General features: G+C 44.5%; 1 protein-coding gene and 1 long non-coding RNA gene across 2 annotated transcripts; both read left to right on the top strand.

The window, feature by feature from the left end:
• The first annotated feature begins 15,977 nt into the window (after nucleotides 1-15,977).
• LOC127313219 (uncharacterized) lies at nucleotides 15,978-16,777 on the top strand. Its single transcript, XR_007858832.2, has 4 exons — nucleotides 15,978-16,082; nucleotides 16,171-16,240; nucleotides 16,321-16,425; nucleotides 16,527-16,777. It is a non-coding gene; the product is annotated as an uncharacterized lncRNA (long non-coding RNA).
• A 1,522-nt stretch (nucleotides 16,778-18,299) lies between these two features.
• Nucleotides 18,300-47,231, top strand: LOC139833169 (uncharacterized). The gene is made up of 11 exons (XM_071823361.1): nucleotides 18,300-18,531; nucleotides 44,590-44,793; nucleotides 44,873-44,965; nucleotides 45,301-45,393; nucleotides 45,486-45,819; nucleotides 45,908-45,966; nucleotides 46,039-46,101; nucleotides 46,189-46,272; nucleotides 46,418-46,534; nucleotides 46,620-46,865; nucleotides 46,945-47,231. The coding sequence occupies exons 1-5, from the start codon at nucleotides 18,343-18,345 to the stop codon at nucleotides 45,630-45,632; spliced, it is 726 nt and encodes a 241-aa protein (XP_071679462.1). The 5' UTR covers nucleotides 18,300-18,342; the 3' UTR covers nucleotides 45,633-45,819; nucleotides 45,908-45,966; nucleotides 46,039-46,101; nucleotides 46,189-46,272; nucleotides 46,418-46,534; nucleotides 46,620-46,865; nucleotides 46,945-47,231.
• The last annotated feature ends 24,858 nt before the right edge of the window (nucleotides 47,232-72,089 follow it).

Below are 72,089 nucleotides of genomic sequence, written 5' to 3'. Positions count from 1 at the left end.
TTAATAGAGCACCGGAGCAAAGCATTAACACTCCGTGAAAACATGTGATCCTCATATCTAAGCCTTCCCCTCCAGTTGTCCCAATTTCTGTCACTTTGGGGCCTTTGGTTCCGGACATAGACATGTGCATACAACTTGTAGATACAATATAAGCAATAATTATAGAGCGTAAATCTAAGATCATGCCACTCGGGCCCTAGTGACAAGCATTAAACACAACAAGATTGCAGCAATAATAACTTCACAAACTTTATAGATAGACTAATCATAATGTAACAATCCATCGGATCCCAACAAACCCAACACCGATTACATTAGATGAATCTCAATCATGTAAGGCAGCTCATGAGATCATTGTATTGAAGTACATGGGGGAGAGAGTACCAACTAGCTACAGCTAGAACCCGTAGTCCATGGGGGAACTACTCACGGAGCATGATGGAGGCGGTGGCGTTGATGGAGATGGCTTCCGGGGGCACTTCCCCGTCCCGGCAGGGTGCCGGAACAGAGACTTCTGTCCCCCCGAATTGGAGTTTCGCGATGGTGGCGGCGCCCCTGGAGTCTTTCTGGAGTTTCGTCAACCGGTCTCGATGTTTTAGGTCAGGACGGCTTAAATAGGTGAAGAGTCGGAGTCGGAGGGGCCACGGGGCCTCCCTCTCATAGGCTGGCGCGCCCAGGCCTGGGGCCGCGCCGCCATATTGTGTGGTGGCCCCCTGGCACGCCTCTGGTCCCCCTCTGACTTTCTGGAAGGTTCCGGGAAAAATAAGGTCCTGGGTCTTCGTTTCGTCGAATTCCGAGAATATTGCCCGAACAGCCTTTCTGGAACCAAAAACAACAGAAAACAGCAACTGGCCCTTCAGCATCTCGTTAATAGGTTAGTTCCATAAAATGCATAAAAACATTATAAAGTGCAAGCAAAACATGTAAGTATTGTCATAAAACAAGCATGGAACATCAGAAATTATAGGTACGTTGGAGACGTATCAGCATCCCCAAGCTTAGTTCCTGCTCGCCCTCGAGTAGGTAAACGATAAAAAGAATAATTTATGTAGTGACATGCTACTTACATAACCTTGATCATACTATTATAAAGCATATGAGATGAATGCAGTGACTCAAGGCAATGATCTATAGTTGCTAACAAATAGATAACATATAGCAAAACTTTTCATGAATAATACTTTCAAGACAAGCATCAAAAGTCTTGCATAAGAGTTAACTCATAAAGCAATAAATTCGAAGTAAAGACATTGAAGCAACACAGAGGAAGATTTAAGTTTCAGCAGTTGCTTTCAACTTTCAACATGCATATCTCATGGATAATTATCAACACAAAGTAATATGATGAATGCAAATAAGCAAGTATGTAAGAATCAATGCACAGTTGACACAAGTGTTTGCTTCTAAGATGGAAGGAAGTAGGTAAACTGACTCAACATAAAGTAAAAGAAAGGCCCTTCGCAGAGGGAAGCAGGGATTAAATCATGGGCTAGAGCTTTTTAAGTTTTGAAATCATATAGAGAGCATAAAAGTAAAGTTTTGAGAGGTGTTTGTTGTTGTCAACGAATGGTAATGGGTACTCTAACTACCTTATCAACCAGACTTTCAAGAGCGGCTCCCATGAAGGACGTTATCTCTACCAGCAAGGTAGATCATCCCTCTTCTCTTTTGTTAACACATGTATTTTAGTTTCATTATTTATGGATGACACTCCTCCCAACCTTTTGCTTACACAAGCCATGGCTAACCGAATCCTCGGGTGCCTTCCAACATTCACATACCATGAAGAAGTGTCTATTTGCAAAATTAAGTTGCTTACTGATGAATCAGAGCAAAACATGTCAAGAGAATTATTAATGAAAGTTGATTAATTGGGGGCTGGGAACCCCGCGCCAGCTCTTTTTGCAAAATTATTGGATAAGCGGATGAAGCCACTAGTCCATTGTGAAAGTCTGACAAAAGTAAATGACAAGATCGAAAGATAAAACACCACATACTTCCTCATGAGCTATAAAACATTGACACAAATAAGAGATAATAGCTTTTGAATTGTTTAAAGGTAGCACATGAAGTATTTGCTTGGAATGGCAGGAAATACCACATAGTAGGTAGATATGGTGGACACACATGGCATAGGTTTTGGCTCAAGGTTTTGGATGCACGAGAAGCATTTCCTCTCAGTACAAGGCTTTGGCTAGCAAGGTTGTTTGAAGCAAACACAAGTATGAACCGGTACAGCAAAACTTACATAAGAACATATTGCAAGCATTATAAAACTCTACACTGTCTTCCTTGTTGCTCAAACACTTCTGCTAGAAAATATCTAGACCTTGGAGAGACCAATTATGCAAATCAATTTCAACAAGCTCTACGGTAATTCTCCACTAATAGCACTACAACAATACAGAGGTTTGGTAACACATTCCTATAACACAAGAAAATTTGTGTTACTCCATAAAATCCTAGTAACACACCAGTTGTGTCCACGATAAATTTGTAACACAAAGTACGAGAGATGTGAAGAGTGTTACAAAATTGTAACAGATTATTCAAGGTGTTACAAGGTAGTAACATATAATTGGTGAAGATTGAAAAAGTGTGACTAGGTTGTAACTCATAGCTCAGGAGGAATATAGTGTTACAAGTTTGTAACACATATGATAAGGTGCAAAATAAATGTTACCACCAAAATGAAAATATGTGTCTTTCTTGCAGCAAAGATAGTAATAGTGCATGGTCGTTGATATCTTACTTGATATATATTGGTCTTTGGTTTAAGTGTCAAACAAAGCTTTTTATGCACTAGAGTAATAGTGCAATGGTACTTGATAATCGTTGTTACGATCTAGAGAATAGTCCGGTAGGTCACTCCGCAACTAATTAAATCAGAAAGTTGCTATGTCCGCTACACAACCATAGCCTTTTATTGTTCGAAAAAGTGAGAAAAAATATATTGTTTGCAGGTGCTGAATCCGAAGAAATATATATGCACTACACATGGTTACCGGGTACAAACAACAAAATATGCACAAAAACATCTCATTGTATGGCATACCCAACCAGTTCAGTGCAATTGAACAACAATGCTACGTGACACCACAAAAATAATCAGATGAATTCAAAGGGGATAACTGACGGGTCCAAGTACTAGTTAAACTAGATGATGCCCTGCACGTTGCTGCAGGAATCATGTTTCGGCAATACTGATAGTTGCAGTAAGATAAATGTATTAAGGGTGTTGTATAGAAAATGACCATCATATTTAATAGAAAAAGTAAGAATAAGGCATAATGTTGTGTAGATTCATGTCTCATAGGAAGCATACAGAAAATGTTCATTTTATTCCAACTGAAAATTCTGGTAAAAAGACTAAGCATCTCCGACTGATCGACTTAGCCACATGCCAACAATCGGCCACACAGGTGAACAAGAGACATCTCCGACTTTGGCAACAAGCTCTCCAAGGGAAATATGTTGGGCTTGCGCCGACTGAGTCTTCTAGAAAAGCATGCCAACTTATCGCCATCGTCACCACCTGGACATGCTCAACCGACTACCGAAGCCTGAGTCGTGACCCAAACTTTGCTCGACGCATCATCGTTGCCAAACTGCATGCAACGCCCTCGGGCAGCAGTCTCAGCAACATGCCAAGGAGGACGTGAACAACCCATCCATCACCCGATACTAAGGATTTGAGGTTCCCCCGAGCAAACTGCGGAATGCGGGAGCAAAACTCCACGATGACCCCCCAATAAGGTTTGTGCCACCCACGGGTGTCACTTTCGTCGTTGGCTACACTATATCCGAAACAAGTTGAAAAGGTCAGATCGACGAAATCAAAGATGTCTTGTAGCCGTTGCGCGCCTGCGCCCTCCGTAGAATTCCTACCGCGCTCCTAGCACTCTGATGCACCGCTTACCAAGCAACACCTCCAATAAGGGATGCGACGCGACGACGCTGCTGCCTGGACTGGTCCTAGGGTTTCCCCGGTACGCACAGGTACAAGGATGAGGGCTGCATCGTGCTCCACCAAACTCACCGCCCACCAACGCGCGCCACCACATCCATAAGAACACTATCGCCGCCTTACCGTGGCCAACGAACTGAGGCCAGTAGGATCAACCATGATCCCGAAGCCGATGAACAACCAGATAGTGGCCATGCAAGAGGGAATCGCCTCCACCACCACGCCCCATCTCACCGCCCCGCCGCCAAACAACCACGCCATCACCAGCTCGCTGCCCAAGAAGCTTCGTTGCCGCGTAAACCACGATCGTCTAGGGAGCACTGCCGCCGGCCGAGGGAACCCCCCCCCCCCCCCCCCCCCGTCGACCACGGAGGACCGCGAGGCCTGGGAATGCCTCGAGGTCAACCGCGCGAGGAGGATTACATGGCGAACCTCCGCCGCAACAACCCCGAGCTCGTCGCCGAGGAGGCGGCGGCGACGACGGCCTCGACTTCTCCGTCTTCGACAACTAGGTGGCGGCAACGGCGGCCGCTAAGTTTAAGTTTTAGTTTAAATTTTCGGTTAAGTTTAGTTTGTTTGTATGAACTAAGTGTGAAATGTATGAATTATGTGCAAGTTTTAGTTAATTTCTATGAATTATCTTGGGGGCCGTTTGCTTCTCTAAATTTTCGAAGATCGGCTAGAGATACTCTTAGGCTGAAAATTATGCGCGGGCAAGATAATTGGCGCTAACAAATTTTTTTGCCGCCTAACTCCTTCCGCTGGGCAACAAAAATTGCCTAAATCTAAATTTTGCCGCTGACTATGTGCGCGGTAATGCTAAAATATTCCCTCCAACTATCTTAACAAAAATCCCTGATTTATAGGCTACCCCGGCCTCACCGCCCTTGACATAACCACGCCGCCCTCCATTCTACATCTCCAGCAATGTCGATCTTGACCTTCCGCCCTTGCCCCTAACTCACCAAATCACTCAACGTAGAGATCAATAGGAGCGCGTCTGCCTCGGCCTGGTTCGCCGCCGCCGGCCAAAGCGCAAAGGTGCTACATCCCGCGAGAAAACTGCAGAGGTTGTGTTGCCGATTCTCCAATCCAGCACCCGCCTCCAGATCTCAGGTCCCAGTTCCAAGGTGAATGCATCGCGTACTCTCAATAATAAATGTGAATGCCTCTTTTTTTACTATTTGTTTAGAAATGGATTACAGATTGGTCAGACTGAATATCCTCCTTTTGTGTACTTTGTTCCGTCTCCACTACAAAACGCATCGTTGATGTCCTCCCCCACCTTCATTGTATAATTCTCTGGCTGTACTCTCACAATTCTTATTCGAACGATCTTTTATCAATGATAAATTAATGCATATATGGGACTCTCCCTCCCGTTTTTGCTAAAAAATAATAATGTGTGTAACTCTAGATATGACACAATAATTTCTCTCTTACATACAGTAGCACCCCACATCAAATCCAGATCAACTAATTGAGCACCCTTAGTTTCTTATGATTGCATGGTTGAATGTGTTCCCAACGTGTCAATGATCATGACTGTTCAACTATTCTTAAATCAGTATATGGTTTCATATATGTCTTTGATTCACTAGTAGAAAACCTCTCATCCATCTAAGCCATTGGTACCGGTTCCCTTACGAACCGGTACCAATGGGGTCATCTGCACCGGTTCAAGGGCTCTGGCGGGCGAGGAGATTTGGTACCGGTTCGTGAGGAGCTTTCGTACCGGTTCGTGTTAGGAACCGGTACGAAAGGTCTTCGGCCAAAATTCAGACGCGTGATGGGGCCCGGGCTGGACCTTTGGTACCGGTTCGTAACACGAACCGGTACCAAAGGGTACCCAGCTATATATCAAATCGCCCAGATCCCTTCCCGAGCCCCCTGACTCTCATTTTTCTCTTCTTCCTCACACTCTAAATTTTTCTCCACCTCTCACACTCCAATAATCTTTATTTTTCTCCACCATTTTAACAAGATTAACGGCATACATCTATCCAAGGGTTAGCAATATCATCCTTCCTTCCGGCGTTCCTAATTTAGCTCAGTTCTTTGGTAGTTTTAACTCGTACTATTTTTGTAGTGCAAGCAAGGTGTTCGATGAAATGCCTAAGTTAGTGATTTTATTTTTTTATATGCAATTTGAGCTGAAATTATGGTATGTTTTGTAGGTTTTAATTAGTATCATCCCCGTCCTTACCGCTGTCGATCGCCAGCGTCGTCCCCTAGCCGGCACGGTACCACCTCGGTGAGCCCCTCTTCTTTTATAAAAAACAATTAGTTTTATGTGATGAACTTGAATATTAATTAAGTTGGTCACTCATATATCCATGATGTTGTGATTTTAATGATTTTTGATATACATATAAAATGCAGATGAGTCGACAATGGATGTACGGTGACCGGTGCCATCCCGAGTTCATTACTGGCATGCATTATTTTCTCAACGTGGCTGAGGCAAACAGGCGGTCGAATGGTTTCATGTATTGTCCATGTAGTTCCTGTAAGAATATGAAGGATTACTCTACCTCGAAGACCCTTCACGTCCACCTGCTGGAGAATGGTTTCATGCCCAGCTATAATTGTTGGACCAAGCACGGAGAAAGAGGGGTTATATTGGAAGACAACGAAGAAGAAGAGGATAGTGACAACTATCCCTTATTCACTGAAGACGGTGGTAGTAGAATGGGGGAAGACGAAGCTGAAGAAGAGCCCATTTTCGATGAGCCGATTTTTGATGACCCGGATGACGATTTGGGTCGGGCCATTCTTGATGTGAAGATGAACTGCGGAAATGAAAAGGAGAGGTTGAAGTTGGAGAAAATGTTAGAGGATCACAACAAACTGTTGTACCCAAATTGCGAAAATGGTCGAGAAAAAGCTGGGTACCACGCTGGAATTGCTGCAGTGGAAGGCACGTAATGGTACTTCGACAAGGGATTTGAAAAGTTGCTGAAAATAATAAAGAAGATGCTTCCAGGGGAGAACGTGTTGCCCTCTAGCACGTACGAAGGAAAGAAGGTTGTCTGCCCTCTAGGATTAGAGGTGCGTAAGATACATGCATGCATCAATGACCGCATCCTCTACCGCAGGGAGTACGAGAATTTGAATGCATGCCCGGTATGTAGTGCATTGAGGTATAAGATCAGGCGAGATGACCCTGGCGATGTTGAGGGTGAGTCCACCCCCGGGGAAGAGGGTTCTGCGAAGGTGATGTGGTATGCTCCTATAATACCACGGTTGAAACGTTTGTTCCCGGAACAAAGAGCATGCCAAGTTGTTGCGATGGCACAAAGAGGACCGTAAGAAAGATGTGATGCTTTGAGACACCCCGCCGACGGGTCGCAGTGGAGAAAAATCGACAGAGAGTTCAAGTCATTTTCAGATGACGCAAGGAACTTAAGATTTGGTCTAAGTACAGATGGCTTTAATCCTTTCGGGAGCAGAGCTCACCATAGCACTGGCCGGTGACTCTATGTATCTATAACCTTCCTCCTTGGTTGTGCATGAAGCGGAAGTTCATTATGATGCCGTTGCTCATCCAGGGGCCCGAAGCAACCCGGCAACGACATTGATGTGTACCTGAGGCCATTGGTTGAAGAACTTTTAGAGTTGTGGCGTGACGAAGGTGTACCTGTGTGGGATGAGCACGAACAAAAGGAATTTAACCTACGAGCGTTGTTATTTGTAACCATCAATGATTGGCCTGCTCTTGGTAACATTTCAGCAGTCAAACAAGGGATACAATGCATGCACACACTGTTTAGGTGAGACTCGACAGTAATTATTTGGGAAACAAGAATGTGTACACAGGGCATCGTCGATTTCTTCCAAAACAACATCACGTAAGAAAGAGAGGAAAGCATTTCGGAGGTGAGGCAGATAACCGAACGAAGCCTACCCGCCCTAATGGGGAAGTTATATATGATATGGTCAAGGATTTAAAAGTGATCTTTGGAAAGGGTCCCGGCGGACAATCTGTTCCGCATGATGTTTACGGACACGTACCCATGTGGAAGAAGAAGTCGATATTTTGGGAGCTACCCTACTGGAAATTCTTAGAGGTTCACTCTGCAATCGACGTGATGCACGTGACGAAAAATCTTTGCGTGAACCTGCTAAATTCTTGGGCGTGTATGGGAAGACAAAAGATACACCGGATGCACGGCAGGACCAGCAAAGTATCCACGAAGGAAACAACCTGAATCCAGAGAAGTATCAAGGTCCTGCCAGCTATGCTCTTACGAAAGAGGAGAAGGAGATCTTTTTTGAAGTCCTGAGTAGCATCAAGGTCCCATCTGGCTTCTCGTCGAATATAAAGGGAATAATAAACATGTCGGAGAAAAAGTTTCAAAACCTAAAGTCTCATGACTGCCACGTGATTATGACACAATTACTTCCGGTTGCATTGAGGGGGCTTCTGCCGGAAAATGTTTGAGTACCCATTGTGAAGCTATGTGCATTCCTCAATGCAATTTCTCAGAAGGTGATCAATCCACTTACTCTACAAAATTTACAGAAGGATGTGGTCCAATGTCTAGTCAGCTTCGAGTTGGTGTTCCCACCATCCTTCTTCAATATTATGACACATCTCCTAGTTCACCTGGTCGACGAGATTGGCGTTCTCGGTCCTGTATTTCTACACAACATGTTCCCCTTTGAGAGATTCATGGGAGTCTTAAAGAAGTACGTTCATAACCGTGCTAGGCCAGAAGGAAGCATCTCCAAGGGCTATGGAACAGAGGAGGTCATTGAGTTTTGTGTTGACTTTATTCCTGACCTTAAGCCGATCGGTGTTCCTGAATCGCGCTATGAGGGGAGACTGCGTGGAAAAGGCACGCTAGGAAAGAAGTTAGCAACGTGTATGGATGGACATTCTTTCACTCAAGCACACTACACAGTTCTACATAATTCCATCTTGGTGACTCCGTACAAAGAGGAACACAAGGAGATCTTACGCTCTAAATACCCGGAGCAACGTGAAGATTGGATTGATGGAGAACACATGAAGACTTTCGGCGGTTGGTTGCAAACACGTCTCATGAATGTCACCGATGACGAGCAGCTGTACTTGTTGGCCAAGCAACCATCTTCTACTATATCGACTTTTCAAGGGTACGAGATTAATGGGAACACATTTTACACTTTCGCCCAAGACAAAAAGAGCACCAACCAAAACAGTGGTGTCCGCTTTGATGCAGAAGATGGCAATGGGAACAAGGTCACATATTATGGGTACATAGAGGAGATATGGGAACTTGACTATGGACCTAATTTCAAGGTCCCTTTGTTCCGGTGTAAATGGTTCAACCTGAAAGACGAGTGCAGGTAGACCCGCGATGCGGAATGACTACAAGTGGATTTCAAGAATCTAGGGTACGACACCGAACCATTCGTCCTAGCCAGTGAAGTGGCTCAGGTTTTTTATGTGAAGGATATGTCTAGCAAACCGAAAAAAAGAAAAGAAAGGCAAGAGGACACATCATACGATGAGCCAAAGCGGCACATAGTTCTTTCAGGAAAAAGAAACATCGTGGGAGTAGAGGACAAGACAGACATGTCAGAAGATTATAATAAGTTTGACGATATTCCACCCTTCAAGGTAAAAATTGACCCAAGCATCATCTTAAACAATGAAGATTGTCCATGGTTGCGTCGCAGTAAGAAGAAAGGGAAACGGGCGAAGAAAACTCAGAAGACTAGCTAGCTACATATAGGGATCATAACTTGTGTATCTCAATATGGAAATCACTTTTGTGTAATGATGTTACTGTATGTAAGATATTAACAATGGAGATGGTTGGCTTGTTTTACTAGTTAAGTCACGGGCTTGCAGGGAAATTTTTCCGAGGCGGAACTTCCGAATATGCCATATATAGGGCATGTGCACCAAGGGCATATTCGAGAAGTTCCGCCACGGGAGATTTCCCAACCCTTTCCCCAACATTGTTAGAGGAGATGGAGTCTTCCACGGGCTTGCAGTAAAAAATGTCCGAGGCGGAACTTCCGACGATGCCATAGGGCGTGTGCACCAAGGGCATCTTCGACAAGTTCCGCCACGGAGATTTCCCAACCCTTTCCCCAACATTGTTAGAGTAGATCGATGTCGTATTCCACGGGCTTGCAGTGAAAAATTTCCGAGGCGGAACTTCCGAAGATGCCATAGGGCGTGTGCACCAAGGGCATCTTCGACAAGTTCCGCCACGGGAGATTTCCCAACCATTTCCTCCATCCATGGTGATGAAACTCTCCATCCATGTTGGCTTGCTGCTTCCCATGGTGTATCGATGCTCCTTTTATAGGCACGGCGCCGCTTCTACTTTGTCTTCTTCTTCCTCCGACAGGGCGTCGTGCGCTACATACTTTATCTCATCGAGCAGAGCGTCCTTATCCCACCGACAGCTTTAGTACCGGTTGCACCCACCAACCGGTACTAAAGGTTACCCACGCGTCCTTATCCCACCGACAGGGCGTCGTGCGCTACATACTTTATCTCATCGAGCAGGGCGTCCTTATCCTGCCGACAGCTTTAGTACCGGTTGCACCCACCAACCGGTACTAAAGGTTACCCACGCGTCCTTATCCCACCGACAGGGCGTCGTGCGCTACATACTTTATCTCATCGAGCAGGGCTTCCTTATCCTGCCGACAGCTTTAGTACCGGTTGCACCCACCAACCGGTACTAAAGGTTTGCCTCTGTCTTCCCGCCTATTTTCTTCCCGCGCTTTCCACCGGTTCCTGCCTCTGTCTTCCCGCCATTTTTTCACTATATATATGTAGGCTTGGCCACCATTTACATATCACATCTAGACTCATATCTGCAAACCTCATCATTCTCTCCCATGGCTTCCATCGCATCTCTAACCCCCCGGGAGGCGGAGGCGCTTTGCGCCTCGAACTACCCCTGCCCGCCGGGCTACCGCGTCCCGACCGGCTGGTTGCTAAGCGTCGGAGGCGTACCGGTCCCTCCAGTCCCTCTAGGTGTGGCGCGCGAGATGGCCATCACGAACCACTACTACTTCGAGCTCACGCCAGAGCAGCGGAGGAATCCCCAGTGGCATCCCGACTACAGCCCGACTTGGGAAAGCTTCTTCATCAATCGGCGTGAGAGGGCGCTCGCCAGGCACGAGGAGGGCGGCCCGCCTCCTTCGAACTTCAACGAGGCCGGCCGTCGGCTGTGGTGGCGCGACCGGACTCTCCAGGGCGTCATGGCCTACCGTGGCCCCCGCCTGCGCTACCCTCAGTCCCAGCCCACGCGTGCTCACCCGCCGACATTCGAGTACCGCGACCCCGATGCCAGCGACGATGATGACGGCGACTACGACGACTACAGTGGCGACTACTTCCCGCGCTTTCCACCGGTTCCCGCCTCTGTCTTTCGTACCGGTTGGTGGTACCAACCGGTACCAAAGGGTCTTCTCCTCGTTTACACTTAGCGCGCGGGCCAAAAATCCCCAAATCGCCCGCATTTCTTCAGACGCACACGCGCGCGCCGTCCGTCGCCATCGCGCACCACGCCGTCGCCGCCGTCCTTCGTGACCGCCAAGCCGCACCACGCCGTCGCCTGCACTCCGTCGCCGTCACCGGCCGCTCCCCCTACGCCGGCAACCAGCGGTACGTCTCCCGCCTCCTCCCTCTCCTCCTCCGACATCGCCTCCCTCCCCTCCTCTGGTAGTGCCTCCCGCCGCTGCGGCTGCCGCCGCCTTCGCCGCAGCAACCGCCGCCTCGCCTCCCTGGGCTTCAACCGCCGCCTACGCCACGCAGCAATGGAGGACGCGCGCGTCTGCGGGCATGGCGCGTGCCGGCGCCCTCTCAACCGCGGCCGCGCACCACGTATTCGACGAAATGCTGCTCGGCTCCAGGGACGCGGACGGCCATGCCGCTCGGCTCGGCGTCTGCCGCGGCATGCGTCGCGGGCTCGGCCATGTCGCTGGAGCTGTCGGACGACGCGGGGCTGCAGGTCGGCGTGAGTTCGCCGGGGGCGAGGAGGCTCCTGCGGCAGAGCGGGCAGGTGGAGTGGTACTCCGTGGCAGCGAGTGCGACGATGCCGAGCATCGCGAGGCGGCCGTTCCAGAGCTCCGCGTCGGCGTTCATGGGGCCAGCCCTCTCGTCGGGGCTCTCTCCCTTGAGCAGCTCTCCGCCTGCGATAGGAGCCGCGGTGGGGAGGGTGGTGTGGTGGGGAGGGTGGTGTGGTGATGGACAGACGCCGCCCGATCGTCGCTCGAAGTTGGGACCAGAAACCTTTTTCAGTTTCTGCTGTTCGTCGCTGTCACACGGGTCCGACTTCCAACGGGCGCCATCGCCTCCACAGTGCACCAAATCCAGCCTTTCCACTTCCTTTACAATCTCGGCATGTTATTCTTGCTCAACTCGTCGAGATACCCTCGTAACTCTGCCCAGATTCGTCTCCATCGTCGCTTTAAATTTCGTGCAGGAATGCAATCTACAGGAATCCGCAGCTGTCACGTTTTTCAGATTTCAGTGTCTAATTCAGTTAACTGCGCTGCATAGCTTACTTTGTCCGAAGTCCATACCTTATCAAATTCTGCACCGTACGACTCTGGTTTTGTTCCTTTCATTGCACAGCACATCACGAGTTCAAATCCTGGCCGGCGCACTAAACCACCTTTTTGGAAAATTCCTTTATCCTTTACTGTTGTAGTGTTTTACTTACAACACCTTTTTATTTTGATTTAAAAACCAACTTTATGAATTCCAAATCTGACATATGATATATCCAAATTGATCAGCTTTTCATGCTCTATCCAACTACGAACTTAGTTTTGGGTTTTGATTAACTAAAATTTGAACAAAATTAAAATCTGAATTAATTTGAGTAATATGGCATAATTCATAATTTCAATTCTACAATTCCAAATGCTACAAACTTTATGTCTATTCTCACCAGAAAAGTGAGAGGATTTCAAATCTTGCATTCTCATGCATCATTGGCATCATCTCTGAATTATCCAAAATAAAACTTGCAAAGTGAGAGGGTTTCTGGTCCGTTAGGGTTTTTTTGCTTTCTTCATTTCAATTGTTATCCATCTAGCAATCTGTTATATGATCATGACATGATGAATGAAATACAATTGCTTTCTTAATTTTGCAGTGACATTGAGGTATGGAGGACGGCACCTTCGTCCGAGATGAGGAGGGGGAAGAAGCGGTGCAGAAATTGATCTATGAGAGTGCCCGTGGTCCGGAACCCGACGATGGAGATGACAACGAGTACCAAGACTTTCTGAATGATTTTGGCGAGGGACTTGAGTCTGAACAAGTTAGAAAAGACAATGAAGTGTCCATCACAAACTCCGGCGAGGTGTATATCTATGTATCAATTAGTCTGTGTTCATCCCTAGATGCATTCATTTATTTGTATTGCACTTATTAACGAATAATTTTTTCTTTTAGCCTTCTGGATCATCGAGCAAGTCTGTTAGAACAAAACGAGGCCCGACGCGGGTGCTAAAGGGCGAGGGCAGGTTAGCCCTCACGGCATTCAAGGATAATGGTGAACCAGTTCATCCCAAGGAGTTTTGCCGCAAATTTACAAGTCAATCCGGAGTTATTGTTTGGGACCATGTACCGATCAGCATTCAAGAGTGGCATAAGCCGAAGAACCCGGAGAGTGGTGCTAGTTATATCAACGACACGATGAAAAAATTTCTTTGGGACACGCTACTGACAAAGTTCAGCCTACCGGAAGACATGACGAAAGGCCAGAAGAATAAAGTCAAGGAATGGACATTGAAGAAGATGGCCATACAATTCCAGAGCTTCAAGAAAAATTTATGGGACAAATATAAGAATGAAGATCCAGTATTCGATGATAATCTAGTGAAGATAAAAGATCACTGGGCCGCATTTAAGGATTATAAGAAATCGTCTACTTTTGTGTCCCGATCGAAGAAAAATACCGAAAATGCTGCAAAGAAGAAACTTCCGCATCATTTGGGGTCAGGTGGCTACAAGAGTGCCATTCCGAAGTGGACAGCGTTTGAGAATAAACTGATTGATCATGGAATCACTCCACAGACATGGGACTGGCCCGAACGGTCCAAGTTCTGGTTGTTCGCTCATGGGGCAGGGTTGGACGCAAAGACAGGGCTGATCGTTGCGAAGGGAAAATGGAAGGAAAAAATTGAGGCAATTGTACCGAAGCTTGTAGATGAAATTGAAAAGGTCAGAAAGGGAGAGTACATTCCCGATCGAGAGAATGACGAGCTGACACTCGCTCTGGGGAACCCTGAACATGTTGGACGGGTACGAGCTCGCCCAGGTCTCACCATGAAGGAAGCGTGGCCGGACAGCGCTGACACTTATAGAAGCCGTTCGCGAAAGAAGAAGAAGGACGCCGACATTGTAACGGAATTGTTAACTAGGGTGGAGGCTCTTGAGAGAAATCAGAGGGCACCTGATCAGCCGCTGTTTCTACAGGATCCACAAGCCGATGCTGCCCCATCTCGCCGAAGAAGCGGTGTCGGTTCCTCGCATCTTGACGGATGTGGAGGAAGCTACCCCGTGGATTATGTCACGGAGAAGACAGATTGCGAGCTACATATGTTAATCGGGACCGCGTCTCGTTAAGGTGGCGGTCGGCTATGTGTACCCAAGTGAAGATGGAGCAATGCACCATCATATGCCCATTCCACCTGGTTGTGTTCGTGTCGGGGTGGATGAAGTTGTTTCGGGTTTTGAAAAAGTGGAGCTTGATATTCCTAGAGGTGAAGATGAGAGGACACTGGCCGATGTCAAGCACGGTTTCGCCCTATGGCCGAAGAAGTACGTCGTCCTTTTGCAAAGGCCACCGACTCCTACACATGAGCAGCAAATGCCATCGACTCCTCCCCGGTGGCAGTCCGGTGAGCAGCCAAGTCCACACCTACCTACGAGAGGGACCCCACTGTGAGTCCACCATCTCGAGATCCTCCGCGACGTAAGACAGCGTCCGTTGCGGAACGGTACGCCGCCTAGGAAGAAAGCTAGAAAGGAGAAACAACTGCCGCCACTGCGAGAAGTTACCTTGGGAAAAACTCCAGAGGAAAACGCGGAGGCCGTTCAGGCCGAGTTGAAGAAATGGTTTGCACCGAAAGTGCCGAGAGATACCTTTCGAGAAGACACTAGATCCGGTGAAAGTTGTGCGTACCGTTGACAATCTATATGACCCGTACCATCGCCGCCATCCGACTATGCGCGTTCTATTGAAAGGTCGTATGACAAGATGATCGAGGCGACAAAACCCGTTCAATCGGGTATCGTGGAGATAAAAGGGATACACAGTGTCTACCAGCTCGGACAACAACCCGTTCAATCGGTCGCCCCTCTCAAGGTGTTTGACGGGAAGACCGTTCAAAGTTCTCGACAAGACGCAACTGATTACGCCTTCGCTGAACGAGCATATCAGTTTGTTCAAGGGAAAGATTTGGTCGAGAATCTCAGGAAGGTACCAACATGTATGCGTAACTTGCATTCGTGGTACCTTAAGGCCTCAAAGGAAGGGATCGAGACTATCATGGTGCGAGTTAGGGAAGAGCACTACTTCCAGGAGTACTGTGTGAACGTTGACTTCGCCGAACTCTTTCAGTTATACAATCTTTGGGCCCTCGACAAATCAATCATCAGTTGCTATTGTCTGTAAGTGATTTATTTATTTAATTTGAGAAGTCGTTCATTGTCTGCAGATTATAATCTTTTGTGCGCTATATTATGCAGATCGAAGATGCTCGAATGCAAAAGGGACGATATCACAGACATTGGGTTCATTGACCCGCACACAATGCATGTTAAAACCATAGAGAATCCCCTCTATAACAAGGATACACCGCAGACTTTGCTAAGGTTTTTGAAGCGACAACGTGACAAAAAGCTAATAATTTGGCCTTACAACTTCGAGTGAGTCTTACTGTCTTATAACACATTATATTTTGCTCACCGTATGTCAAAATTTTAACTAATGACTTATATATATGACACTACATATTGAAACGTGCGTAGGTTTCACTTTATTCTTCTCGTCATCAATTTGGAAATTGGAGAAGTTGAAGTCTTGGACTCACTAAGCAAAAAATCGGAACTATACGTGTCTTGTTTTTTAATGCTCAGAAGGTAATTTTAATTCTTATCGGTTTGTTTCGTTAATTTCCTGCTTTGAACTAATTGATGACTCTTTTATGCATTTTCTTTTGTCGAGCAGCGTATGGCAAACTTTCATCAAGGAAGATACGTCCCGTGAATGGACACCGAAGCTGCGATGGCGTGCGAAAGTAAGTAGTACTACCTAGGTCCACACACCTTTTAATTATCATACTTGACTATTGTTTGATTGAATTATATTCTTGTAAAGAAATGCCCGCAACAACCTCCGGGGACCGATCTCTGTGGATTCTTCGTTTGCGAGTGCATCCGCAGAATTGTCAGCGAGAGAACGAATAATGAAAGAAATAAAGAGGTACAAAAACAATCTTCACAAATTTGTTTTGTTATCATAAGTTGTGCTGAGTTTCAGTAATAGTTGTTTCATGTATTCATTTGTATCTTATTCTTTTATAGTTGGCAAGAAAGCGGAACAAGCTCTCAATCGATGACCGCTTCATAGCAATAGGCGGGGAATTGGCGGGATTTTTCCTTCGGGACGTCATACCACCACTCGCAGAGTACCACTATGAATGAAGATGTACATGTTACATATATAGTTGACTCGAAGAGTACCACTATGCTACATGTAATAGACATATATAGAGTACGCCTCGGAGAGTACCACTATGCATGAAGATCGATCTTCATGCATAGTGCTACTTAATTTGCGATCTTATGCAATAACATGTGTGTTATATTATATGCACCAACTTAATATGCATCATCTTCATCTTCATGTACTACCTAAACCCAAACGCGTTTCTGGTGCATCGACGCGATATGAAACAAACCGATATCCCTAAACCCCTCCAAAAACCCTAAAAAACCAATTCTCTACCGCGGCAGAGATTTGGGCAAATTCCCTGCCGCGGGTGGGAACCTTTGTTACCGGTTCGTATTACCAACCGGTACCAAAGCTCCTTGGCCCTGAGCTCTCCTGGTGGCCCACGTGGAGGGCCTTTTATACCGGTTCGTAAGCAACCGGTACGAAAGCGGGGGGGCCTTTAGTGCCGGATAATTAATACCGGTTGCTCAACCGGTACTAAAGCCCCTCTGGAACCGGTACTGATGAGAGATTTTCTACTAGTGATTTGATCCTGTTCGGGAGTTACTCTTGCTTTTCACATTCATACCATTCATTCTAAGATTTGTTTGATGCTGATATTTCTTACATCCATGTTACTGTAGATGGCCATGGAAATTTGGAACATTAACTTGTACTATGAAGATGAGAATAAAGAACATAAAGTTCTTGAAGCATCAATGGACAGGACCAATATCTCCTTTTATGACTTGGTCAACTTGATTGAAGGTGTTGGCTTCTCGGGGATTGATTACCTCTACTACAGGAAGAAATACCCGCGTGGCAGGGGGCATCTAGTTCACATCGATAATGACACTCATGTGAGGAAAATGATAACTGAGCACAATAAGGAGAAGAGGGTACAGTTGTATGTGTATAAGGAGATGGCCAACATTGATGTTGCTCCATCAGAACCTCAGGGTGAGGATGATGGACCCATTACAAGCTTTGAGGAGGAGGATGCCTTCCCTGAAGGAGCAACACAAACTAGGACGGTCAAGTCCCAAAGTAATTACAAACTTAAGATCAACTACTACTTTGTTTCTGTAGAGTTTAGCTTGCAGTCTATTTTCATGTTTAGCCCAGATCACTTTTGTCTCTATACTTGCAATTAACGGGTAAATGTTGTATGAATTAATTGCAGCAATGGTGCGTAAATCAAAAAGATTGAATGTGGTTCAGAGCCGTGCTCAGTACGCCAATGGAGACTTCGCCAATAGTGAGCAATCTCGGTCATCACGTGAGCTGCTTGAGACACATGAATTGGAAGATAACGAGGATCATCTTACTGAGCGAGATGACAACCTCGATAATATGACTGGTATGATACTAACTACAAAGTATCAACAATCTAAGTTGGCTTCCACTTATTTAAACCACCTAGCTAGCTGATCTGTGTACATTTATCCATTTTTTCTAATTAATCTGAATACACACAATCACACCCGAGAATGGAATTTGTCATCATAGATTCATGCTCTTGATCAATTCATTAGTAGGCTAACTTTCCTTACTTGTTCGATGCTTTTGAAGTACTTAGGGTGATTTGTTTCCTTAATTTAATTAATACTAATGTAAACCAAAATGTTAGGTGATGATAAAGCTGTTGACAAACGTGGAGCACATTCCCTGCCAGCTATTTGGAACATGCCAGATGGAGCACGCATAGTTGTAAAATGTAATAATCTTGGCCAGCCTATCGGGGATGAAGGTGGAGTCCTAGGGAAGTTTCTTGGCACAATAGCTAGACTTGGGGGCTATTGCCCACTTGACAAAAAGGATTGGCGTAATGTCAAGAAGGATGGTGGGGCCGACACAATACTTCAGTGTGTACAGGTATTCCAATAAAACACGAGAAGAAAAATAGAGTTATATTATCTACCATACTATTTTACTTCCCTACGTGTGCTCTAGTGTAAATACAATGGTGACCGTAATGACCTCACCTTTTAAGGTGCCGATCTCTGTGCATTTCTGTGCTAGTCCCTGGATCAATCGCTAGCACACACAGTACAAGATGTAATACCAAGAAACATAGGCGGACCTAGCATCCCTCCTGCCCGGGCGGCCGCCCAGGCTTCCGGCCGACCGACGGGCTTATTTTGATCCCTATTTTACATGTATCTGATACAAAATTAACACACTAAGCCTATTTGCCCAGGCTTCAAAAATTTGCTGGGTCCGCTTATGCCAAGAAACAAAGGTCTTTATTACATCGTATGATCCAGAATTTACATAAAGGATTACAAATTGCATAGCACAAGGCTAGCATATCATCAGAGTTTCACAACGAATAACAATAGACAGCATGGAGTCCTTCGTCTTCATGTGCCACAGGCGAGCATGTTGAGGATAGACTCGTAACCCTAACCATCGTAACTCACTCGTCTTTCAAAACATCTGCAACATGAAAAGTTACAGCCACGAATGGTCAATACATTTGAATTGTATTGGCAAGATGACACTATAGTGGACTCAAGTGGCAACCTAACACTTATGTGTACATTTGGCTGGTAGAGCTCGGGCATATTGCATAAAGCCAATTTTCTCCTATCATTTGTCAAATCATTTTCTTCATACTAATTAAGCGGTACCATTGATAGAAATCAATGAACCTGGAAACCACCGGTAAAGCCCCGGTGAATCCTCCTACCCATGATCAACTTGGTTTGGGTGAACTACCCCTGTAGACTCAGACCATAGACATGGCACGGGACCTACTAGCCGATAGTCACTTGCACCAATTATCATAACCCTGTTCACCCATCAAGTTTTATTTAAGAAGTTGGGATGAGGAGACTTTCGAACATGTGCCTTGTCAGTTCGCTCAAATTGTCCGTAACCGGGGACATGGCTAAGTACTTAGATTTACACTCTGCAGAGGTTGTACAATTTACCCACATGACCTAGTCTGCTCTTCTCCCATGATGCACATTTTGCTCAAATGGACAGATGTTGACTAGGACGAGACTTTTCCGAAGTAATCCCCCAGACCTTTCTCTACGGACCCGTACCAACCTACAATCCCCTACATCATCTGTCACGTAGGATCCGGGTTCTCACAACATACTCTGTCAAGCCAGAGCCCATATAGCATGTGGTTGTACGGTAAGCTAATGAGCAAGGTTGTCTATTATCTCTTTGTTCCTGGGTGGCCGTCCACAAGTGCGATACACCTGGGGTTCAGAGGTTCGACGACATGACCCCAGAGTAACCACTCAACATAACCCAATCAAAGCCACATTCCACCCAGGTAGTTCATTGAATTTAGTTGTTTTTCCATAACCACTACTAAAACATTTTCATAGCATAGCTAAGCATCAACTAAATTCAATGGCGACAAAATATAGTCAGGTAGAAGTAGCTATCTACTGGGATTACAAAAGCAAAGCATACCCTAGACGTACTACAAAAATTTCTACGGTGCATTGATAAAAAAAACTGGGACAGTTGTGAGGGTGTGTCACTTGCCTTTTTGGTAGTCGTAGAGGGTTCACTTCTCTCAATCAAAACACGTAGCTCTCCGTACGAACTATAAGATAAAATATGACACAACATAAACACACAATTCATAAAAACATAATACAATCAAGACAAACAATTTAGAAAACGATCTATGGTACTAAGTTGTGGCATGAGGTTTGGTTGCAAGATATGGTTTGATAGATACTTGGAGAGAAAATGATTATCCAGGTCAAATTCTTAGGAGGAAAAGAATAACAAGGTCATATGGATCAAGGGTTGTTTGTTACACCGGTATGAGAATAATTGGAAGGATTGATATGTTATACTAATATGTGGAATGACCCATGTGAATAGAATCACACAAGTCTCAAATGCAATTTGTCATAGTGTGATAACACTTATCAGAGTAGCACAAGGTCACACTTAGCATTAGATATGAACTAATGATATATTGTACTACTCAAATAACTCATTCGAAATTTGAATAGTTCAAACTAAGTGGAACGGTTGAATGGCGTGAGATTGGATAGGCATGAATGATATTGGGATTCGCGGATCCTAATGGATAACAATGGTTCAACACATGTGATCTAGCACTAGTAGGAAAAGCCTCATCAGTGGCGCACGAAAATTTGATTCTGTGGCGCATGGAGGGTGCGCCCCAGAAACGTCGCCACAAAAATAAACTTTCTGTGGCGCATCTGGCCGTGCGCCACAGAATTAAGGTTTTTGTGGCGCACTTGGGCCGGTGCGCCACAGAAATAAGTAGTTCTGTGGCACATGTGATATAGCTGCGCCACAGAAATAGGTGCGCCACAGAATTATTTTTTGGTGCGCCACAGAACTATCTACAGGTATACTCGATTTTGTGCTCCCTGGTGTATTATACAGGTTTTATACTGTTTTTATACACAGTATACAGGTTATATACTGATATAATATAGACAGATATAATATGGACATATATAATCATCACATCATCATCACATTACTTAGAGCCCGATCGAGTTATACATATAGCTCCATACAACTCATAATCCATGCAAATTAAGAAAGTTCTCATCATCTCTAGATACAAACGAAGTGACACCGGCCGCCGCCTACACTAGGATGAAATAGAGTACCACCGCGACGATGGTGAGCAAGAGCGAGAGCACAAGGAAGGCCTTCATCTTGCTCTTGTTCGCTTGGTGCGCCCTCCACTTGGCAACCGCCTCGTGTCTAGTCGGGTACCCTTTGTAGCAGTTGCCGCTGAACTTGTGCACCTGTTTCTTGCACTCCTCCCACTCCTCGTACACTCCTGGAACCCGCCCCTCGAACACGACGTAGTACGTCATCTCTATGGACACAAGGCATATTAGTATATAACGCAATGGAAAGAGTTAGAGGGTTCACATGCATACATATTCACAAGAATTAAAGCAAGGAAATAATAATAAACCTAAAAGAAATATAGCAACGGTATCACATAAGTAATATGGTTCAACGATAACGACTACAATAGAAATTGAAGTCCAACAACGACGACCACCGTTTCGAGCAAATTAAGCAAGTTTAGTTTACAACACGGTACAAATTGTCTATCGATTCAAAGTAATGCTAGGCACACCGGCCTCGGTCAACGAGACGTCTTCTTGAGCGGCTCCGGGAACGGCTTGTACAAGTCCTTCGTCGTCCACGTCCTTCCATCACCCTGCCTATGTAGGCGTTCTTCGATATCCCTCTTAGGCAACGCTCTGGCTGCGTGTAAGAGCCCCGATCCGTTGGATACATCTTGTAAGATAATTTCCGAGAGCTTTACTTGGATGCGATGGAAGTCTTCTCTAAGATCATCATCACTGATTTCCCCGACATTTTAATGGGGTCTCGCTTACTAGGTGGCAGAGACATCATCTCTCGCATCCTCGACAAACCCTTTAAGGTGATGGAGGACATAGAAGGCCTCCTTAATGCTGCCACTGGCTGCTTGATACAAGGGAAGTTGATCACGTGCTTGAACCCGATCTTTTAGTGTCCGGCCTGATATATTGCCCATTCTTGTCGAAGGTGCCTCCACTTTTGGAGTAGCCAAGGATAGCCTCATCGAGAACACCCCTTATTCTCGTGTAGTCTTTCTTCGTCGTCGTACTCGACGAGTCGAAATCTTGGGCTAGTGACCACTTTGGATCTAGGATGATGAGTGTGCGTATTTGTCCCTGCTCAACACATGCAATTGAAATGGAATGTTGGAAATGATCGGCAATGGAAGAAATATATAAGAAAGCATAAGTTACGACGGCCGTGAGCGGATGTGTACTTACTCGGGAAAGACAGCAGAAGAATGGTGTTGCTCTCTTTGTGCATGAGCATGAAGTTCTGGAGATACCGCACCGCCTTGGTCCGTGTCCTTGAGCCGTCCTGGAGCTGGCTATCGCGCATGTAGTAGGGATCCGCTACCGCGATGTGGCGGGGTCTCTCTCTGTTGATCTTCATCTGAAGATTGATCGCGTATAGGCGCACCAAGTTATAGTCGAGCCGTTTCGAGTGAAATAGATTGAAGACGTCCTCGAACGCTATGAAGAAGATATCCGCGGGGTCTTCATTGACGAAGTTCTGGTCGGACGGCACCTTGACCGAGAACACCGGGTAATTTGGATCCTTTTCTTTAAGAAGGACGCTCTCTTGATAATGAATAGAGTGCTGCAAAGGGAGCATTTGTCCACTTGCGAGGTGTTCCATGTCCGGAGGCAGTATAGGTTTACCAGCTTCATGACACCGGGGCAAGCCATCCGGGGTAGGTGGTACCATGTCGTCGGCCCGGATCCTCTTAGGAGCAGGCTGGCTCGAAGATGCGCCCTTCTTGGCTCCTCTCTTCCTTCCCTTCTTCACCTGACCTACTGGGGGTGCTTGTGGTGCTGATGGTGGTGCTTCGGGTGCTGGTGGTGCTTCTGAGGTTGCTGGGGTTGATTTGGGTGGCTCCCCGATGATCGTCTTACGCAGCGTGTTAGGGCTGAAAACGGTAGCAGGCTTGACTTGAGCTGGATTGCCAGCCTCCGGAGGAGTGTCTTGAAAAGACCCGTGAAGACCAGGCGCTGCTTCGTGACTGTAGGGGGACGAGTAAGTTGATCGCCGTGTGTGCGGAAGGCTTGTTCATCCATAGGAGGCATGTACATATCTTGGCTGCAGGCGCCAGTGTTGATGTAGGCATTGATGTCATCATCATCATCTACATCGTTGCCATCAAGTGGCGCCATGTCCTGGACCTTAGGTGGTGGCGGTTGCGATGCCGCCGCTTGGCGTACCGTGTGTCTAGTAGACGGTCGTTGCGGTAGCGCTCCCAACAACTGTTTGTGGCGTCTGGTGGTGACGGCGATCGTCGGTTCCTTCCGGGTGGCGGCGGCGACCGCCGGTTCCTTCAGGGTAGTGGGGGCGGCGACCGCCGTTTCCTTAAGGGTGTCGTCGGCGCTGGCGATCTTGGGCCGGATGATAGGGGAGGTGGCGCCGGTGCTTTTCTTACCACTCGGAAGACCCCCCCCAGACGAATCTGGTTCTTCGGCCATGTCATAAGCCATGAGGTGCAATCCCCAAGGGGCAAAACGTCGCCTTCGTCTGTGCCCGGAGGTTGAAAGGGGGGGATGGCGTAGCGGTACTCCGGCACTACCATTACCAACTTGACCTTCGCCACGTCTTTCGCCAATGTAGTGCCGTGCATAACGCGGGAAGCCATGACATAGCCGCTAGCATCTTCCACCAACTTGCCGCCGGGCTCCACCGTTTGCAGAAGTATGCATTGTTCATCCTGAGTCAGGGGCGCCATGTTGGGCATCGTGAGATGGCAGTCACGAAAGGCATATATAGTTAAAGAAGATGACGCGAAGGAGTAACTAATGAGTTTACCTCCTTGATGGTGTCGATCTCGGCCATGTCGATACAAGGGCGGCGGTTGGGGGCGTCGATGCGACCGATTGGAGCTGCGGCGGCGGTTGGAGCTGCGGCGGCGTCAGTGGAGCCCGACGCCGGCGTCGGGTGGAGCGGCACCGTCGGCGACACGTGGAAGCTTGAGTTGCTGCCGCTAATGCTGGGCACATGTATCGGCCCCACTTGACCTCCCGCATTCCAAGCAGCTAACCCCTCCATCAACCCAGGGGGGATGATCTGCCGGATCTTCTCGTCCAATAACTTGTTCATCATCTCCGTGTTCTCCAGAGGCTTTTCGGCCACCAGCTTCTCTAGTGACTCCACCTTCTTCTTCAGCTCCTGAACCTCGGATTTATCCTTTGCCGATGACCTCCTCTCCAGCTTTCTCGTCTTGGCATCCGATCCGTAGTACTCGGATAGCTTCATACTTGTGCCAAAGCCGGACACACGGCCACCCGACGTCGGTGGCTTGTCTAGCTCCCTCTCCTTGTATTTGTTCATCGCCCTGTTGAAAGGCGTGTCCCACGGTTCCGTCGACCCCTGGGACGACGGGCCAGCCTTCGTCAACTCTTCATCCTTCAGACAAAGGAACTTAAGGTTAGCCCATTTGGCTTCATTGCCTAATAAGATGAGCGAAATAATATAGAACTATCCTTACCAGGTACTTCTCGAAATCCTTCACGTCTTCGTGATCCGTAATAAATTCCCCCGTCTTCCAGTCTAAGTAGTAGCGGGACCGGACAAAGTTCCTAGCCTGTTCATCCTGGATTTTGTGCCAGGGGTTTTCTTTCCCGTACGTACCATCTCGGCATCCTCCTTGTCCCAAGTGGGCTGTTTTCCTCGGTAACCGCCGCTTCCGCAATGGTGGGTCCCTAAGTTCAAATCCCGCATTTTCTTCCCCCAGGCGGTCCATTTTTTAACATCGTCACTCTCTAAGTAAGACTTGAATGCATTAAAGTCTTCTAAGGAGAGCGACGGTTCTTTGCTACTTATCCTCTCCCAGCTTTCACCGGCGTCGATCTTTTTCTTCAGCCGGTTCTTCCAGCTGCTCAAGGCGGTGCTCATCTTCGTGAGAGCTAAAGAGTCCACCTTTTTATTGAACGGCTCCGGGAACGTGTATCGTTGGTGAAGCTTCTGGAGGAGGGATTGGACGATAGCCTCGTTCTCCTTGCTTCTGAGGTCATGAGTTAGGATCGGCACGGTTTCACGGACGATGCACCCTAGTTGCATGCCGTACCCTTTGGCAACCCACGAAGGCTCCATCGGTAGGCCACTTTGGGAGACTACCGTGACAACATCGGTGACGTTGGCGAGCACTTGCGGCCTCCGATCCCTCCTTGGCCTCCTCGCCGTCCTCTTCTTCTTACCCTCCTGAGGGTTGCCGCCGCTATCACCTTCCATGCGGTTGGCCGCGTTCTCTTCACCGGTCGTCTCTTCACCGGTCTGGGCGGTGTCGTCCCAGGTATCGTCATCGTCGCCGGTGTCGGCGGCGGCCCCCCGGCCCTCTCCCTCGGAGGCAGTGTCCCGGCCCTCTTCCTCATCATCGGGCGACTCGGCGGCGGCCTTCCGGGGCTGCTCGTAGCCCTCCCAGAAGTCCTTGTTGGCCTCTCTCGCTTCTTCGTTCTGGCTCCTGGGCTTAGAAGTGTTGCCCGACATGTTTATTTTTGCACTTCATTAAAAAGAGGCAACAAGTTAGTACAAAAGTCAACCAAAAAATTCGGCATGACCTTTGCTATTTTTTCTACGTAGGAGTGCCCATTTCTCAACCGAAACGGAAGTTAATCAACGCTTCGGGAGAAATGGGCAACTCAATGAAATCCCTGCAAAACCTGGAGCCCACATTCATCACCATATTCACAGATTCTAACCATGTTCATCATCATATAAAATTGTATCCAAATACTACTACATCAAAACCTGGAGCTACAACTACATCAAAACCTGGAGCATCAAAAACCTGAAGCATCAAAACCTAGAGCATCTACAACAAAACCTGGAGCATCAAAAACCTGAAGCATCAAACCCTGGAGCTACAACTACATCAAAATCTGAAGCATCAAAACCTGAAGCATACAACTACATCAAAACCTGGAGCATCAAAACCTGGAGCATTACAGTTATACTTACAGTAGCACTAACCACTTATACTTACAGTAGCACTAACCAAAGTAGCATCATTAGCTTGAACCAAGAATTGCTAACAAATCCTAGCTAGCAGTAGCTAGCAATAAAGAACATCAACATATAAAATTCCAGAGATAATTAAATAGCAGAAGCTTGAGCATCATATGGAAATGCTAGTGACTTACAGTAGCATTTCATGTACTAATAGCATTATTATCTTGAAACCCCAAGCAGTAATTCAAAATCAACAAATCCTAGGCAGTAGCATTTCATTTTATTAGCCCAAGCATTTTCATTTTCTAAACCTAAATTTTCTACTGCCAACAAATCCTAGCATCAATTCAAAATCAACTAGGCAGTAGCATTTCATTTTATTAAAAAACCTACTGCATTGTATTGAAAAACCTACTGCATTGTTCATTTTATTGAACCATTAGCTCTACTGCAAGCAATGAATTTAAAAAAACAGCAAGCAATGAATTAAAAAAATAGCAAGAACTTTATTAGCTCTAGTGCAAGCAATGAATTAAAAAAAACAGCAACCAATGAATTACAAAAATAGCAAGAACTTTATTAGCTCTAGTGCAAGCAATGAATTAAAAAAACAGCAACCAATGAATTAAAAAAATAGCAAGCAATAAATTAAATAGCATTTGACTGCATCATTTGCATTTACATTTAAACCAGTAGCATCATTTGCATGAACAAGAGAACCTAAATCAATTTCTAGCTTGTACATTTCATCATTTCATCATAGCATCATAGCATCATTTCATCATTTCCATTTAAACCAAAAGAGTAGCATCATTAGCTTTCACCAAGAATTGCTAACAAATCCTAGCAGTAGCATTGGAGTCATTATTCTATTTCATGAATGCTTGTTCAATGGAGATGTAGTGTCTGGCCTACATGATACACTACTAAGTATTATTGGCCTACACACGTTGGTACCATTATGTGTTCTCATTGTAGCTTGAACTTGGTTTCTGCCATTTTGGATGTAATGTGCCTGGTCTGATTTTGCTGAGTGCAACCATTTGCCATTGATTTTGGCTACCTCCTTGAATTTGTAAAGTTAATATATTTATATTTGTAACATGCTAGTTTTTCTGGTGCTTTCATGATTTGGGGTGCAATTGTAGTTTAACTAAGTTTCATTATTCACACGTAGTGGATCTAACCCGAGGGACCTGTCTCATTGTAGTTGCACTTCATTCAGTGCTATATTTTTTCTCCTATTCATAATACATTATGTCAAGGGTGTTGTTTCATTTGATTTGTAAAAAACCATGATGCATTACTATGTAACTTGCAATTTTGCAAAATAATAGAAAGAATATAATGCCATAACCAAGAAATTAGCTACTGTTAGGATCATGGCAATTCTTTGATGGCTTGGATGGCTTGGATCATGGCAATGCAAACAACAAGAACATGAGAGGGGGACAAGGGAGTGGGGAGGCCGGGGGAGAGGGAGTGGGGAGGGGGAGAGGGACTCGATCTCACCGAACGGCGGTGGCAGGGCGCGGTGGTGATGGCGGGGCGCGGTGGTCCTCCTCCTCGATCTGCGGGGCAGCTCGGGCTTGAGCGTCCTGCTCGGCGGTGGCGTGGCGGTCCTCCTCCTCCTCCTCTGCGGCGGCGGCTCGGGCTCGCGCGCGTCCTCCTCCTCGATCTGCGGTGGCGGCTCGGGCTTGGGCGTCCTGCTCGGCGGTGGCGTGGCCGTCCTCCTCCTCCTCCTCCTCGGCGGCAGCAGCGCTAGGTGGCGGCGCTTGGCGGTGGTGGTGGTTGCAGTGGCGCTAGGGTTGTCGGGGAAGAAACTGCTGTTGTGAGTGGGGAAGAAAGGGTCGATCGAGTTATTTCACCAAGTGTCTAAATTCTGTGGCGCACCCCTCCATGTGCGCCACAGAATTAAGCATTCTGTGGCGCATCAGCTCTGACATGCGCCACAGAATCCCTTAATTCTGTGGCGCACCTAAAGGGGCGTGCGCCACAGAATTTAGACACTTAGCAAAACAAAATGTTTTACTGCTGTGTACTGACAGTTACTTAGCACTAGCCCAGTGGTTAAGGTCAATGTTAGCCCATTAGTAGCCAGGTTCGAACCCTGGCTGCCACACAATTTTTCTTCCTTTTTTTTCATATTTTAGTTACATTTCAATAAATAACACAACATTATTTAGTAATTAGTAGAGTATTATAAATTAATTGTCTCATACAAACATGTACGTTCTTGTTTCTCTCACACACACATGGATGTACTTGTCTAACACACACTCACACACATGTGATAGACCAAAAAAAGATCTTCTTCGTCCCGGCTTCGAGCTCTAGCTAGCGTCTCTTCGCAATCTTCTTGCCCTTTCGGTTGTTGGCGGTTGAATACTTTATGCCGGCCACCTTGAGATTTCTTCGCGTGAACGGACAACCTTTAGAGGGTAGGGAGGTCCTCCTTCTTACTTTACTAGTAGTAGGGATGTCGAAGTGCCTGTCGAATTCCTCCTCAATCTTCGGGTCACCATTCTTGTCCAAGTCTTCCTCGTTGGCGTCTCCTTGCATTCCTATGATGCTCCTCTTGCCCCTCCTGACGACAACACGGCTAGGCCTCGACGGATCGGTGATGAAGAAGCATTGGTCAACTTGGCTACCGAGTACCCATGGCTCATTTTTCGCGGATGCGTTCTTCGATTTTGCATCGGGTATAACCATGGTTGTGAAATATCGGCCTTCTTTTTCGACCTTCTTGGCCCATCTGACACGAAACATTGGCACCGTCTCTCCACAGTAATTGAGCTCCCATATCTCCTCGATCCTTCCAAAAAATCTTTCCTTGACATTAGTCTCGTCATCGGCGTATGACAGCATAGTTACTCCTGAGTTTTGATTTTCACTATTTCTGTCCTTTTCCTCGGTGTAGAATCTCAGAATCGTTGATGTCGTACCCTGATAGGTCCTTACGTTATGCCCGGGTCCCTGTGATAAGGTGTATATGAGTTTTTCATCTTCGGTAGAAGGCCTTTTTCTCTGTGCTTCAAGCAGTTGAGTTTGCTTGAACCAACGCGTGAAGCTGGAGTTGTGCTTTTTGGTTACGTCTCCCATCTTCCTCGGCCGGCCCATATCGATGTAATTCTGCTCGACCATGCTTTTGTGCTCTTGCACGAAAGGTTCGATCAGTTTTAAGTGTTGTAGCGCGACCCGGTGAGCCCTTTCAAAGTCGTCGCGTCTATTGTCAATGCCGACATGGACTGAGCGGTAGCCCTCGCGGTGACCGACTCCAGCGAGCCTCCCGAGGTGTGTCCTGGGGGGTAGACCAACATGATCCTCGTCGTCCTCGGTGCTTAGATAATTCTGGCAGAAGGAGATGCACTCGTAGGTTAGAAACCCCTTGGCCATGCTTGCGTCTGGACGGGCCCTATTGCGAACGTATCCTTTCATGACACCGTTCTGCCTTTCGAAAGGCATCATGTTGTGGAGGAACGTTGGGCCGAGCTGCTTGATGTCTTCAACGACATGGAGAAGGAGATGGACACATATATCACAGAATGCAGGCGGGAAGTAAATCTCGAGCTCACATAGTATCACCACGATCTCATCCTGTAGCATCTTGAGCTGCCTCACGCCGATCGACTTCCTGGTGATAACGTCAAAAAAGTTGCATAGGCCAAACAGCGTATCACGGACGTGCTCGTCCATTATGCCTCGGATCGCAACGGGAAGTATCTCGCGGCCATTAGCACGTGGCAATCGTGAGACTTCATCCCGGTGAACCTCTTCTTCGCTACGTCCGTATATCTGCTTATATTCCCGAGTAACCGTGAGAAACTTTCACTCCTAGGAGGCACTGAAAAACTGCTCGAGCTCCTCCGGACTCGTTGTGAAGCGAGCAGCGGGAAGCTGCACCGCGTTCTTCTTAGCCCTTTTACGGAGACGTTGAGTCCCTTCCGTCCGATCATCATCATCATCATCATCGTCGTATCGGGGCTTGAAGATCTTTCCTGATGCCAAAATGTTTAAGATCGTATCTTGCTTTCGGTCCATCCTTGGACTTTTCTGAGTTGCAAAGAGTGCCAAGCAGACTCTCGGTAACGTTCTTCGTAATGTGCATGACATCGAGGCTGTGGGGCGTGTGGAGGACCTTCCAGTACTCCAAGTCGTGGAAAACAGACCTCGCTTTCCATACACCGAGCAGCGGCTCTAGCTTCGGTCGCTTCTTTCCCGGCGCTGGGCACTCCTTCCAATTTTTCAGAAGATCATCGATTTCTGCGCCGCTCCTCGGGCGTGGGGGTCCATCGGGCTCATCTTTACCATTGAACAGATCACCGCGTTTTCTCCACGGGTGATCCAAGCGAAGCCACCTTCGAGCACCTGGGTAGACGGTTTTCGAGGACCCGGGATCCCTTGGTAGTTGTAGATGCGGGGTATCGTCCATGCACTTCACACAGCCGTTGAATCCGTGGCCCACCCGGGGCAGATACATATGCGTAACCAGGATAGTCCGTGACCGTCGTGATCAACGCGGCTCTCATATCGAAATAAGTTCTAGTGTAGGCGTCCCACGTACGGGGTGGCGTCTTCCACAACGTGTCTAACTCCTCTTTCAGCAGCCCGAGATACAAATGCATGTCGACACCTGGTTGTTTCGGCCCCTGAATGAGAATACTCAGGTGTATGTACCTTTGCTTGGTGCACAGCCACGGGGGTAGGTTGTAAGGCCATACAAACACAGGCCAGGTGCTATGCGTGCTACTCTGGTTGCCGAACGGATTGAGTCCATCGGTGCTCATACCCAGCCTGATGTTCCTTGCGTCGCCCCCGAACCTAGGGAAGGCGATGTCCAATGCTTGCCACTGTCCAGCGTCTGAAGGGTGTGTCAGCATATAGCCCATCTCCGGATCTTCTTCGGGCTTCTGCCTTTCCGCGTGCCATTGCATGAGCTTTGCTTCCTTAGGGTCCACGAAATACCGCTGCAGACGGGGAGTGATAGGAAAGTACCATACCACCTTTCGAGGTACCTTCTTGTTCCCAACCTTGTACCGTCCGTGGCCACACACCGGACATGTGGTTCTGTCCTTGTACTCGCACCTATAAATCACACAATCATTAATGCAGGCGTGGTATTTTTCGTGCGGTAGGTCAAGGGGACACACGACTTTCTTGGCCTCCTCGGTACTACTTGGCAATGTGTTCCCCTCCGGGAGACGATCGTGCCAGAATTTTAAGTTCTTGCTGAAGCTGGAATCGGTCCACTTGTTCTGCGTCTTCATCTGCAGGTAATCAAGCGTTACATGCAAGCGCGTATCCTGCGGACGACACCCAGGAAAGATCGGAGTCATCCCGTCTTTCTCCATTTGCGACAGCTTGGCTCTCTCTCTAGCTGCAACTCTATCGTTGCTCGTCTCCTGGAGGAGAAGATCTTGAACATGAGAGTCCCGCAAGGCCGAAATTAGCGGGGTCGCGCCGGAATCTTCTTCTTCATCATGATGATGTTCTCCGCCGGCATCTTCTTCTTCATGATGATCTTCTCCGCTGACTTCTTCTTCATGATGATAGTCCCCGTCGGCATGATGATAGTCTTCTTCATGATGATAGTCATCTCGCTCGACATGGTCTTCATGCGCACCATTTGATGGGGCCGGCCGCGCCTGGTTGTCTTGCATGAAACCGCGCCTCAGCAGGTGCTCCTCCAGTTGTCCGGAATCAGGGTTGATCCAGCGCTCGAGTTTGCATGATCGACACGGACATCTTATCTGGCGCCTATTGTTCCGAATCATGTCCTCCTTCGCGTCTATCTTGTATCTAGAGATTCGAGCGGAACTCATTGAGAGGACCATGCTTGCCTGCAAATGGTATACATAGAACAGGAAATTAGAACCGCACCAAATGCACACACATGCATGGGCCGTACCTCTCCTCAAGGTATTACATGGAGCGGAAAAATTCGGCATGACCTCTCCTCAAAGTAGGACATATGGGTAGTGCAAAACTTGCCGAAACGGAAATGAATCAACATTTCGGCAAACATCCATGCACCACACCGACACACACAAGCGCTTCACCTGCAACAAGCATCCATACACACGACGGCCACACAAGATCTACAAGCATATGCATGTCTCCTCCAAGCATATGTATGTCTCTGTTGACTGTCAAAACCCACCGGCGGGCAGCGACGATCAACACGGTAGAGCCGGGAACAACCTAGAGCTGCGGCTGGCTGAGGTCCCTCCGAGCGACGGCCCGCAAAGCCTTCTGGTTACACGTCCGATGCTGAGTGCAAGGGCGTGCCACCTGACCTATACCTGGTCAGGAAGGTGATGGAGATGCCTCGCTTAGTTTCCTGCATGGCATACACGTAAACATTAAATACGAGCCTCGATCGGCTTTCAGGTTATCCTGTGAATCGGCTCAAGGAGCCGATCCACCCATGATTCGTACGGGGTGCACGAATATATGGTGGTCCTGCTTGATCAAGATAAAGCTAATGAGATCTACGACGATTTAGGGTTTTCACCGCATAATCGGATCATCCTACTCCAGGTTGGGCCTCGCGGCCACGCAGGGTGATCGTAAGCCGATCCTAAACAAGGCCTAAAAACCAACACGAAGTTGATCCCCGGAACATCCTGTTTAGGACTAGCGAACGACACCCTACGTGCCGCTGGATCCTCCCCCCCTTTGTAAGGCCTAACTATTGCAGATATTAAACTAATCCTTGTAGAACAAGGAGCAATCGTAACGGATCAGATCTACTAAATAATGATCAAGCGGGGTGCCGCCCCCACACCTAAGATAGGTGTGAGGGCGGCTAGACATGCAAGGGTTGCACTACGATAGCATGTTACGCGAAGAACTATGCTAACCCTAACACATCTATGATAACTACGTTGCTCGCCATCAACAAGGCTTCAAAGACGAGCAACGCATGAACAACGTGGAGCTTGTGCTGCCTAGATCGCAAGATGCGATCTAGGCAGCATGTCGCTTACCGGTAGAAACCCTCGAGACGAAGGAGTTGGCGATGCGCCGAGATTGATTTGTTTGGTTGAACGTGTGTTGTTGTTTATTCCATAAACCCTAGATACATATTTATAGTCCAGGGGACTTTCTAACGTGGGAATAATCCCCACCGTGCACGGTACAAACTCTAACTTTTAATCTAAGATACAATCTACCATAATTAAAGATACACGGGCAATCCAGCCCAAACCCCTCGTGCAAGGCCGCTTCAGAGATCTCCCACGTGTAATCTTCCACGCCCATCTCTCTTACGGCCCACCTCCCCGATTTGACCAAAATCTGGTGATAACACATGCCCCCCTGGTTTTGGCAATGATAATTCCAAAACCACTCTGTTTTTCCTTTGAAGGGTCATGTCGTGGCAGAGCAGAGCCGTTGCAGTATCCGTTATCATTATGCCCTGTCTTCTCAGCTTCTCTGCAAAATTCGATAGCTCTGGCGTCATCTCCTCGGAAACTGTAATGGCATTAAATTTCCACCAGGCTTCTCATTATTTAACTGTGCCGATTGATTAGCTCTCTTCATCCCCTTCCTCTGTTCCAGCCATCGGCACCCACAAAACCCTCTCCTCCTGTAGCAATGTCTTCCTCTTCCTCTTCCCTCTCAGGCCTCCCCCTCCAATCCTCGCCGAAGAAGAAGAACGAGGACAACCTTCACTCCGAGGTGAACCCCCTCTCCTCCGACAATGAGAAGAAAGAAGGAGAAGTAGCGAAGGCCAAGGCCTCCCCCTCCGCCAAGCTCCCGCCGAAGAAGCGCTCCCGTATGTGGGCGGACAGCGAGGACAAAGATGATGACGAGGAGGAAGAGGAGGAGGATGAATCCTCCTCCTCCATCGGGTACCCGCCGACCAAGCGCTTCCGCTCCTGGGCGGACAGCGAGGATGATGATGATGACGAGGAGGACGAGGCTCCGGCCAAGGGCTGGGGCAGCAGCGACGAGGAGCTTCCTGGGAGCAGCGCCGACGACATCGACGGCGGTGATGGCGAGGACAGCGACGACTAGTAGAATAGGACTAGTAGTAGCAGTGCACTAGGCACCAGATCCCTCTTTTGAGAGCCATCGGCTCTTTCTTGTAAAGCCACTCCTTTGAATTAATGAAATTGTTCTTTTAATTCGTCCTTCAATTACTCCAATTTCATTCCTTCCGCCTGTCATGCCAAGACCGATAGCAACGTATCGGCTTTCTTTTCTTTTGGACGCCCGTGAAGCCGGACTCACATGCCGATTAGCTCGTCGGTCAAGCACTTCTCAATCTCAGACTGCGATTTGATATCTGACCATAATTTTTCGCAATCCCTTAGCCGATGACTACTCATCGGCTATTTTGAGAATCCAGTCCCTTTTGCAGCGACAGGACGGTCCAAAACCTGTAAAAGCCGACGGCCTCCTTTCCCGATTCCTCTCCATAGCTTCAGTAGTCTTCTTCTGCAACACCTTACTACTTCAGAGAAGATCCTAATACAGGGCCAGTCGATGTGACTCCAATCGGCTCTCAAATCAGAGCATCTACCAAGTTAACTCCCCCCCGAGCCTTAATCAAGGCGAGAATATAGGCGAGGATGCACAGGTCGCCGATCAGCTTTCTTTTACTGAACGTCGATGTTGATGCAAACTTTGAGCACATAGCCAGCAGGTCTTGGTCTTGTATAACTGTACTAGAGTCGATGGCTGCGCATCGGCTTCGCTTCTTGCGCAAAATGTTTTTTTTATTTGGCCGATTTTTCTTAATCGGCCCCCAATGTTTCACTGCACGCATGTTTACACATGTTTATCTGCACATGTTCATCTGACTATATGCCCCCCGAGCCGAATCTGCCAGATGACTGCAGATATCGGCTTTTATGGTTAGCCAGGGTACTGCGCTTGCACGTCGGCTCCGCGAGGATTCGTGCTGACTTTCATCCGCCGACGTGGCCGCTGCCCAGTGGATCGATGCTGAACACAAGCAGAACATGTGGTGAAGATAATTTTGGCCGATTGCTGGAATCGGCCTCCATATCCATTGGAGCGCTGACTGAAGGTTCTGTAATGCTCCTTCATAATTTATGGGGCCGATCACAAGGATCAGCCTCGCCCTGTTTGCTCACTGGTTTAATCTTGCTACTCGGTCAGGTTGGTGGATAAAACCAACCCAACCTCTGACTTGATGCGCCTGCTGTCGTCCGCCTTGAGTGCATCATAGAATCGTGGAGCACTAAGCTCCGTCGGAAGGACGAGCACCATGTTCGTGCCAGCCGATGTTTCATCATCGGCTTTCTTTTGCTTGGGACGCCACTCCATTTTCCGTGGACGACCTTCTTCATCCAGGGTTCGCTGAACTTTCGCAGCCAGATCAGGCCGTGCCTTCCTTAGCGTATGCAGGTATAACCTTTCGGCTTCCTCCAGGCCGCGCAATCGCTGAACCCTGCGCTTTTGTGAACGGCTGAGTCCGTCAGGGTACCACCTTGGACGGTGGTACCTGTCCTCTTCTTCTTCTTGTCCCTCGTCTTCGGAATCCTCGATATCTGCCCACCGAGGGGACTCAGCATGTTTGCTTTGTGGCGGGAGAGGCCCTAAGCGCCTGAACACAGACACGTTGGCTGCATCCTTCTTTTTCTGGTTGCATTCTGGGCAATTGCCGATTGTGGGCAATCGGCTCATTCCTGAATCCCAGCAGTGTCTGAAGAAGGGGCAGTCCCAGTGTCTGTCGCTGTCATCTTGCTCCCTTGACTTTCCCGTGGCACGGCGCTCGTGCTCTTCCTCCTCATGATCATGCCGACGATATCCTCCGGCTTCTCTAGCCAGACGATCTCCTTCATTATCATAGCTGGACCATCGGCGTTGGTCATACTGACTTACATACTTGTTGAGGAGGTGATCAGAGAGGGGTCGCTGATATCTTATGTTCTTCACTTCTCCCTCTGTGACGTAGCGCTTGCCATCATGATGGAGCCGATCGCGTGGAGCGGCCTCCTCTGTGTCCTTGCTACGAGAGCAGTTGCCCTCGTCTCCATCTTTGCCAGAGTGGTTCCCAGGTCCTACCATGTTGATGCTGAACGAGGATCCTGGCTGGCAACCTTCAGGGTAAGTGCACTCCACCATGTTAACGGCGGGAAAGGGCTGGGTGTCGACCTTCATGGCGTACTGGTTGAAAATTAGACGCCCTTTTTCTATCACCGCTTGGATGTGCTGACGCCATACCCTGCAGTCGTTGGTGGCATGGGAAAGCGAGTTGTGCCATTTGCAGTATGGCTTTCCGTTCAGCTCTTGCACCGTGGGGAATTTGAGACCTTCAGGAATCGTCAACTGCTTCTCCTTGAGCAGGAGGTCGAAGATTTGCTCAGTCTTGGTTACGTCAAAATCAAATCCCCTGGGTGGGCCTGGTGGCTTTACCCATTTGCAGGACACGGGGGTTCCTCCCCGAGTCCATTCAGCCACTGCTACCTCTTGGTCTCCCGCAGGAACTTCGTCTTCCTCTGCATCGACCAGGACTACTGCACGCTTGAACTTGTCTTGGTACAGGTCCGGGTGGCGCTGTTCATATGCTGACAGTTTCTGAACCATGTGCGCCAGTGAGGGATAATCTGCTTGGGAGGCCATGTCCTTGAGCTGTGTTGCAAGGCCTGCTACTGCCAACTCGACTGCTTCTTTTTCAGTTATACGAACCGAATAACATCGGTTCCTAAGATTCCTGAAGCGCTGGATGTACTCTGTCACAGTTTCTCCGCGCTTCTGACGTAGTTGTGCTAGATCGGCAATGCCAGACTCGGAAGCCTCTGAATGGTACTGCATATGGAACTGCTCTTCCAACTGCTTCCAAGTCCGGATGGAGTCTGGTGGCAAAGAGGTATACCATCCGAAAGCCGATCCCGTGAGGGACTGTGAGAAGAGCCTCACGCGTAGTTGATCCGACACTGAAGCCGGTCCTAGTTGCGCCAAATATCGGCCGACGTGCTCGATGGAGCTGGAACCATCTGATCCACTGAATTTGGAGAAATCAGGGAGCCGATATTTAGGTGGTAGCGGGATCATCTCGTAGTCGTCGGGGTACGGCTTGGAATAGCCGATTGCCCTCCTTTTCGGCACCATGCCGAACTGGTCTCTCAGTAGGGTACTGATTTGATCCGCTTTGCTGGCTGCAGGAGTTGAACTCTGAAGATTCGCCGGGGTGGCGTACTTAGCCAGCCATGTTTGCTTTTCCAGCTCTGAGCCAACTGCAGGAGCTGAGCTCTGGAGGTTCGTCGGGGTGGCGTACTTAGTTAGCCACGTCTGCTTCTCAAGCTCTGTCGCTGACGTTCCTCCTGTTTTCCCAGAAGTCCCTGATGTTGTGGCCTGGTTTGTGAGTGCCCAGTTGCCACAATCCGGCACATACGTGCACGTGTACCCGTGAGGGATCTCCTTAGGAGCCTCGGGCAAGAACTGGTAGTCACTAGGGTCACCACCAATCTTGTAGACGACGAATGCCGGTGTAGCCGGCACTTCTGGTGCTGCCAACGCATATGGCAGCGGTGGACGGGACTGGAGTGGCAACTCTCCTTGATGCGTCCCGAGGGCTGGTCCTGACGGCGAGTACTGGTGCCTCATGATCTCCTGGATCACGCGAAGAGCGACACGCTCCAACGTGTTGACCAGGTTCTCAGAGTGACGGTGTAGCGAGTGAGCCACCAAGTAGTTGATCTCCTGCCGCAGGGACCTGGTGCGTTCCTCCGACGGGGCAGAGAGGTCTATCCCATCGAGTGCACCTTGCGGTGAGAACCCCTTCCATCTGATGCCATGGGAACGGGTTCTCTGAAAAGAGCCAATGAGGTCGGCTTCGAGGGTGACTTTGATCTCGTCATACCTCTTCTTGAGCTCGTCGGGCAGCTCCTCGTAGGTGACTGGCGTGCCGTCCGCCATCTCAGATGTAGATGGCGATGTGGTTGATGTAGAAGCTTGTCCCACCGAGCGTGCCAGAATGTGTTGACTGTCAAAACCCACCGGCGGGCAGCGACGATCAACACGGTAGAGCCGGGAACAACCTAGAGCTGCGGCTGGCTGAGGTCCCTCCGAGCGACGGCCCGCAAAGCCTTCTGGTTACACGTCCGATGCTGAGTGCAAGGGCGTGCCACCTGACCTATACCTGGTCAGGAAGGTGATGGAGATGCCTCGCTTAGTTTCCTGCATGGCATACACGTAAACATTAAATACGAGCCTCGATCGGCTCTCAGGTTATCCTGTGAATCGGCTCAAGGAGCCGATCCACCCATGATTCGTACGGGGTGCACGAATATATGGTGGTCCTGCTTGATCAAGATAAAGCTAATGAGATCTACGACGATTTAGGGTTTTCACCGCATAATCGGATCATCCTACTCCAGGTTGGGCCTCGCGGCCACGCACGGTGATCGTAAGCCGATCCTAAACAAGGCCTAAAAACCAACACGAAGTTGATCCCCGGAACATCCTGTTTAGGACTAGCGAACGACACCCTACGTGCCGCTGGATCCTCCCCCCCTTTGTAAGGCCTAACTATTGCAGATATTAAACTAATCCTTGTAGAACAAGGAGCAATCGTAACGGATCAGATCTACTAAATAATGATCAAGCGGGGTGCCGCCCCCACACCTAAGATAGGTGTGAGGGCGGCTAGACATGCAAGGGTTGCACTACGATAGCATGTTACGCGAAGAACTATGCTAACCCTAACACATCTATGATAACTACGTTGCTCGCCATCAACAAGGCTTCAGTACGAGCAACGCATGAACAACGTGGAGCTTGTGCTGCCTAGATCGCAAGATGCGATCTAGGCAGCATGTCGCTTACCGGTAGAAACCCTCGAGACGAAGGAGTTGGCGATGCGCCGAGATTGATTTGTTTGGTTGAACGTGTGTTGTTGTTTATTCCATAAACCCTAGATACATATTTATAGTCCAGGGGACTTAATAACGTGGGAATAATCCCCACCGTGCACGGTACAAACTCTAACTTTTAATCTAAGATACAATCTACCATAATTAAAGATACACGGGCAATCCAGCCCAAACCCCTCGTGCAAGGCAGCTTCAGAGATCTCCCACGTGTAATCTTCCACGCCCATCTCTCTTACGGCCCACCTCCTGATTTGACCAAAATCTGGTGATAACAGTCTCCTCCAACTACTCACCTTCTAGATTCGATACCGAGACGAGACCGCGATCGATGAGTTCGAGAGGAGGAGAGAGTATGGAGAGCCTTCTCCTCAACTCCAATTAAGTATCAACCAAAGTAAGTGCAATAAATACCCAAGCAAGTGAAAAGTAGAGTCAAAATGGTATGAGAGAGAAGGGGGGGACGAGCTAGATGGAGGAAGAAGAATGACTTGTGTAGTGTGGTAGGTGGGAGGTTGGCTCACTTTTCTATATCTGGTTCGCTAATTCTGTGGCGCACCTGAACAAATGCGCCACAGAATACCTTATTTCTGTGGCGCACGAGCCAAGCTGCACCACAGAATAGCTTATTTTTGTGGCGCACTGTGGCCGTGCGCCACAGAATAGCTTATTTTTATGGCGCACTGCTGCCGTGCGCCACAGAATAGCTTATTTTTGTGGCGCACTGTGGTACGTGCGCCATAGAAATAATAAAACCAATGATTGGGGGTGTCAGCTGGTGGGGCCCACCAAGTTTTTGTGGCGCACGGTTCTTTGGTGCGCCACAAAATTAAGCTATTTTTGTGGCGCACCTTGCCTGGTGCGCCACAAAAAAAGTTTCTGTGGCGCATTTTTCGTGGTGCGCCACAGAACTAAGCTCCGCCTATAAGGGTTTTCCTACTAGTGTAGGATAGAGTATATCTCCACCTCACTAGAGCAAGGTAAAATCTAAAATAGGACATGTCACACTTTACTCAAATAACTCAATTGTTATTTCAATAATATGGACTAGGATAATATATTGTGGAGAGATGTGAGCATGGAGCATGATGAATGTGTCTAAATGATTTTCATAGTCGAAGAACGATATTGCGGATCCTAAAAATACCGCGAAAATAAATTGTGCAAAACCGACATGCAAAATGTCCAAAATGATCCACACATTTTGCTGATTCCAACGGTATAAAGTTTGTCAAAAACCGACGGGTAGAACTAAAGATATGAATTTTACAGTTCGCGGTTAAGTGCTAATGTTGTTCGAAAAATTGTCCGAACAAGTTGCTCGGATGGAAAAACTTCCTACACGAAAGTTGTAGATAATCTAATTACAAACTTAACGGAAGAATCACTATTCAAAATGAAGATATAGATCTAAAGTTATAGAATTTCAAAGTTGCTCATGAGCTAGATCAAACTACGAATTCCATCGGATCGATCGGTTGTCCAGCTAACCCAGCACACTTGGATTCAGATCTAACGTTCTAAATGGATCATCATCATCTACTCTGAACTTAGCACTTCAAATACAGACTTAATGTGAAGGAAACAAAATGGAATTACCGCGGCGGAATGTTGAAGGACGTCGAGGATGGCGCTGCCGGCGTTGTGCTGCTGCGTGTGTGTGTGCAGCGCAAGAGAGAGCAGCAGCGAGCTGCGTGAGAGGAAGAGAGAGAGCAGCACTGGGGCTGATTGTGTGTGTGCGTTTGGGGCATCCAGGAGCAGGGTATTTATAGGCTGATGGGTTGTCCAGATGCAAAGAACTTCGGAGGAGGGTGTTTTCTATTTCTTGCCTGGGCACTCTCTGGTCTTATGCGGTGCTCCCATCTTTCGTGCGTCGGATCCCGATCAGACGGCCTAGACGAAGCAACGCAATCCACCCCGCACGTGGCTCTCCTCGTCTCCACGCAATCCTTATCCCAGCGACACTGCCCCATTCCCACCCAAAAATCCACGAACTGCTAGAGATCCAAGCGCCCTCACCGTCCCTCCGCTCCCCGGCGACCTCCTCTCCGCCTAGCCCCCGCGCCACGCCGCTCTTGCTCCCTGCCCTTCTCAGCCTCCCTCGAGTTCCCCTCGGATCGCGCAAGGCGCCATGGACGCCCATATCTCGTTGACCTCCGCCCCGGCGAGCCGCCTCGAGCTGAGGCGGAAAAGTGGGAGAACTCCGGTGGGGAGGAGGAAGAGTTCAAGCTCGATCTCAGGCTCCGCGCCAAGATCTGACATCCCGTCGTCACGCTCAACCTAGGGTGCCCCCGCCACCGGAGCGCCATCCTACTCTTCCGCAACGGCGACGAGCTGGAGCACCTTGATACGGGGGAAGATGCGGCGTTGGCCGAGGGGGCGCCTTGCCGCCTTGGCTCTTCGCGCGCGCAAGAGCCGCCCCGCCGTCCTGCTCCGTTGTTTGCCCCCGCGCGCGTATGCACAGCAGCATGCAGCAGCAGCGCCCGTCGCCCTGCGATGCGCCTGGCTCCCGATTGAAAGCAGCAGTGCTGCAGCGATGGTCGTGCACCCAAGCAGGCAAGCAAACCACTTTTTCCTATCCTGGTTGTGGCGTCCTCTCCCTCTCTTGTCTCTGTCTTTGCTGGCTGCATGCTACTTATTAGTACTTGATCTACTCTATTTGCATATTGATGATGTAGTTTTTCACCTCTAGATCAATGGAAGGATCTAATTATGTTCACTAGATGTAATTTTTGCAGTCTAATTTTTGCCTCTTCAGTTCTTTTGTTTACTTCTAGAACGGTAGAAAGATGTATATTATTTCACTGGATGTAAATTTTTCACTTTCAGAATCAGTAGAAGGATGTAACTATATTAGTTTCTTTCTCTAGTTTGGATGTAATTTTTATTAATTTTCTACAACCAGAACATTTAATGGATCAAGGTGTTAAACACTGTATTATTATTGTGATCCCAGTTTTCGTTTTTTTGGATGTAATTTTTATGTTTTTTTACATCTATCGCTACATATTTTACATCCTCAATTAGATCACAAAATAAGTGGTATGCCTTTTTTATTTCCGAGGGATGTAACTTTTTGTAAAAATTGGATGAACTTTTGCATCTAAATTACATGGGTTAAAATATTGTGTGATGTCGGTAGCGTGATTTTCTTGTTTAATTGCATGTGCGTGCGCGGAGATGTATTTGTGCCAGACCTGTCCCGACTCCGCTCTCGCATGCGTAACAAAGCCGCAAGGGGTTCCCGGGTCACATTTCCACTTTGGGTAACATATCGCTTTCGGTTTGGGACCACTTTCTTTTTATAGAAATAATTTCGTTCAGACAAGGGGAGCACTCCGTAAGACTAACCAGTGCTATAGCACCGCGTAGCAGCGTCCTTAGTCTTATGGAGTGCTCCCCTTGTCTGAACGAAATTATTTCTATAAAAAGAAAGTGGTCCCAAACCGAAAGCGATATGTTACCCAAAGTGGAAATGTGACCCGGGAACCCCTTGCGGCTTTGTTACGCATGCGAGAGCGGAGTCGGGACAGGTCTGGCACAAATACATCTCCGCGCACGCACATGCAATTAAACAAGAAAATCACGCTACCGACATCACACAATATTTTAACCCATGTAATTTAGATGCAAAAGTTCATCCAATTTTTACAAAAAGTTACATCCCTCGGAAATAAAAAGGCATACCACTTATTTTGTGATCTAATTGAGGATGTAAAATATGTAGCGATAGATGTAAAAAAACATAAAAATTACATCCAAAAAAACGAAAACTGGGATCACAATAATAATACAGTGTTTAACACCTTGATCCATTAAATGTTCTGGTTGTAGAAAATTAATAAAAATTACATCCAAACTAGAGAAAGAAACTAATATAGTTACATCCTTCTACTGATTCTGAAAGTGAAAAATTTACATCCAGTGACATAATATACATCTTTCTACCGTTCTAGAAGTAAACAAAAGAACTGAAGAGGCAAAAATTAGACTGCAAAAATTACATCTAGTGAACATAATTAGATCCTTCCATTGATCTAGAGGTGAAAAACTACATCATCAATATGCAAATAGAGTAGATCAAGTACTAATAAGTAGCATGCAGCCAGCAAAGACAGAGACAAGAGAGGGAGAGGACGCCACAACCACGATAGGAAAAAGTGGTTTGCTTGCCTGCTTGGGTGCACGACCATCGCTGCAGCACTGCTGCTTTCAATCGGGAGCCAGGCGCATCGCAGGGCGACGGGCGCTGCTGCTGCATGCTGCTGTGCATACGCGCGCGGGGGCAAACAACGGAGCAGGACGGCGGGGCGGCTCTTGCGCGCGCGAAGAGCCAAGGCGGCAAGGCGCCCCCTCGGCCAACGCCGCATCTTCCCCCGTATCAAGGTGCTCCAGCTCGTCGCCGTTGCGGAAGAGTAGGATGGCGCTCCGGCGGCGGGGGCACCCTAGGTTGAGCGTGACGACGGGATGTCAGATCTTGGCGCGGAGCCTGAGATCGAGCTTGAACTCTTCCTCCTCCCCACCGGAGTTCTCCCACTTTTCCGCCTCAGCTCGAGGCGGCTCGCCGGGGCGGAGGTCAACGAGATATGGGCGTCCATGGCGCCTTGCGCGATCCGAGGGGAACTCGAGGGAGGCTGAGAAGGGCAGGGAGCAAGAGCGGCGTGGCGCGGGGGCTAGGCGGAGAGGAGGTCGCCGGGGAGCGGAGGGACGGTGAGGGCGCTTGGATCTCTAGCAGTTCGTGGATTTTTGGGTGGGAATGGGGCAGTGTCGCTGGGATAAGGATTGCGTGGAGACGAGGAGAGCCACGTGCGGGGTGGATTGCGTTGCTTCGTCTAGGCCGTCTGATCGGGATCCGACGCACGAAAGATGGGAGCACCGCATAAGACCAGAGAGTGCCCAGGCAAGAAATAGAAAACACCTAAGACTAACCAGTGCTATAGCACCGCGTAGCAGCGTCCGAGGAAATCGCGGGCGGCAATCACGCGTAGGCGCGGCGGTAGCTGGGGGCGGTGCGGCGTGGGTGCGCTGCGCGCGTGTTCGCGCGGGAGGCGAGCGAGGCGGCCGGGTGGGGCGGCAGCTGGGCCGTTCGGCCTGGTTCGGCTGATGCTTTTTTTTTTCTTCTTTTTACCAGGAATTGAAAATACATTTTTGGAGGATAAAAATAATCGGAAAAATGCAAATGAGGTACCGTTGGATTCGTTATGAAAAACATTTTAATATGAGACCAATTTTGGGACAAAATATAAACCTTATAAAATCAAAATTTGGCATACTTGTCTATGTGGCTTTTTAGGGTTTAAATGTTTTCTCAAAATAATGTTTATAATTTTCAAAATCCTCCAAACAAAATAGAATATTATTGGAAAATATTTTGAAACCAAAGGTTTATTAAAACTCTATTTTCGAAAATACCTTTTTAATAAACACAAAAGTTTTAAATTCCTTGTGAAATTTTAATTATGGCAAACAACCAAACACTCACTTTATTTTATTTTCACATTCCAAATTTTTGGGATGTGACAGTGACCTAGCTGATTACATTTATTCATTATTTCTTAAAATCCAGACAAAGTTCTTGTATCCTGCTAAATGTGATAAGTGGATACTAAAAACTATCGGACGAGATTGGAGAAAATTCAAGGCTGGTCTTAAGAAGGAATTCTTTAATGCAAAGAAAAAAAGAAAAGCTCTGTATAAGCTTTGTCCAGAATATGTGGACAGCGTCCAATGGCGTGAACTTGTCAACTATTGGAAATCCAAAGAAGGAAGGGTAAGCTTTCGATCATTTTTTTATTGAAATGTGTGGTGTTGTTAAGTACTGCATTGTCATAATGTTTTTATCGTAACAGGCAGTTAGTGAGAAGAATAAAATTAGCCGAGCATCTGTGAAAACATCTCATACGGCTGGTACAAAGAGTTATGCTCGTTGGGCTGAGGACCTTGTGAGTAATCTTTTTTTTTACATGTCATACATCTGGGACAATGACTTGCCAATTAAGCCTAAAGGACACACTATTTACAAGTTAAACTGGATAGTGCCGTTTCTGTCTTTTACTGCCAATTCTTTGCTAAACTCAAGAAAATATTCTGAGCCGTGATCAATCTAATTGTATTCACTTTAGAACTTTTTGTATCCATGTATATTAGTTAGATTTGAACATATGTCAGATCTCAGCCATTCTTCTCAATTGATCAATATGAACAGCTTATATTCTGTCTCTTTAATGGTGTAATAGTTTTTCCCATCATTTTTAATATTTTTCTACTTGTTTTGCAGCGACAAGAAGATCCTGAAAAGAAACAACCACATAGAGCGAAGGTTTATTTAGCGACTCATAGAAAAAAAGATGAAGAAAGAAATAAACATGTGGTAGGCTAATATAAGTTAAATTATTGCACAAGATCAAGTTAACATTGGGTCTAATAAGTAGCATATGCCTTTGCCTTATTCTTCTTTTACAGGCTGACTTGGCTGACTTGGAAAAGCTAATACATAACGAACTAGAGCTAGCACAGAGTGACCATGGAAAAGTTGCATGGAAAACATACAATTTTGGGGAAAGAAAAGCCTGGACAAGTGCATGGCATGGGTTTGCTTCCAGTGCCTAACCAAGTTTATGGTCGGTTACCACGCTATCTCAAGAACATCAATATGACTACAACAAATGGGTCATCACATGCCGGAGAGAGTGATGTTATGGAGGAAATAGCAAAGCTCAAGCAGCGTATAGAAGAGCAGGACCAACGCATAGAAGAGCAAGACCAAATTATTGAAGGATTTAGAAACCAGGATGAAGTATGTGGTCTTATAAAAATTGCAATGCTAATTTTATTTTTGGACATTAACATAAATAATGTACTGAAACTACTTTTTAATTCTGTAGGCCAATTTCCGCCAAGGCAATGATGAATCTAGCCGGAAGTACCACAAAATAGAAGAAAGGTATTTGCTAATGTAACAGGCATGTGTTAGTTTTCTTTTTGAATTCTCTTCCTTAATATTGCACTTTTGTAGAGAGTTCATGCTAGTGGACCTGAGCAAGTACGCTTGGTGAGCAGACCAAAAGATACAATAAAGGTACATTTATTACTACAATCTATGGTGGACCTGAGAAAGTATGCTTAGTGAGCAACTTATTTTATTAACTTTATCATTGTATGGAAGCATCATCCTAACTGCCAGGGTAGCAATGAATTCTCATATCAAGGACAATCATCACCAACACCTCCTTTTTCTGAAGAACAGGAGGTAAAGATTATTCGCTGACAAATCTACTTGGTTATCTATTAAAAAAATCATGATATCTAATGTTTGTGGAATTAAAAGAATGCATTGTCAACTTTAGTTTCCTGAATCTCAACATTGCAACGTTTTTATTTTTATTTCTTCACAGATGAGAAAGAGCGGTGAGAATGTGGATGAAAATTCGAGAAGAGTGCACAAACAAATGACTCAAAACAAGACTCTAAGCCATATGTCCTCAAAGAAGAGATGTCGTCCTTCGGAAGAGGTAAATGAACAGTATTTTCATGTTGCATCCATGTCTCAGGTTATTTGTATTTTTCTTATTAATGGTGGCTTTGATCCTACTGTAGATTCGTAATGCAGTAATTTTGAAATCTTCAATATATCCAAATAAAAGGCGCGTGGCATATGCAACTATTTTGGACAGTAATTCAAAAACATTGGTTGGTGGTGTTGAGCTGGGCCGACAATTTACACACGTGCAAATTGATGAACCTATAGGCGAAGATGAGCGCTTGGTAAGAGAAAGGGAGAAGTGTGTGACAATCGGTGATGCTTTTTCTTCTGGCGTAACAATTGCTTGGCCTTCAGCATGTGTATGTTCCTTCAAGAGTTTTGTTGTTATAATATTTTGAAATATTTAATTTTCATATATAACTGTAACTTTATTTCCAGATTGAGAAGTTCAGTGGTTGACTTGAGAATTCATATTGATGCTTTGTCTAACGATGGAGTGAAGATGGAAAATATGTAGGATTGGTCTGAGAAATATCGAAGGGCAGATTGGAGCAACCATGATTGGTGTTTTTGCATAGTCACAATGATATTAAGTATTTCATGTATTCTAGGTTAGCTTAGTATGTTGAGAAATGTAGTAGTTTTTCTTAAATACGCATCGCCTATGTGTTCATTGTTATGAATGCTATGAAGTGACATGAAACACGTTGGTTTTCTCTCCATAATGCAGTTCATATGCACGTGTCGCTCATTGTATGTATGATCCTTTTGTTATTACACAGGGTGGTATATGCTTGTCGTTTTCACATACAAGTTTAACGAAATAATTTATCAATAAAATATGAAAGTGACGAATTCTAAACAAGCACCATATAAGAAAAATCAATGCATATTAAACATTGTTATTAACCGTGAGGTGTTACTACAACTATATAAACATGTTACTAAGTATGGGACAAACAAGAATAGCTATGTTACAATATATAGAAAAACATGTTACTATTAATAGTGAAAAAATTTACAACTGTGTTACTAGGGCCCTATAGGCTCGACCCAATCTTGAATAATTGTGTGACAATAGTTGGTAATATGTGTTACCAACCGTGTTACTATAGCAAGAAAAACATGTTACTAAGGGTGTTACTACAGTCATAAAAAGATGTTACTAGAACTTAAGGTAACACATATAGCTTGTGTTACTACGGTACGCTTGTAACAGTTTTATGTGCTTATAGGAACAATTGTTTATGTGCTACAAAGACAACACCTAGTAACACGACATATAAGAACACATAAAAAAGGTGTTACTGGGAGGGCTAGTAACACCTTTTCTCAGCTATAGTAGCGCATGACTGTGTTACTAGATCTCTGTCGTGGCGTAGTGTAGGTTTAAACTACATGATGCAAGAGCTTAATCATGATCTACTTGAGAGCTCAAAACAATTGCCAAGTATCAAATTATCCAAGACAATATGAGGCATTTTCTGTTTCCAACCAAATATTAATAAGTGCAGCAGCTTTCAACTCCGCCATGAACATTAAAATAAAGCTAAGAACACAGTGTTCATATGAAAAAGCGGAGCGTGTCTCTCTCCCACACAAGGATTGCTAGGATCCGAATTTATTCAAACATAAACAAAAAATAAAAACACACAGACGCTCCAAGTAAAGAACATATGATGTGACCGAATAAAAATATAGTTTCAATAGAAGAACCTGATAAGTTGATGAAGAAGGGGATGCCTTGGGCATCCCCAAGCTTAGACGCTTGAGTCTTTTTGAAATATGCAGGGATGAACCACGGGGGCATCCCCAACCTTAGACTTTTCACTCTTCTTGATCATATATCATCTTCCTCTCTTGACCCTTGAAAACTTCCTTCACACCAAACTTCTCATAAACTTCATTAGAGGGGTTAGTACTCAAAAAACTTTAATCCACTTTAGCCCTGTAGTGACACATTGCAAGAACTCAATAAAACATTAGCTACAGCTCTCCACGTCTAGAAAGCCTCACTTAAAGTCCACAAGAGATAATACAAAAAAAAGAGACAGAATCTGTCAAAACAGAACAGCCAGTAAACACGAATTTTTAAGAGGTACTTCCGTTGCTCAAATCAGAAAACTCAAAACTAACGAAAGTTGCGTACATATCTGAGTAACGCACACGTAAATTGGCAGATTTTTCTGAGTTACCTACAGAGAGCCCTGCCCAAATTCGTGACAGATAGAAATCTGTCTCTGCGCAGAAATCCAAATCTAGCATCAACCTTCTATTAGAGACTTCACTTGGCACAACATTGCAATAAAATAAAGATAAGGAGAGTTTGCTACAGTAGTAACAACTTCCAAGACACAACAAAACAGTAGCAAAATAAAGACATGGGTTATCTCCCAAGAAGTGCTTTCTTTATAGCCATTAAGATGGGCTCAGCAGTTTTTAATGATGCACTCGCAAGAAATAAGAGTTAAAGCAAAAGAGAGCATCAAGAAGCAAATTCAAAACACATTTAAGTCTAACCCACTTCCTATGCATAGGAATCTTGTACACAAATAAATTCATGAAGAACAAAGTGACAAGCATAAGAAGATAAAACAAGAGTAACTTCACGAGTTTCAGCATATAGAGAGGTGTTTTAGTACCATGCAAATTTCTACAATCATATTTTCCTCTCTCATAATAATTTTCAGTAGCTTCATGGATAAACTCAATAATATAACTATCACATAAAGCATGCTTTTCATGATTCACAAACATATAATTTTTATCAAGCTCAAAAATAGTGGGATTAAAACTCTCAAACACACTTTTATCAATAATATAACATGATGATTGATCAATCTCAAGAGATATGGGACTCCTAGATAAAGTCAAGACCTTTCCAATCCCATTTTCATTAGTAGTACAATTAAATTTATCAAGTAGCATAGGACCATCATCTAGAGATTTATCATAAACATTTGCTACGCAAAACTCTTTTGTACCATGCATTTCGACATCAGGCATAAACAAAGCATTATCATAAGATTTATCAAAGTAGCATGGATTATCATAGATAACAGTAGCATAATCATTTTCACAAGTTTTACTAATAGGAAATATTTCAAGAGAATCCACAGGAACATAACATTCAACCTCCTTTGGTAAGCATGGGGGACAATCAAATAGTGCAAGAGATAAAGGGTTACTCTCATTAGAAGGTTGGCATGGGTAGCTAATCCATTCTTCCTCCTTTTGTTCATCACTCTCCTCTTCTTTTTCATCCAATGAGCTTTCAGGTTCATCAATTTCCTCCTCTTTTTCATCCAATGAGCTTTCAGGTTCATCAATTTCTTCTTCCACTGGTTCCTGCAAATTGTGAGTGCATTATTGTGCATTAACGAGTCTCTCTTTATAATCAATGATATAAGGATTATTGCTGTAACTTTCTATGCAAAAATTAAGGATAGAAGAGACATAATCTTTAAGGTCCTTACAAACAACACAAGTTTCATAATTTTTAGCAATAAAGGATTCTATCTCAGAGGCTCCCATAAATATGACAAATTGTTCTACCTCTTCGAACCCAAAATGAATATAGTTATTCCAATTATAGTTCTTAATTAAAACTTCCTCACTAAAGCCACATTGAAATTTAAGATGTTTAGTATCCTGTTTAGAGCAACAGTTTATATCATGGTGTTTAAGCAAGATTTTAGCAATTGTATTCAGTTTTTCTATCACATCACTCATAACTTTTCCCGTTCTTGATTCTCTATAATTATTATATAATTCAATAAGCTCAAAATAGGTTGTAGGTTCTCCCATAATAGCAGTTTTTTATTTTCAGGTTTTTCAAATTTTTATGGATTTTCGGGTATATAGGGAAAATAAAACAAAACAAAAAGAAACTAGACAAAAGTAAACTAGGCAAAATAATACTAGACAGAAATAAACTAAGCACAAATAAACTAGACAGAAGTAAGCTAAGTAAAACAAAATAAAATAAAACAGAGAGAGAGGTGGAGTGTACTCCCCAGGTGAACTTATGAGTAGAGCTATGCCTCCCCGGCAACGGTGCCAGAAAATAGTCTTGATGACCCACAAGTATAGGGGATCGCAACAGTCTTCGAGGGAAGTAAAACCCAAATTTATTGATTCGACACAAGGGGAGGTAAAGAATACTTATAAGCCTTAACAACTGAGTTGTCAATTCAGCTGCACCTGGAAAAGCACTAGTAACAGGGGTGATGTGAAAGCAGCAGTAATATGAGAGCAGTAGTAACAGTAACACAACAGTAGTAGCAGTAATATGAGAGCAATGGCACCAGAAAATAGTTGATACTACTTCCAATGACATATAGAACGAGTATATGATGATAAGAGATGGACCGGGGTTCCCAGCTATCTACACTAGTGGTAACTCTCCAATAACAAGTGTTGGGTGAACAAATTACAGTTGGGCAGTTGATAGGATTGAAATAGCATTAAGACAGAACATCAAGATTATTAATCATGTAGGCATGTTTCCCATATATAGTCATACGTGCTCGCAATGAGAAACTTGTACAACATCTTTTGTCCTACCAGCAGGTGGCAGCCGGGCCTCTAGGGAATCTACTGGAAATTAAGGTACTCCTTTTAATAGAGCACCGGAGCAAAGCATTAACACTCCGTGAAAACATGTGATCCTCATATCTAAGCCTTCCCCTCCAGTTGTCCCAATTTCTGTCACTTTGGGGCCTTTGGTTCCGGACATAGACATGTGCATACAACTTGTATATACAATCTAAGCAATAATTATAGAGCTTAAATCTAAGATCATGCCACTCGGGCCCTAGTGACAAGCATTAAACACAACAAGATTGCAGCAACAATAACTTCACAAACTTTATAGATAGACTAATCATAATGTAACAATCCATCGGATCCCAACAAACACAACACCGATTACATCAGATGAATCTCAATCATGTAAGGCAGCTCATGAGATCATTGTATTGAAGTACATGGGGGAGAGAGTACCAACTAGCTACAGCTAGAACCCGTAGTCCATGGGGGAACTACTCACGGAGCATGATGGAGGCGGTGGCGTTGATGGAGATGGCTTCCGGGGGCACTTCCCCGTCCCGGCAGGGTGCCGGAACAGAGACTTCTGTCCCTCGAATTGGAGTTTCGCGATGGTGGTGGCGCCCCTGGAATCTTTCTGGAGTTTCGTCAATCGGTCTCGATGTTTTAGGTCAGGACGGCTTAAATAGGCAAAGAGTCGGAGTCGGAGGGGCCACGGGGCCTCCCCCTCATAGGCTGGCGCGCCCAGGCCTGGGGCCGCGCCGCCATGTTGTGTGGTGGCCCCCTGGCACCCCTCTGGCCCCCCTCTGACTTTCTGGAAGGTTCCGGGAAAAATAAGGTTCTGGGTCTTCGTTTCGTCGAATTCCGAGAATATTGCCCGAACAGCCTTTCTGAAACCAAAAACAACAGAAAACAGCAACTGGCCCTTCGGCATCTCGTTAATAGGTTAGTTCCATAAAATGCATAAAAACATTATAAAGTGCAAGCAAAACATGTAAGTATTGTCATAAAACAAGCATGGAACATCAGAAATTATAGGTACGTTGGAGACGTATCAATTATTCAAATAGAAAGGTTGATAACTTTTTGCCAAAAAAAAGTTTGTCGAAACCTATTAACATGGGTGCTAGTTTTGAAGATCTCGTCGAGATGAATTTATTGGTGAAAGCGGATCTTAATTTGGAGTTGCCGTTTGAAAGTTAAAACATTTTGAATTTTCAAATTTGGAAAAGATTCCGCTGACATCAGCGAATCCGTCATCTAGCGCTTGCATGCAGAACTTTCCCTATATAGCATATTTGGTCAGATTTTTTTTGCCAAAAAAGAAAATTTTGCTATAAATAGTAATTTCGAATGTTACTAAAAATAGAAATTTCTGGTCCAGATCTGACCGCCCGAGCGGTCGACCGCCAGCTAGGGGAGCCCTATACAAAGGTGGCATCAGATCTTGCTTAGGGCATGGTGGGGCCGAGCGAATCCATTCTTCACTGTAATGATTCAAGTGGGTCAATATTAGGGTACTCTAACGAGACTCTCAGTTGCGGGCCTCCACGAAAAAAGAGCGCCAACAATAGTTTGTCGTGTCCTTGACCTTGCTATCGACGCCACGATCTACCTCTTTGGCATCTCACACATCACATCATAGCGGCAGGAAAGTAGGCATTAATTTATAGCCAGCGATATGTCTCATCCATACATCAATGATATCTTCTTCCACATATAAGTCTCCTCATGATTTTTTTGTTGGTCGCAGCAACACGCGGGTATAGTGCTAGTTTAATCAAAGAAGCTAAATCCCGCCCACGGGGGGTCGAACTCGCGCTAGCAGGGAAAGCACCACTTTGCTCCTACCACTGTGCTAGAAGCCCATCCGCAAAAGAATGATATGCATGATATTCCATTTTGCAAATAGGACGTGGTGCTGAACAAGATCTTACAATAAGCACTTACTTCATTAGTTCATGGCCACACAGTACAAGATATCATCTGCTAACATGTTAACCGATGGATACCCATGGTACCATAATTCTTCTAAATTTGTGAAACAGTTAACAAATCCGGTAAAATGAAGATTATATCAGAACACTCAATAAAATCAGATGATCACATTAAGATCTGAGCAAACTGATGACCCACAAGTATAGGGGGTGTATCGTAGTACTTTCGATAAATAAGAGTGTCGAACCCAACGAGGAGCAGAAGGTGTTGACAAGCGGTTTCGATGAAGGATTCACTGTAAATGCTCACAGACAAGTATTCAGGGGGTTTTGATATAGCAGATAAATAAAGTACGAGTAAGTAAAATGCGAGAGTAATAGTTGCAGCAAGTGGCCCAATCCTTTTTAGCACAAAGGACAAGCCGGTTTGTTTACTTATAATGACCAAACGTTCTTGAGGACACACGGGAATTTAGTCTAGTGCTTTCGCTTCATATAGCTGATTAATCTTCATTGTTTTGATAAGTGTTATGTGGGTGAACCTATGCTAATGCACCGCCCTTCCTAGGACTAATACATACTTGTGATTATACCCCTGTGCAAGCATCCGCAAATACAAGAAAGTAATTAAGATAAATCTTACCACAGCCTTAAACTCTGAGATCATGCTATCCCTCCTGCATCGATATACCAACGGGGGTTCAGGTTGCTGTCACTCCGGCAACCGCACAATTAGCAAACGAATACAAGATGTATTCCCCTAGGCCCATAAAGGTGAAGTATCATGTAGTCGACGTTCACATGACACCACTAGAAGAATAACACCACAACTTAAATATCAAACCATTGAATATTACCCAACATAATTCACTACTAACATTTAGACTTCACCCATGTCCTCAAGAACTAAATGAACTACTCACGAGACATCATATGGAACATGATCAGAGGTGATATGATGATGAATAACAATCTGAACATAAACCTTGGTTCAATGGTTTCACTCAATAGCATCGATAACAAGGAGTAATCAATACCGGGAGAGTTTCCCCTATCAAACAATCAAGATTCAACCCTAGATGTTACAGCGGTGATGAGGTGCAGCGGTGGAGATGGCGGTGTCGATGGTGGAGATGATGGTGATGATGATCCCAATGATGTCCAGCTCGATGACGGTGACGATGGCGTCGATTTCCCCCTCCGGGAGGGAATTTCCCCGGCGGATTCCTGCCCGCCGGAGAGCTCTTTTCTCTCTGGTGTTTTCCACCCCGCAGAGGCGGTTGTGTCTCTTCGCGATTGTTCTCCAGAGCTTAGGTTTTCGGGATGAAGAAGTACGCGAAGGAGAGGAGGCCAGAGGGGGCTGTGGGCCCCCTCCCCACAAGGCGGCGCGGCCAGGCCTGGGCCCTCGCCGGCCTATGGGGGGGCCCATGGCGGCCCTCCTCGGCTCCTCCTTCTGGCTGTCTCCGTCTTCTGGAAAAATAAGATTTTCCGTATAATTTCCGTCAATTGCTGATCTTCCGAAATATTGCATTCTGACGGTGCTTTTTCCAGCAGAATCCTGACTCCGGTGCGCGATTCTCCAATAATCATGAAACATGCAAAATAGATGAAATAACATAAGTATCATCTCTAAATATGAAATATATCAATGAATAACAGTAAATTATGATATAAAATAGTGATGCAAAATGGACGTATCAACTCCCCCCAAGCTTAGACTTCGCTTGTCCCCAAGCGAAACTGAACTCAGTAAACAAGACCACATGTTTATGGAGTGAAGAGTCGATAAATAAAATATGGACAAGAAGCATCATATTAATTTACACAAGACATTCTAGTGAACAACTTCCCCATATGATTCAACTTGAAACAAGTAAAAGGAAATCACAAATAAAGGTGCATAGGAAATCATAATTGGTGATGGCAAACTTCGTTCTTGGTCAGAGAACATTTAACAGATTGTACTTATTTATCGAGCAACGCTCTTATATTAAAGCTTATAGCAAAATTTGCATACTCAATCATAATAATCTCCTCATAATCATCGATAATCTTCAAAGCTATATTCATTCAGATAAAACTTGTACTGAGCAAGGAAGAATAAAAGGCATGATTAAGTATATCACAATATAGATGGTTGGATCACAACAACTCAATTGCTTGCTTAAGATGGAGGGAAATAGGTTTACTGACTCAACATAGAAGTAGAAGATAGGCCCTTCGCAGAGGGAAGCAGGGATTAAATCATGTGCTAGAGCTTTTCAAGTTTTGAAATCATATAGAGAGCATAAAAGTAAAGTTTTGAGAAGTGTTTGTTGTTGTCAACGAATGGTAGTGGGTACTCTAACTACCTTATCAACCAGACTTTCAAGAGCGGCTCCCATGAAGGACGTTATCTCTACCAGCAAGGTAGATCATCCCTCTTCTCTTTTGTTTACACATGTACTTTAGTTTTTTCTTTATTTATTTTAGATGACACTCCTCCCAACCTTTTTCTTTCACAAGCCATGGCTAACCGAATCCTCGGGTGCCTTCCAACATTCTCATACCATGAAGGAGTGTCTATTTGCAAAATTAAGTTGCTTACTGATAGATCAGGGCAAAACATGTGAAGAGAATTATTAATGCAAGTTAATTAATTGGGGCAGGGAACCCCATTGCCAGCTCTTTTTGCAAAGTTATTGGATAAGCGGATGAAGCCACTAGTCCATTGTGAAAGTCTGTCAGAAGTAAATGACAAGATCGAAAGATAAACACCACATACTTCCTCATGAGCTATAAAACATTGACACAAATAAGGGATGGTAACTTTTGAATTGTTTAAAGGTAGCACATGAAGTATTTACTTGGAGTGGCAGGAAATACCACATAGTAGGTAGTTATGGTGGACACTGAGGGCATAGGTTTGGTTTAAGGATTTGGATGCACGAGAAGCATTCCCTCTCAGTACAGGTCTTTGGCTAGCAAGGTTGGTTAGCAAGCATAAGAGTTGAGGGAAACAAACAAATATACATGTGATAGAAACAATCATGCATCTTTCTTGTAAGCACAAATAATTTTAACTTCAGAATACTAAGCTCATAGCTAACAAGAAAGATAATGAAATAGCATATCTACATGTATTTCCTCTTTTCTACTTAAACTCAAAGTATTGTTGCTATTGACCAATGCTAAGTTTGCCAAAACCAAATAGATTTAATCAATGCTCCCAAAGTGATACTGATAACCCACAAGTATAGGGGATCGCAACAGTCTTCGAGGGAAGTAAAACCCAAATTTATTGATTCGACACAAGGGGAGGTAAAGAATACTTATAAGCCTTAACAACTGAGTTGTCAATTCAGCTGCACCTGGAAAAGCACTAGTAACAGGGGTGATGTGAAAGCAGCAGTAATATGGGAGCAATAGTAACAGTAACACAGCATCAGTAATAGTAATATGAGAGCAATGGCACCAGAAAATAGTTGATACTACTTCTAATGTCATGTAGAACAAGTATATGATGATGAGAGATGGACCGGGGTTCCCAGCTATCTACACTAGTGGTAACTCTCCAATAACAAGTGTTGGGTGAACAAATTACAGTTGGGCAATTGATAGGATTGAAATAGCATTAAGACAGAACATCAAGATCATTAATCATGTAGGCATGTTTCCCATATATAGTCATACGTGCTCGCAATGAGAAACCTGTACAACATCTTTTGTCCTACCAGCCGGTGGCAGCCGGGCCTCTAGGGAATCTATTGGAAATTAAGGTACTCCTTTTAATAGAGCACCGGAGCAAAGCATTAACACTCCGTGAAAACATGTGATCCTCATATCTAAGCCTTCCCCTCCAGTTGTCCCAATTTCTGTCACTTTGGGGCCTTTGGTTCCGGACATAGACATGTGCATACAACTTGTAGATACAATCTAAGCAATAAGTATAGAGCTTAAATCTAAGATCATGCCACTCGGGCCCTAGTGACAAGCATTAAACACAACAAGATTGCAGCAACAATAACTTCATAAACTTTGTAGATAGACAATCATAACGTAACAATCCATCGGATCCCAACAAACACAACACCGATTACATAAGATGAATCTCAATCATGTAACGCAGCTCATGAGATCATTGCATTGAAGTACATGGGAGAGATGATACCAACTAGCTACAGCTAGAACCCGTAGTCCATGGGGGAACTACTCACGGAGAATGATGGAGGCGGTGGCGTCGATGGAGATGGCTTCCGGGGGCACTTCCCCGTCCCGGCAGGGTGCCGGAACAGAGACTTCTGTCCCCCGAATTGGAGTTTCACGATGGCGGCGGCGCCCCTGGAGTCTTTCTGGAGTTTCGTCAATTAGTATCGCGTTTTTAGGTCGAAAGGGCTTATATAGGCGAAGAGGCGGCGCAGGAGGGGCGACAGGGTGGCCCCACACCAGGCCGGCGCGGCCAGGGTGAAGCCCGCGCGGCCCACATGTGTGGTGGCCCCCTGGCTCTCCTCCGACTCCCCTTCGGTGTTCTGGAGCCTCCCGGGAAAAATAAGATCTTTGGCGTTGATTTCGTCCAATTCCGAGAATATTGCCCGAACAGCCTTTCTGGAACCAAAAACAGCAGAAAACAGGAACTGGCACTGTGGCATCTTGTTAATAGGTTAGTTCCGGAAAATGCATGAAAACATTATAAAGTGCAAGCAAAACATGTAAGTATTGTCATAAAACAAGCATGGAACATCAGAAATTATAGGTACGTTGGAGACGTATCAGCATCCCCAAGCTTAGTTCCTGCTCGCCCTCGAGTAGGTAAACGATAAAAAGAGTAATTTCCGTAGTGACATGCTACTTACATAACCTTGATCATACTATTACAAAGCACATGAGATGAATGAAGTGACTCAAGGCAATGATCTATAGTTGCTAACAAATAGATAACATATAGCAAAACTTTTCATGAAGAGTACTTTCAAGACAAGCATCAAAAGTCTTGCACAAGAGTTAACTCATAAAGCAATAGATTCAAAGTAAAGGCATCGAAGCAACACAAAGGAAGATTTAAGTTTCAGTAGTTGCTTTCAACTTTCAACATGCATATCTCATGGATAATTGTCAACACAAAGTAATATAATGAATACAAATAAGCAAGTATGTAAGAATCAATGCACAGTTGACACAAGTGTTTGCTTCTAGGATGGAAGGAAATAGGTAAACTGACTCAACATAAAATAAAAGAAGGGCCCTTCGCAGAGGGAAGCAGGGATTAAATCATGTGCTAGAGCTTTTCAAGTTTTGAAATCATATAGAGAGCATAAAAGTAAAGTTTTGAGAGGTGTTTGTTGTTGTCAACGAATGGTAATGGGTACTCTAACTACCTTATCAACCAGACTTTCAAGAGCGGCTCCCATGAAGGACGTTATCTCTACCAGCAAGGTAGATCATCCCTCTTTTCTTTTGTTTACACATGTACTTTAGTGTAGTTTATTTTTATTTTTGTGTGACACTCCTTCCAACCTTTGCTTTCACAAGCCATGGCTAACCGAATCCTCGGGTGCCTTCCAACAATCACATACCATGAAGGAGTGTCTATTTGCAAAATTAAGTTGCTTACTGATGAATCAGAGCAAAACATGTGAAGAGAATTATTAATGCAAGTTAATTAATTGGGGCTGGGAACCCCATTGCCAGCTCTTTTTGCAAAGTTATTGGATAAGCAGATATGCCACTAGTCCATTGGTGAAAGTCTGTCCGAAGTAAATGACAAGATCGAAAGATAAAACACCACATACTTCCTCATGAGCTATAAAACATTGACACAAATAAGAGATAATAGCTTTTGAATTGTTTAAAGGTAGCACATGAAGTACTTACTTGGAATGGCAGGAAATACCACATAGTAGGTAGATATGGTGGACACAAATGGCATAGGTTTTGGCTCAAGGTTTTGGATGCACGAGAAGCATTTCCTCTCAGTACAAGGCTTTGGCTAGAAAGGTTGTTTGAAGCAAACACAAGTATGAACCGGTACAGCAAAACTTACATAAGAACATATTGCAAGCATTATAATACTCTACACTGTCTTCCTTGTTGCTCAAACACTTTTACCAGAAAATATCTAGACCTTAAGAGAGACCAATCATGCAAACCAATTTCAACAAGCTCTACAGTAGTTCTCCACTAATAGGTTTACACTACATGAAAAAACTTAATCATGATCTACTTGAGAGCTCAAAACAATTGCCAAGTGTCAAGTTATTCAAGACATATGAGGCATTTTCTGTTTCCAACCAAATAACCATAAGTGATGTAGCTTCCAACTTTTATTATTGAACATTAAAAGTAAAACGAAGAACAAGTGTTCATATGAAAAAACGGAGCGTGTCTCTCTCCCAAACAAGGATTGCTAGGATCCGATCTTATTCAAACAAAAATAAAAATAAAAACACACAGACGCTCCAAGTAAAGCACATATGATGTGACCGAATAAAAATATAGTTTCAATAGAAGAAACCTGATAAGTTGATGAAGAAGGGGATGCCTTGGGCATCCCCAAGCTTAGACGCTTGAGTCTTCTTGAAATATGCAGGGATGAACCACGGGGGCATCCCCAAGCTTAGACTTTTCACTCTTCTTGATCATATATCATCCTCCTCTCTTGACCCTTGAAAACTTCCTTCACACCAAACTTCTCATAAACTTCATTAGAGGGGTTAGTACTCAAAAAAAAAACTTGAATCCACCTTGGTCCTGTAGTGACACATTGCAAGAACTCAATAAAATATTAGCTACAGCTCTCCACGTCTAGAAAGCCTTGCTTAAAGTCCACAAGAGACAATACAAAAAACAGAGACAGAATCTGTCAAAACAGAACAGCCAGTAAACACGAATTTTTAAACGGTACTTCCGTTGCTCAAATCAGAAAACTCAAAACTAATGAAAGTTGCGTACATATCTGAGGAACGCGCACGTAAATTGGCAGATTTTTCTGAGTTACCTACAGAGAGCCCTGCCCAGATTCGTGACAGATAGAAATCTGTTTCTGCGCAGAAATCCAAATCTAGCATCAACCTTCTATTAGAGACTTCACTTGGCACAACATTGCAATAAAATAAAGATAAGGAGAGGTTGCTACAGTAGTAACAACTTCCAAGACTCAACAAAATAGTAGCAAAATAAACACATGGGTTATCTCCCAAGAAGTGCTTTCTTTATAGCCATTAAGATGGGCTCAGCAATTTTGATGATGCACTCGCAAGAAATAAGAGTTGAAGCAAAAGAGAGCATCAAAAAGCAAATTCAAAACAAATTTAAGTCTAACCCACTTCCTATGCATAAGAATCTTGTACACAAATAAATTCATGAAGAACAAAGTGACAAGCACAAGAAGATAAAACAAGAGTAACTTGAAAATTTTAAGCATATAGAGAGGTGTTTTGTTACCATGCAAATTTCTACAACCATATTTTCCTCTCTCATAATAATTTTCAGTAGCTTCATGAACAAACTCAACAATATAACTATCACATGCAGCATACTTTTCATGATTCATAAACACATAATTTTTATCAGGTTCAAGAATAGTGGAATTAAAACTTTCAAACACACTTTTATCAATAATATAACAAGATGATTGATCAATCTCAAAAGATATGGGACTCCTAGATAAAGTCAAGACCTTTCCAATCCTATTTTCATTAGTAGTACAATTAATAGTATCAAGTAACATAGGACCATCATCTAAAGATTTATCATAAACATTTGCCAAGCAAAACTCTTTAGTACCATGCATTTCGACATCAGGCTCAAACAAAGCATTATCATAAGATTTATCAAAATAGCATGGATTATCATAAATAACAGTAGCATAATCATTCTCACAAGTTTTACTCATAGGTAATATTTCAAGAGAATCCACAGGAACATAACATTCAACCTCCTTTGGTAAGCATGGAGGACAATCAAATAGTGTAAGAGATAAAGAGTTACTCTCATTAGAAGGTTGGCATGGGTAGCTAATCCATTCTTCCTCCTTTTGTTCATCACTCTCCTCTTCTTTTTCATCCAATGAGCTTTCAGGTTCATCAATTTCCTCCTCTTTTTCATCCAATGAGCTTTCAGGTTCATCAATTTCTTCTTCCACAGGTTCCTGCAAATTGTGAGTGCATTCTTGTGCATTAACGAGTCTCTCTTTATAATCAATGATATAAGGATTATCAGTGTAACTTTCATTGCAAAAATTAAGGATAGAAGAGACATAATCTTTAAGGTCCTTACAAACAACACAAGTTTCATAATTTTTAGAGATGAAGGATTCGATCTCAGAGGCTCCCATAAATATGACAAATTGTTCTACCTCTTCAAACCCAAAATGAATATAGCTATTCCGATTATAGTTCTTAATTAAAAATTCCTCACTAAAGCCACATTGAAATTTAAGATGTTTAGTGTCCTGTTGAGAGCAACAGTTTATATCATGGCGTTTAAGCAAGATTTTAGCAATTGTATTCAATTTTTCTATCACAGCACTCATCACTTTTCCCGCTCTTGATTCTCCATAATTATTATAATATTCTATAAGCTCCAAGTAGGTTATGGGTTCTCCCATAACAGCAGTTTTTAATTTTTAGGTTTTTCAAATTTTTATGGATTTTTGGGTATATGAGAAAAGTAAAACAAGACAAAAAGAAACTAGACAAAAGTAAACTAAGAAAAATAAAACAAGACAGAAATATACTAAGCACAAATAAACTAGGCAAAAGTAAACTAAGCAAAACAAAGTAAAACAAAATAAAAACAGAGAGAGAGGTAGAGTGTACTCCCCAGGTGAACTTATGAGTAGAGCTATGCCTCCCCGGCAACGGCGCCAGAAAATAGTCTTGATAACCCACAAGTATAGGGGATCGCAACAGTCTTCGAGGGAAGTAAAACCCAAATTTATTGATTCGACACAAGGGGAGGTAAAGAATACTTATAAGCCTTAACAACTGAGTTGTCAATTCAGCTGCACCTGGAAAAGCACTATTAACAGGGGTGATGTGAAAGCAGCAGTAATATGGGAGCAATAGTAACAGTAACACAGCATCAGTAATAGTAATATGAGAGCAATGGCACCAGAAAATAGTTGATACTACTTTTAATGTCATGTAGAATGAGTATATGATGATGAGAGATGGACCGGGGTTCCCAGCTATCTACACTAGTGGTAACTCTCCAATAACAAGTGTTGGGTGAACAAATTACAGTTGGGCAATTGATAGGATTGAAATAGCATTAAGACAGAACATCAAGATCATTAATCATGTAGGCATGTTTCCCATATATAGTCATACGTGCTCGCAATGAGAAACTTGTACAACATCTTTTGTCCTACCAGCCGGTGGCAGCCGGGCCTCTAGGGAATCTACTGGAAATTAAGGTACTCCTTTTAATAGAGCACCGGAGCAAAGCATTAACACTCCGTGAAAACATGTGATCCTCATATCTAAGCCTTCCCCTCTAGTTGTCCCAATTTCTGTCACTTTGGGGCCTTTGGTTCCGGACATAGACATGTGCATACAACTTGTAGATACAATCTAAGCAATAAGTATAGAGCTTAAATCTAAGATCATGCCACTCGGGCCCTAGTGACAAGCATTAAACACAACAAGATTGCAGCAACAATAACTTCATAAACTTTGTAGATAGACAATCATAACGTAACAATCCATCGGATCCCAACAAACACAACACTGATTACATAAGATGAATCTCAATCATGTAAGGCAGCTCATGAGATCATTGCATTGAAGTACATGGGAGAGATGATACCAACTAGCTACAGCTAGAACCCGTAGTCCATGGGGGAACTACTCACGGAGCATGATGGAGGCGGTGGCGTCGATGGAGATGGCTTCCGGGGGCACTTCCCCGTCCCGGCAGGGTGCCGGAACAGAGACTTCTGTCCCCCGAATTGGAGTTTCGCGATGGCGGCGGCGCCCCTGGAGTCTTTCTGGAGTTTCGTCAATTGGTATCGTGTTTTTAGGTCGAAAGGGCTTATATAGGCGAAGAGGCGGCGCAGGAGGGGCGACAGGGTGGCCCCACACCAGGCCGGCGCGGCCAGGGTGTAGCCCGCGCGGCCCACATGTGTGGTGGCCCCTGGCTCTCCTCCGACTCCCCTTCGGTGTTCTGGAGCCTCCCGGGAAAAATAAGATCTTTGGCGTTGATTTCGTCCAATTCCGAGAATATTGCCCGAACAGCCTTTCTGGAACCAAAAACAGCAGAAAACAGGAACTGGCACTGTGGCATCTTGTTAATAGGTTAGTTCCGGAAAACGCATGAAATCATCATAAAGTGCAAGCAAAACATGTAAGTATTGTCATAAAACAAGCATGGAACATCAGAAATTATAGGTACGTTGGAGACGTATCAGATACCAATACTAACAACAAGATCAATCACATAATAGAGATTGCAAACTAAAATAAGATGTGCAATATGTAAATGATAAAACTTCTCATTAATATTTCATAACGATAACTCACACCAAGGGATACATAGATAACCAACTAAAGAGAGATACTTCCACACAGCAAACTATCTTATATGATAAACTTCCCTACTCATGATATGACACTACTTGATAGTAAAAAGGTAAAAGATAGTGATGATGTGATACCGCGGCACTCCCCCCAAGCTTGGAACAAACCAAGGGGATGCCAATACCGATGATGAATTACTCCTTCGGTGGTGATGGTGGTGGATTCTTCCCATCATCAGATTTCCAAGGAAGAGGCTCTCCATCAACAAACGACATCCTGGTCTCAGGAATCCTGAAACTAGCAGCATAGCTTATGTGTTTAAACCTATTTTCATACTCACAGTTTTGATTCTGAACATCATAGAGTTGAGCTTGGAGCTTGTTGGTGGTGTCGTGAAGCGAGAAGATATCGTCCCACAACTTTGCAGTCTCCTTCTTGTGTCCATCAATAAGTTCAGACACAATCTTGTGGAAGATGTCCACTTCACGCTCAGCCATCTTCTTGTAGTTGAAGACCTCTTGTTCTAGTTTCTCCACCCTGTCTTCCAAGCTTCCTTCTCCTTTAGGACCCTGGACATCTTTGATCTGCAACTCTCCATCTACGAGCAGCAATTCGTTGGGGTGCATCTTCAGCTCGTTCATGTACGGGTTGACGACGTCCTCAAAGAAGTTGTCCTTCGGAGTTCCCGACGAAGACATGGTGCCTCTAGATCCGAAGCAGATCCTGGCAGAAAACAGCTCGAAACAAAACACGACAAGAAAACGATATACGGACCTCCAGGGGTCCGGGGGATTATATAACAGAAATTTTCACGACAGAAGGAAAGTACCAGGTCGAACCAGAGTCGGAGAGGGACAGCGAGGGGCTCTCCTCATAGGGCGCGCCAACAGGCTGGGGCCCGCGCCGGCCTATGGGGGAACGCCCTCGCGCGTCTCCTCCTTTCCGTTTCGATCTCGTAATTTTTCATATTTCCCGAAAATAGCAAAAACATTGTTCGTAAAGTTAAACGCGGAATTTTTATTACCAGTACTGTTACCTATTCAAAGTCGAACTCTGCAGAACTGTCAATTTGACCTTTGATGAAAGCTTCCGGAGTTACCACTTGAATAACATCAACATCTTCATTATAAGAATCTCCAGAAATATAGTGCTTGAGTCTTTGTCCATTCACTACTTGTGTGGCATCACCTTGCAGAGAACTAATTTTAATTGCCCCTGAACGATACACCTCCACAATAACATATGGTCCTTCCCATTTTGAGAGCAATTTCCCTGCAAAAAATCTGAGACGAGACCGATACAATAGGACTTTATCTCCAACATTAAATTCTCTTTTGATAATTCTTCTATCATGCCATTTCTTAACTTTCTCTTTAAAGAGTTTAGCATTTTCATAAGCTTCACTTCTCCATTCATCTAGAGAACTCAATTGTAGCAATCTCTTCTTACCGGCAAGTTTAGGATCTTTATTAAGTTCTCTTACAGCCCAATAAGCTTTGTGCTCTAGTTCTAAAGGTAAATGACAAGCTTTTACATAAACCATTTTATAAGGTGACATACCCATGGGATTTTTATAAGTAGTTCTATAAGCCCATAGTGCTTCCTTCAATTTAATAGCCCAGTTCTTTCTAGATTTATTAACGGTCTTTTGCAAGATAGATTTAATCTCTGTATTTGATAATTCTACTTGCCCACTAGTTTGAGGATGATAAGCGGAAGCAATTCTATGATTAATACCATCTTTAGCAAGAGTTTTTCTAAAACCACCATGAATAAAATGAGAACCTCCATCAGTCATAATATATCTAGGTACTCCAAATCTAGGAAAAATAATATCTAAAAGCATTTTTAAAGAAGTCTCACCATCAGCACTTTTTGTGGGTATAGCTTCCACCCATTTAGTAACATAATCAACAGCGACAAGTATATGAGTGTTACCTTCTGAAGAAGGGAAAGGACCCATGAAGTCAAATCCCCAACAATCGAATGGTTCAATAACAAGAGTATAATTCATAGGCATTTCATTGCGTCTGGAGATATTACCAACCCTTTGACATTCATCACAAGATAAAATAAACTTTCTTGCATCTTTGAAGAGAGTTGGCCAATAAAAACCTGATTGTAGAACCTTTTGTGCGGTTCTATCTCCGGCGTGATGTCCTCCATAAGCACTACCATGACACTTACTTAATATCTCTTGTTGTTCATATTCGGGAACACATCTTCGCATAATACCATCCACTCCTTCTTTATATAAGTGTGGGTCATCCCAAAAATAATGCCTCAAGTCATAAAAGAATTTCCTCCTTTGTTGAGCTGAAAAGGTTGGAGGCAAATACTTGGAAACAATAAAGTTAGCATAATCAGCATATCAAGGACTATCTCGCGAGCTCACCTTTATTACAGCCAATTATTCATTTGGAAAACTATCATTAACAGGAACAGGATCATAAGCATTATTTTCCAATCTAGACAAATTATCAGCAACAGGATTATCAGCACCTTTCCTATCTATAATATGTAAATCAAATTCTTGCAAAAGAAGCACCCATCTAATAAGCCTTGGCTTAGCATCTTTCTTCGTCATAAGGTATCTAATTGCAGCATGATCAGTATGAATCGTGACTTTTGAATCAACAATATAGGATCTAAACTTGTCACAAGCAAATACTATAGCTAATAATTCTTTTTCAGTCGTAGCATAATTTCTTTGAGCAGCATCAAGAGTTTTGCTAGCATAATGAATAACATTTAATTTTTTATCTACTCGCTGTCCAAGAACAGCGCCTACAGCAAAATCACTAGCATCACACATAATTTCAAAAGGTAAGTTCCAATCAGGAGGTTCAACTACAGGAGCAGTTGTTAAGGCTTTCTTTAGAGTTTCAAAAGCTCCCTTACAATCATCATCAAAAACAAAAGGTACATCTTTTTGAAGAAGATTTGTAAGAGGCTTTGAAATCTTGGAGAAATCTTTAATAAATCTCCTATAAAACCCAGCATGACCAAGAACACTACGAATACCTTTAACGTCCCTAGGATAGGGCATCTTCTCAATTGCTTCAACTTTAGCTCTATCAACTTCAATACCTCTCTCAAAAATTTTATGTCCCAATACAATTCCTTCGTTAACCATAAAGTGGCATTTCTCCCAATTAAGAACAAGGTTAGTTTCTTCACATCTCTGCAAAACTTTATCTAGGTTTCGCAAGCAATTATCAAAAGAATTCCCATAGAGAGAAAATCATCCATGAATACCTCTACAATATTCTCACAAAAGCCATGAAAAATAGCAGACATGCATCTTTGAAAAGTAGCAGGAGCATTACATAAACCAAAAGGCATATGTCTACAAGTGAAAGTGGTTTTCTCTTGATCTTTAGTTTTAACAGCAATTTGTGAGAACCCAGAATGACCATCAAGAAAGCAAAAATGAGTATTTTTAGACAACCTTTCTAACATTTGATCAATAAAGGGTAAAGGGTAATGATCTTTCTTAGTAACCTTATTAACTTTTCGATAATCAATGCACATTCTATACCCTACAACTACTCTTTGAGGGATGAGCTCATCATTATCATTAGGCACAACAATCATTCCTCCTTTCTTAGGAACACAATGCACAGGACTAACCCATCTACTATCAGCAATAGGATATATAATACCAGCTTCAAGAAGTTTTAATACCTCATTCCTTACCACATCCTTCATCTTCGGAATTAGACGACGCTGATGTTCAACAACAGGCTTTGCATCATCTTCCATATTGATAGCATGTTGGCAAATAGAGGGAGAAATCCCCTTCAAGTCATCAAGAGTGTAGCCAATAGCTCCTCGGTGTTTCTTCAATATTTCCAATAACCTTTCTTCCTCAAAATCTGAAAGCTTAGAACTAATAATAACAGGATATATTTTCTTATCATCAATATGAGCATACTTAAGATTATCAGGCAATGGTTTTAAATCAAAAACAGGATCTTCCTTTGGTGGTGGTGTTGTACCTAAATCTTCAATCGGCAAGTCATGTTTAAGAATAGGTTGACGAAGGAAAATTTCATCAAGCTCATTCCTTTCTTCCCTAAAGACTTCACTCTCACTATCCTCCAAATGTTGCTGCAAAGGATTATTAGGAGCAAGAGCAATAGATGCACACTGTTCAACTCTAAAATCATTATTAGGCAAATCAGCTTTATAAGGAGTTTTGGCAAATTTAGAGAAATTAAACTCATAAGATTCACCAGCAAATTTAGTCACAATTTTTTCCTTCTTGCAATCTATAATAGCTCCACAAGTATTTAGAAAAGGTCTACCAAAAATAATAGGACAAGACTTACTAGCAGCAGAACCAAGTACCAAAAAGTCAGCAGGATATTTAATCTTACCACATAGAACTTCCACATCTCGAACAATACCAATAGGAGAGATAGTTTCTCTATTAGCTAGCCGAATAACCACATCAATATCTTCAAGTTCACAAGAACCAATTTCATGCATGATTTCCGTATAGAGCTCATAAGGTATGGCACTAATACTTGCACCAATGTCGCATAAACCATAATAACAATGATCACCAATTCTAACAGAGAGCATAGGAACACTAGCTTTCCTAGACTTATTAGGATGCGAAACAATATTAGAAGCATCTTCACAGAAAATAATATGACCATCTTCTACATTTTCAGACACAAGATCTTTAACTATTGCAATAGCAGGTTCAACCTTTATTTGTTCTTCAGGTTCTATAGGTTTCTTTGCACTTTTATTAACCGCACTAGTTATAACAGAATACTCCTTCATTTTAGCAGGAAAAGGAGTTTTTTCAATATAAGCTTCAGGAAGAATATGATCAACAGTTTTAATTTCAACACATTTATTTATAGATGAATCAGTTTTATCTTTGTATGGTTCATGATACTTATCAAAATTCTTCCTAGGCAATTCAAAGTGAGAGGCAAAAGCTTTATAAAAGTTTGCAACGACTTGAGAATCAAGACCATAAGTAGCACTCATATTACGAAATTTATCAGTCTCCATAAAAACTTCAATGCATTTATAATCATAGTTTATACCTGACTCTCTATCCTTGTCGTTCTCCCATCCTTCGGTATTCTCCTGGATCTGATCAAGAAGGTCCCTTTTAAACTCTTCTTTGTTGCGTGTAAATGATCCAGAACAAGAAGTATCCTGTCTTATCTTGAAAAGACAGTCTTGCATAGAAATTATCAATAATAATATTACCAGGAAGCTCATGAATGGGGCATTTGAGCATTAAAGACTTCAATCTCCCCCATGCTTGGGCAATACTCTCTCCATCATGAGGCCAGAAATTATATATGCGGTTCCGATCTTTGTGAATTTCACTTGGAGGATAGAATTTAGAATAAAATAGAGGCACAATATCCTTCCAATCAAGAGAATCACCATTCTTCAGCAATTTATACCAATGTGCCGCTTTACCAGACATCGATATAGAGAATAGTTTCTTTCTAACTTCATCCATAGCAATACTTGCACATTTGAATAACCCGCATAATTCATGTAAAAACAGTAAATGATCTCCAGGATGGACTGTTCCATCCCCTTCATAGCGGTTATCCACAACACGTTCAATAATTTTCATAGGTATTTTGTATGGAACCTCTTTCTCACCTGGCGCCTCATCCACTACCTTTGCAGTAGTAGTAGATTTTCCAAATAGGAATTCAAGAGAAGACCTCTTCATAATGAATTATAGCAGCAGGCAGAAATAAAATCAGCACGTACAGTAAAGGTTTTCCTTACCAATTCCACTTACCAATAGCGCTTCACTCCCCGGCAACGGCGCCAGAAAATAGTCTTGATGACCCACAAGTATAGGGGGTGTATCATAGTACTTTCGATAAATAAGAGTGTCGAACCCAACGAGGAGCAGAAGGTGTTGACAAGCGGTTTCGATGAAGGATTCACTGTAAATGCTCACAGACAAGTATTCAGGGGGTTTTGATATAGCAGATAAATAAAGTACGAGTAAGTAAAATGCGAGAGTAATAGTTGCAGCAAGTGGCCCAATCCTTTTTAGCACAAAGGACAAGCCGTTTTATTTACTTATAATGACCAAACGTTCTTGAGGACACACGGGAATTTAGTCTAGTGCTTTCGCTTCATATAGCTGATTAATCTTCATTGTTTTGATAAGTGTTATGTGGGTGAACCTATGCTAATGCACCGCCCTTCCTAGGACTAATACATACTTGTAATTATACCCCTTTGCAAGCATCCACAAATACAAGAAAGTAATTAAGATAAATCTAACCACAGCCTTAAACTCTGAGATCCTGCTATCCCTCCTGCATCGATATACCAACGGGGGTTCAGGTTGCTGTCACTCCGGCAACCCCACAATTAGCAAACGAATACAAGATGTATTCCCCTAGGCCCATAAAGGTGAAGTATCATGTAGTCGACGTTCACATGACACCACTAGAAGAATAACACCACAACTTAAATATCAAACCATTGAATATTACCCAACATAATTCACTACTAACATTTAGACTTCACCCATGTCCTCAAGAACTAAACGAACGACTCACGAGACATCATATGGAACATGATCAGAGGTGATATGATGATGAATAACAATCTGAACATAAACCTTGGTTCAATGGTTTCACTCAATAGCATCAATAACAAGGAGTAATCAATACCGGGAGAGTTTCCCCAATCAAACAATCAAGATTCAACCCTAGATGTTACAGCGGTGACGAGGTGCAGCGGTGGAGATGGCGGTGTCGATGGTGGAGATGATGGTGATGATGATCCCAATGATGTCCAGCTCGATGACGGTGACGATGGCGTCGATTTCCCCCTCCGGGAGGGAATTTCCCCGGTGGATTCCTGCCCGCCGGAGAGATCTTTTCTCTCTGGTGTTTTCCGCCCCGCAGAGGCGGCTGTGTCTCTTCGCGATTATTCTCAAGAGCTTAGGTTTTCGGGACAAAGAAGTACGCGAAGGAGAGGAGGCCAGAGGGGGCTATGGGCCCCCTCCCCACAAGGCGGCGCGGCCAGGCCTGGGCCCGCGCCGGCCTATGGGGGGGCCCATGGCGGCCCTCCTCGGCTCCTCCTTCTGGCTGTCTCCGTCTTCTGGAAAATAAGATTTTCCGTATAATTTCCGTCAATTGCCGATCTTCCGAAATATTGCATTCTGACGGTGCTTTTTCCAGCAGAATCCTGACTCCGGTGCGCGATTCTCCAATAATCATGAAACATGCAAAATAGATGAAATAACATAAGTATCATCTCTTAATATAAAATATATCAATGAATAACAGTAAATTATGATATAAAATAGTGATGCAAAATGGACGTATCACAAACCTAGGTGATGTCTACGGGTGCTTCTATTCTTGTAGACAGTGTTGGGCCTCCAAGAGTAGAGGTTTGTAGAACAGCAGCAAGTTTCCCTTAAGTGGATCACCCAAGGTTTATCGAACTCGGGGAGGAAGAGGTCAAAGATATCCCTCTCATGCAACCCTGCAACCACAAAGCAAGAAGTCTCTTGTGTCCCCAACACACCTAATAGGTGCACTAGTTCGGCGAAGAGATAGTGAAATACAAGTGGTATGAATGAATATGAGCAGTAGTAACGGCGCCAGAGAAGTGCTTGCTGGCGTGCAGTTGATGGTAGTAATATTGCAGGAAGTAAAGATGCAGTAAAACAGTAAACAAGCAGCGATAGCAGTATTTAGGAACAAGGCCTAGGGATCATACTTTCACTAGTGGACACTCTCAACATTGATCACATAACAGAATAAATAAATAGATGCTAGACTCTACACCCTCTTGTTGGATGATGAACACCACTAACTGTGTAGGATTACACGAACCCTCAATGCCGGAGTTAACAAGCTCCACAATATTCAATGTTCATATTTAAATAACCTTAGAGTGCATAACAGATCAACATAACCAAACCAAGTACTAACATAGCATGCACACTGTCACCTTCACACTACGAAAGGAGGAATAGATCACATCAATACTATCATAGCAATAGTTAACTTCATAATCTACAAGAGATCACAATCATAGCCTACGCTAAGTACTACACGATGCACACACTGTCACCATTAGACCGTGCAGGAGGAATAAACTACTTTAATAACATCACTAGAGTAGCACACAGATAAATTGTGATACAAAACACATTGCAATCATAAAGGGATATAAATAAGCACTTCACTATGCCATTCATAACAGTGAATAAGTATTCTGTGAAATATAGCCTAAGAGACCCACACGGTGCACACACTGTCACCTTTACACACGTGGGACAAGGAGTCTCCGGAGATCACATAAGTAAAACCCACTTGACTAGCATAATGACATCTAGATTACAAGCATCATCATATGAATCTCAATCATGTAAGGCAGCTCATGAGATTATTGTATTGAAGCACATAGGAGAGAGATTAACCACATAGCTACCGGTACAGCCCCGAGCCTCGATGGAGAACTACTCCCTCCTCATGGGAGACAGCAGCGTTGATGAAGATGGCGGTGGTGTCGATGGAGAAGCCTTCCGGGGGCACTTCCCCGTCCCGGCGGCGTGCCGAAACAGAGACTC

The sequence above is a fragment of the Lolium perenne genome, chromosome 7 (genome assembly GCF_019359855.2).
Source record: "Lolium perenne isolate Kyuss_39 chromosome 7, Kyuss_2.0, whole genome shotgun sequence".
NCBI lineage: Eukaryota > Viridiplantae > Streptophyta > Magnoliopsida > Poales > Poaceae > Lolium > Lolium perenne.
This window is presented reverse-complemented; position numbering and strand designations above follow the sequence as displayed.

Coding starts and splice junctions, on each gene's coding strand:
- LOC139833169 (XM_071823361.1), top strand. CDS start 18,343: ATGCCAGATGGAGCACGCATAGTTGTAAAATGTAATAATCTTGGCCAG. Junction 18,532..44,589: donor CAATACTTCAGTGTGTACAG/GTATTCCAATAA, acceptor CTTAAAATCCAG/ACAAAGTTCTTGTATCCTGC. Junction 44,966..45,300: donor CTCGTTGGGCTGAGGACCTT/GTGAGTAATCTT, acceptor CTTGTTTTGCAG/CGACAAGAAGATCCTGAAAA.